The sequence below is a fragment of the Fistularia commersonii genome, chromosome 10 (genome assembly GCF_037954325.1).
Source record: "Fistularia commersonii isolate RoL2024-O1a breed Wild chromosome 10, RoL_Fcom_v1.0, whole genome shotgun sequence".
Lineage (NCBI taxonomy): Eukaryota > Metazoa > Chordata > Actinopteri > Syngnathiformes > Fistulariidae > Fistularia > Fistularia commersonii.
In genome coordinates this window covers 8,141,391-8,213,479 of record NC_141293.1, presented here as the reverse complement: position 1 = coordinate 8,213,479, position 72,089 = coordinate 8,141,391, and the positions used below count along the sequence as shown (strand labels likewise).

General features: G+C 43.2%; 1 protein-coding gene across 1 annotated transcript; it reads right to left on the bottom strand.

Annotated features, from left to right (window-relative positions):
- Nucleotides 1–33,300: 33,300 nt before the first annotated feature.
- nr2f5 (nuclear receptor subfamily 2, group F, member 5) lies at nucleotides 33,301–57,442 on the bottom strand. The gene is made up of 4 exons (XM_086153544.1): nucleotides 56,420–57,442; nucleotides 43,431–43,711; nucleotides 41,646–41,892; nucleotides 33,301–35,504 (listed from the first exon to the last, which is right to left on the bottom strand). The coding sequence occupies exons 1-4, from the start codon at nucleotides 56,784–56,786 to the stop codon at nucleotides 35,185–35,187; spliced, it is 1,215 nt and encodes a 404-aa protein (XP_086009670.1). The 5' UTR covers nucleotides 56,787–57,442; the 3' UTR covers nucleotides 33,301–35,184.
- Between the last annotated feature and the right edge of the window lie 14,647 nt (nucleotides 57,443–72,089).

Below are 72,089 nucleotides of genomic sequence, written 5' to 3'. Positions count from 1 at the left end.
ACAAAGTGTCGGGCTAGTTTGCTCATAGAATTGTTACATAACCTCCTTGAGCTCATCCTTCAGTGTCAAAGTGCGTTCCCACTCTTTGGATATCCTCCTCCCCATGGCATCCATCCATCCTATAATATCGTCCACAGCTGTTTAAACATCACAGTGTTGTCAGCGCTGCTGCAGTGACGCTCCTCTGTTTCTAATTAAAAGATTCATACAGTCACATGGTTTAACATTTTTTACAAGGAGCAGGTCATGGTCCCTTTTTGTCAGTTTTAAGCTAAATCCCTTATTTCTAGTTTAAATGTTTCCTGCCATTCTGATTTTGCCCTTTTTCCCCGATTTGTGTTCTTCCCCCTTGTGTATGACCAGTAGTTTGACAGCATGCATTCCTGTGTTTTGAGTGAAACCCTGCCGTCACGTCTTCTCGCAGTCCCGCTCCCCTTCTGTTCCAGCGGGTTTTACTTCCTGCCTGATGATTTCCTTCACCTGTGTGTTAATTAGTCCTGGAGTTCCTGCTGCGTCTCTCCGAGCAGCACTTGCCTGCCCTCTCTTGCACACGTGTCACCAGTTGTGTAAATAATTGAGTTTGCATTCTCATTCTGTCCAGAGACCTTGTCATCGTGCTGATCCCCTGGTCCCGGCGTGATCATAAAACTTCTGTTTGTTCATCTATCGATCTCGGTCCAAAGTTCTCCGAAGTTACCGTCTGTTGACTGTTTTTTAGGCACGGATTAAGACCCATTTCTTCAATTCTCCAGGGTAATATTGATATGTGGTGAAAGTGGGAATCAAACATGCACCGATACATAGATCTACGCTGAATGATGGTGAAATTCTTTGAGGAAAATGCGGTTAGTATCGTCGCACTTCTGCTAAAATGCTGCGGATGCTAATCCTGCTCAGCATAAAGCAGAGGGAGGCAAAAAAAAAAAAGGGGAAGAAAAGGTGAGCAGCCGAGTGGTTCCAAGTTGTTTACGCAACGGCTTTGAAGCAGTGAAGCTGTTTTAAAACTTGGATGTAAATGGTTGGGCTTTTCAGCGAGAACGAAACCTCGGTCCGCCTGCAAACGGCCCTTTGTTCGGTTCAATTTGCCACCCGCGGTCTGGCTACAACGGAGGTATGCCGGTGCAAGGGGTGGGTTGACTCGGCCGTGCCGAGATTCCGGGAATTGCAAGGGGGGAATTTGCGAGCAGATACTGGGAAACTTCTATGAAATGTCCGATCGGTAAACAGTGTTATTGGCGCTGCCGTCGAGAGCCACGCTGACTATCCTGCACCGATGATGAAGACGGTAAAGTCGCATTTGCAAATGCAACAAAGCGACCGATCGCGTAAATGGAAGAAAAGTCAAGGAAGGAAAATAACGCTAATGTTCTCCATTGTTGTGTTTGGGTTGAGTCATGGGTGCTGTGACTGGTGGGGATTTGAACTGTATGTGACCTGAGGGTCAGTCTCTGTGTTTGTTTGTCTTGGAATATGACTGACTTTGGTCTGATGATGCATTTGCCCTGTGGACTGCTCGCAATAAGGAAATCAAAAGTGAGAGAGCGCGAGGGAAAGAGAGGACCAGATGGGAGACTGAGATGGATTGGCCGGGCTAACAGGCAGATGTTTATGGGCCATTATTTACAAGCTCTTTAATCTGGGCTATTTCCTCGCCCTTGGCAATGGATAGGTCTATGGGTCACGCTGCCTGAACCCCTCCACCAGTGGTCATCCATCTCCCGCTCTAAAAGACAGGAAAGGCAAGAGGGTGGGAGGGATGGTGGCTGTGGAAATTAAAGGCTGCTGTTTTTTCTTGAGATATTTGGGGGCTTCGTGTTTTTCATGATCTGAGAGATGCAAACTATTAATCATGCTTTCGTTCATCACAATAAACACCGGCAAAAAAAAAAAACAAACATAAACTGAATTGAAGTTAGCAGCTCCTTGCACTACGTTACATGTTGGATTTTCAGTAAACGGCGCATTCAAGAGACTTCATTTAAGAGGCACATGAGTGGAAAGGGGAACGGAAATGCACCGGCAGAGGGATGACGGTACGATGAAATGGAGGATATCGCCAGAGAGCAAGGCCTACCAAAGTCTGATGAGATGTTTCCTCAGTGAAAAGCCTGTCACAGCAATTTCTCTGTCATCCCTGGCCACTATTTACTGTGCTTACATTCAATTTGAGGAGGCTGAGCGATGCTATGACCGTTGGACGAGCCACCCGTCTTCCCTCTATCTCCCGCAAGCAGACTTGAGCCTAATTTTCCCCATCTGCTCAATGAATATTAGCCCAATTGCTGTGTATATCGATTTGAGCCGAGGTTAAAAGCTTGCAAGACCTTGGCTTGGATGTGGGTTGCCTGGCAACTGCTCCATTCAGCTCCCCGCATCCCACCCCGATCCCAACCGCACAGACAGCTTCATATGGAATGCGGGTGAAAGGGGGTGAGGCTGTAGGTGACGGGGGGTGGCCGGGCCCCACCTCACCAGATAGCACAATCCCGCGCCTTGATTTCCAACCCCATCAGTGATTAAAAGCTCCCCCTTCTGCCTGACACTGTGACCTTAACCCCTGGACCCCAATGCTCTGGGGTCACTTAACCTTGAACCCAATTACAAGATAAGGTTACTTAAGTGTGACCCGCATTGCGCTCCTCAGTCATTTAATAGGACAGGCTCCAGGAGAAAAGGGCCAGCGCAGCTGATACGCCTCTAGGTTAATTCTCTGGGTTGAAAAAGGTCGTGGGCAGCGGCCATAAAGAACGGGGCGGCACTTCGATTTCTCATGCAAAGTGAGACTCAGCAATACGATATCTTAGCGGGAGCCAAAGAGCAGAGGCAGCAGAGCTTGATAAGATGGTTTCAATGGCATCACCAGGTGCCACTGCTGAGCTCACAGTTTGGTCGATGCAAAAATGTCCCGTGGCACTGTTTCCCACAACCACCTCCTCTGTTTTCCTAACAACACACCTGGTGATGGCATTTGTTTTTTCTTTTTTATTTTTTTCTTTAAGGAATTACTTTACAAATTATGAAATTCAGTCAATCTGAAAACATAATCAACCCATCTGCCACCCTCACCTAGAATATATATAGGAAATATATTTTGTGATATACTCACAACAATTCACAACAACTAGTATGTAATTTGTAGGGGTTTCTCATCTCCTACCGTATTTTCCGCACTATAAGGCGCACTGGATTATAAGGCACACCTTCAATGAATGGCCTATTTTAAAAAAAATCATATGTAAGGTGCACTGCATTATATGGTGCATATAATAGAAGCTACAGTAGTGGCTGGGGTTGCGTTGTGCATTCACTAAATGGAGCTGCACTATAGGGAATGTCAACAAAACAGTCAGATGCGTCATTCAGTCAAACTTCATTAATAGAATACAAACCAACGTTCTGACAACTCCATTCACTCCCAAAACAAGTAAGTGCAATACGGTACTGTACGTACCGGTAGCTCTTACCCGTATATGCGGCGCCTTTGTTGGAACAATGTATTTCTAATTCCATTTGTCACAGTTCAAAACGTTTCATTAAATGAAAGCACCAAGAAGGATCGCCTCTAAATTTGTTGATGTTTATGTCGCTAGCTAGCGCTGTTGCTTTCATTGGAAAAGTGACCGTAGAGATGCTTCCACTTGCTGCTCTCTGTTCAACAAGCTACTGTTCGAGTTTGTCCTCCAACTGTGGTCATCTCGCTTTGTTTCCCTGGAAACTTGTTTGGTCTTCTTTACTTGGCGCAGGTCATCTTTTCATTTCCTCTCACTTCTGCAACATTGATCCGTTAATGTTGAATTCTCTTGGTGCTGCTCTCTTCCCGTGTTCTACTGCGTGACCGATCGCCTTCAGTTTAAACTCTGCGTTGTTAGCGTGTCTCTTGAAAGGTGCCATTTTGGGGTCTTTATACATACACAAGTGGTTTGGGGCTGAAATCCCATTTACTGTTTTTACCGCTGCTACTTCGGCAACGCGCACACGCACACACACACACACACACAAACACACAAATGGAAGTGAAAATGCACGCTTTGTGCAGTCATATATCCCAGCATGCAGCGCGCACTACTCCTTCTACGGGAGAAAATGGAGTCGGCGGCTGCTTCCCGTAGTTGCGAGACCTCTTGTGGCTCAATATTGATCCATATATAAGGCGCACCGGATTTTAAGGCGTATTGTCGGTTTTTGAGTTGATTAAAGGCTTTTAGGTGCGCCTTATAGTGCGGAAAATACGGTATTTTGAGAAGTATTATGTAACATTCCACCGATGCAAAGTCATCAAGTTGATTTGCCGTTCTGAGATGCTTATGCTCAAGTATTTCTCTGTTATATGCTTCATCTCCTACTTTTCAAGCTAAGATTTACTCCTGAATAATATATATCCATTCCACCATTTAAAATGCTGCATCTTTAATGCAGTCAGTGATATAAGGGAACCACTTCATACAGAGACTGTTCTTGTTTGTTTTAATTTACTTCAACGCAAGCCCGACTTACTGTAAGAGAGCGAATCCTCTTCACATGGAAGTCTCAGACTGAAAACGAAACCAAACTAACATAGTTAACAAAGAGATCAAGTTTTATCAGGGGCTCTTGAAATATTGTGAAGTGGTTCTTTGCAATGAGCTTTGATTTAATTTGTTTTTTATCTTCTGGGTGATATTTGGTCTGCGGGGCCTCCTCCATTCCACTGTGATTTCCGCTTTAATATCAAATATAAATGATCTGCAAAAACAACCTGTACCCACAACCACCGCAACATATATAGAAGGGGCTTCCTGAGCCAGCAGTCTGTGATTCTGTGATTGGTTTGTTTACTTGCGTCATGTGGCCCAAACGCTTACCCTGCCGCTCACCCCTCCAATCTGGCCTTTTCCCTGTTGGATCTAAGCCAGTGGGCTGCTTTAAGACGCCGGGCAACTTCAGGAAAACAGGCAGGCAGGGGTGGTGTGTGTGTGTGTGTGTGTATGTGTGTGTGTTGGGGGGGGTGATCGGAGAGCAGCGAGAAAACATTAACTGTCAATCAGGGTGAAGTAAACTGGCTGTGAATCGGCGGAACAAGGACAACAGCCGTTCATGAACCTCCATATTGGAAAATGGATTTTAGCTGCATCTTTTTCCTCAACGGTCCTGAAAAGCTGTAGCGTTCTCAGCAACTTTGGAAGCAGTTTGTACATTATTTTGCTTTTTGAGTGATATAAGTTAGAAAGGTTGCCTTTGTTCTCTTTTTGACTTGTATCTTGTAGCGTTTTAGTTAGAGAACACCTGTTGACGGTAAAACGTCCATTTAATAAGCCCAGCCACGCAAGCCTGCAATACAACTATGTTCCCGCTTAATTCAAGGTAAAAAAAAAAAAAAGAATTCCTTGCACCCCAAACCACACCCACAAAATTCCCAGCAACCCCAAAATCACACAAATACAAGCATCAACATAAACCCCAACATTCTTGACTCGCTACAATATTGTCAATATTGGGTTAGACGTGACGAAACGGGAGCGTGTTAATATTCTGTCTGATCAAGGGTGAAATAGCTTTGATGCTAAAGGGCAAGACCGCTCCTGTTTACTGATAATGTTGGTTGAAGTCAGGCGCCAATGGGAACTTTGTTTGTGGCTAAACAAGTATTACTTTGCTCATTATATTGCCAAACAGCTTGCTGAGGGCTAAGCTAGCCATTAGCGGCGAAGGTCTTCAGGACCACTGTGTAACACAATGCAAAGTAATAGAAATATAAATACACACAAAAAAGAAGGCCTGCTTCTTAGGCGCTGTGCACGTCTCTCAAACATCTTTGGCGGCCATCCTGTGAACAAAGCAGTTCTGAGGTTTGAGCTGTGCAGGGATATGCCGTCGATATGCCGTCGATATGCCGATTTAACATTTAAAATATGCATATATATACATGGCTGCTGGACAAGACATTGTCACATTGTTCTGGTACATTTTTGGCAGAACTTGGGCAAGATTATGGTGAGAACGTGCTGAAAAAGTGATCAAAATCTTGAAGGGCAATTTTGCCCGTCGATGGGGAATTTTGCCCAGCCCCTCAACCCCCCTCTTATCTACACATAGCAGTTGCTTTTTTTTTTTTTTTGAGTAATTCCCTGTGAAACTTTCCAGTGGAGTTCAAATTGTCCGAAATGAATGAATATCGTATAAAACAGCAGGAAATTAAAAATTAATCTCCAAAAGGACTCAACATTTAAATTGAATTAGTTTCTCCATTGGAAAAAAAAAAAAAAAGGAACTCAAAACATCTGGTCAATTAAAATAATCAAGCAGAGTTTTTGATGTGAGGCCCGTTTCACCCTGTGTTTGTCTTGGGAATATTCGAATAACACAGGAAACAGTTGATAAGGAGTTGTAAAGTGGTGCGGTGGTTAATTTTGGTAGCTCGAACAGACGGATCTAAATAACTATTTCCTGAATTGGTTATATCTCAATAGTATAGCAACCCCAGAACAGCTGACTGTTTCTTTTTCATCTCGACCAAAAACATCCATATTCTGCTTGTGTTGCTGCTCTGTCTGAAATAAAAGCTTTTTTTGTGTTTGTGTTTCTGTGTGTGTTTGACACGTGCAACACGATCCTCCCCAGCATAGGAGGTTTAAACATAATCAGTCTGCTCAGGTCCTTCACTTTGTATAGCAATCAACATAAAAAGAAAAAAAAAAAGTTAAAATCTCTCAAATCGAGACCTCCTTGCACCGTTTTATTGGAGGTCAGCGGCTGAAAGAGGTCATCGTTTTCCTGTAATGAGAGACAAAAGGGTTTCTGATTAAATTTCGCAGACGCACCGGTCATCAGGCTCACGGCGCATGCTAGTCGAGCAAAAAAAGGTCTCATCAAAATTCCAATCATAAAACCAAAACAAAAGCTCTCAGGTTAATTTATACGAGGTGAATAAGTGACCTGAAAGAAAAAGGATTAACGTTTGAGTCAATTCTGAATCTTTGGCTCTTGGTGGCAAGGACACTGCCGTGGGAGCTTAAAAGGGCAAATGTGAAGGAAAATGTTGTGGAACTAACAAAACAAAAAAATTCTGCATAAACTTTGAAGGAAACTGTGTAATTAAAACCATAACACATTGGGACTTACTTGTACTTTTAACCTCTTTTTACCTCAGTTTGACTCCTAATGATCAAACTTTTTTCCTTATACACTTAAAAAACAATTATGTTTATTGTTAGATGCAAACTGACTGTACAATAAACTACATTTCTATGTTTTAAACACCACTAAATGCTGCACATAGTGATATAACAGTTACAGTCAAATAAAAATACAGTCAAGACCATTGTATAGAGTATATTCACATCACTTAGCAAGGGTTGGAAAAAAAAAAAAGGAATAACGCATTTACCGGCGGAATTGAAAAGAGAGCGGAGGATTTGGAATAACGGTTATTTTTACAAGCAGGTTAAACATAATGAGGTCTGAAATGTCAGTTAAAGGATGCGTCTATATAGAATCTGCCGGTACCACCAGTTTACCCGCCTCGGCACCTGACGGCTCCACGGCTCCAAGATCAGCTGAGTTACCAAAAGAAGCGCGGCATGTTGGCAGAGCTCTTGATGTAAAGAAAGGGAGTGTGTGTGTGTGTGTGTGTTTGTGGGGGGTGGGGTATATTGGAGGGGAGGGGATTAGAGAGAGGCAAAGGGAGGGAGGGAGCCAGAGAGAGAGAGAGAATGAGACTTCTCTAACGCTGGCCCGCTGACCGGCTGTTGAACCTATCTGTGAACTGAAGATGAACCCTAAACTTGAGGATCTTCGGTCATGGATCTCCCTGGGAGCTATGAACCGCAGTAACAAGCCCAGAGAACGATGCTCTCTTTCTCTCCCTCACACACACACACACACACTCACTAACACTCACACTCACACTACCACACACACAGACTGTCAATATCGTACGTAAATACTTTCATCCTCACCATTATTGTGAACAGCAGATCTACATGGGCAATTGTACTATTGGGAAAACTTGCCACTCCCATTCACACCTACGCACACACACACACAAGCGCGCACACACACACACACAGTGATTCTATGAGCATGCATGTTAACCTTGCCCTTAACCCAACAAGCGTTTCTAGCTGGTATAAGCTAATCCATTTAGAAGTAATACACACATGTATGCACAGAGAAAAAAAATACACCCCATTCTGTATATAACACAACATTCAACCAGACATGTCAAGAGTCACTCTATAGCCCCACCCGTACCCTAACAAACACACACACACACACACACACACACACACACACACACACAAACAACAAAGTGCATGTTGGGGTCATGGACAGGTCAGCACAAGGCATTATGGTCCTGGATCTGTCTGGTGCTCAGCTGACAGACGGAGGGAGCGAAGAGAGAGAGGCAGGGAGGGGATGTGGGGTGGCGTAGATGTGGACGGGTGGGGGTTGGATGTGAGGGGGTGGGACGGAGCAAAAATAAAACCAGTCTTTATGCTGCATAAGCATTCATTCTTGCTTATTTCATCACAAACACACACACACATACTCGACTGACACATTAAGACCTCGTCTCTTCCAGGTTACAAATGCTTATTCTAATATCTTTTGTGGTTAAATCTGGATCGCAGGTGTCAACGTGCCGCAAATAGTAGTTTCATTTGTTTCAAACTGTAAAATCATTTTACTTCAGTTTTTCTCTTCTGGCAATTCAGGCTAGACTTTATACTGACTGACACATTTTGGCAAATTTATCAGCCTTTTTTTTTCCCTTTTACATTCTTATGATCAGTGTTCGACAAATGCTAGCTGACGGCTGGCTGCTCAGTGAAATGCGGTCCAGCAAAACCATCTTGCCGCGATGGGCGGACGAGGAAACCCATGTAGGTTTGGTTCGCCGTCCAACATCGACCAATTGTTTGGTCCGGGTGATGAAGAATAATTTCTCTGTGTTTCTGTCCAGTCTGGAAGCAGCAGTGATGGGCAGCTGGTGTGCTGGGTTAGCGTTGTAATCCGAGTTTATTCGTTAGTTTTGGTTTCCAAACATTTTCTGGGAAAAGTCAAAGCACTGCAAAGCTTGAATCGACACAAAAATCATATTTCCGTTGATCTGATGTCCTGTTACTCATTTGTTTTGGCCCGATCTCGTACGTCGGGGGGCGGGGGGGATTACTGTAGACCCTCCCCATCCTGCCATCCCACCAATACTTCCACGTTTACTTTGGCTGATCTTCATCTGCATCCCGTATGAGATCTCATACAGGCAAAGAAATCCATTATTTTGATTTCTAGGGCCTGGGAATAATGGGACATTTGTAATATTAAAATTAGCATCCATAATGAATAAGGGATCCACTGGGCTGTGCCTTGATGGTACAACATAAGGTTTGAACACTGGCAATGTTGTCATACTCTTTTAGAAAGAATGATTATGTTATTGTTCACCAATACTGTACATTGACTTAATGGATCATTAACAAATACAAATACATTAGAGATTCCGAACAGTTAAAGTGAATTGGCGTAAATCAGGGAGCGACGTGTGCTCTCTTACAAATTTCTTGAGCGGAGTTCACACAAAAAGCAAAATAAGAAAAGATGGCAGTGAGACTTTCAGGGGAAAAAAAAAGGCCTGCTCCCCCTCCTTTTTGGTGGAATTCCAGTTTAACATTCAGCCTGTCGGTGAAATAAAGAATTTCCCGCAATGACTAATTCATGTCCCGCAGGTACGATGTGAGGGGGGGGAAAAGTGCCTGCCCTGGAAGTGCACATTTCTACAAATGGGCGTAAAAGGAAATTTTAAGTCACTTGTCACTGTTAAAGAATTGTTTAACCTTTTACACATGGCGGCACGCATGCTCACTCCCATACTTCCTGGTTGTACATTCTCACACACTCATCTCGGGGAGCTGCTCGCTGCAACCGGAGTCGGCAACCGGAGCCATCGTGAGGCTCCGGTGGAGCAACCGGGAGTCAAGGGCATCTTGACGGCAGTTGTTCAGGGGCATACTTGTATTTTGGTTAAACAAATGTTTCTCCGAGGCGGAGCTGCTCTGGAAGCAGAAACAATGCCCAATGAGTTTTAGCCCAAAGTAAAACTGGAGTTGTTAAGGAGCAAAAGTAAACTATGCAAAGCAGCTCTGGGCTGATAAAAATAGCTTTGCAATAACAGAGGGAATCATCTCTTGGACATTTGTAAAGATTGAGTTGAATTTTAACTGCTGCGTGGTCAAGAATGGGTTTGAAAAAAAAAAATCCAATTGCCATGATCATTACATTACTTTACATTACATTACATTACATTTGGCAGACGCTTTTATCCAAAGCGACTTACAATAGAGGACATAAGCACTGCAGATAACACTTGCAAATACAAGATGCACAGGAAATATACAGAACAGTAAGCTGGGTTTTTTTTTCTGACAAAGACGTACACAAACGTACACACACACACACTGCATAGCCTAACTTGGTGCCTAGCCTGATCTGGGGCAGCTCAAGCATCAGCGCAGTAAATAGTCCTGAAAGAGAAAATCAAACTGATCAAACAGTTAAATTGTTCTGGGAAGCAAACAAAACAGAGAAGGCTCTGCTTCAAATTTTTTTTCACTTTGTATGTCAAAAATCTTAAATGTCTTAGAAAATAGAAGATGTCGGTACAAAGTCAACCCATCCTGCTCGCGCACTGCAAAAGTTATTTTTTCCAGTAATTTTTTTTTTTTAAGGAGTGCTACTTGTCTGTCCTACCAGGGCATCTATTTGTGTTCTATTCCATTTAGGGGAAATAAATTTATCTTTATTTCTGGATTTGTGTTGGAAAAATGTTGTGGCATGTTCAGTGCTTATTGTAGATGTCAGGATTACGTTCCAGTTTAGCTAAAAAATGAAATCTCAGTACCCCGGAATGTGTGCGGCTGGTGTTTCTACAGCTCTGCAGCGAAGGATTTAGAGCAGCAATCACTCCTCAGTCTCCAGTGTCTCATTTTTAGGTACCCCATGTGCTGGTGGCAGGAAGCAGAAAAGAACACATGGTATTTTATACGTTTCAACTTAACATGTTGACCCGGACAGGCGTTTTTTTTTTATATACACAGGAGATGATGGAGAAAAAAGTTGGCGTGCTAACCAGCAGCTTGTGTAGGCTCCACCCCGACTAGGAGACACCAGGATCTTTGTCCAGCAGAAGGACCGTAGGCATAAGAAGGGGAGCTTCATTGTACATAAGAGGACTTGAGATGAGAATTAGGAGCCCAAGCATGAACGTGACGGGGCCACAGACCCGCAGCTTCTGGAAAAGAACCTTCACAATCCAGCAGAAAGTGAGCTCCAAACATGAACTTCCCATATAACTATCAATGAATATCAGTCATTTTACCTGTGCAGTCAGGTTATACTGCATTTTCTCTTTGGATGCAAAAACAAATATATGAGTTATGCAAAACCTGTCAGACCAGTCACCGGAAAAACAACCGGTTATTTTGCCAAATACAAAATGCTTTGTTGGTGAATTGTGGATTATGGCGATTTATTTTGTGTTTTTCTTCACATCATGCAAAAAGATTCCCAACATGATTGTTGTTGCTTAACAGTTCCAGCATATTCAAGATACTATTCAGCAAGAAGGTCCAACTGGGGGCTTTTCTGTGTGGAGTTTGCATGTTCTCCCATTGTCTTTTTAATTCCTCTCCCTTCAGGGAATCTCAAAATCTTAAACCTTAAAAAAAAAACAAAAAAAAAAAACTCACCCACTCGCTGTAAATTGTAATAATTTATCTGTATATATGTTCATATGTGCAATATTTCATTTCATAACAGCTTCATATACAATATTTTTTCATACTCTTGTGCACTCCTTATTTTTCACTTGTTACTGAAAGACTCTTTAAAGTTTATTTGTATTTCTTACTCTCCCCTTTTCTTTGTTTTCTGTTTATACTATTATTTATTATTGTTATGTTTTTCTTGTAACTCTGGCTCAATAATTTCCCTCGGTATAAATAAAGTTGTTCTTATTCTTATTCCACCAGTCCAAAAAGTGCAGGAGGTTCCAAAACTGCCCAGACATGTAAATGAGAGAGTGAATGGTTTTATGTCTCTACATAATGTGGGCATGAGTGTGTGAATGGTTTTATGTCCCATTATCAACTGGCTGCCGGTCTAGAATGAGCTCTGTCTCTCACCCGATGACAGCCAGGTATCTCTGCAGGATAAAACGTATAAAGAATAAATGAATGAATGATAAGACACGGTAAAGTAATGTGATATCGTATTAATCCTGGCGAGCTTATCTTACTGAGATACACTTTGGTTGATGTTGAGCATTCATTTCTTATTAACACAGATAGGAGGACATTTTTTTTCCATCCATCATTAGTTTCAGCTAAACATCAGATAAAAGACAACATGCAATTTTCAAATTACTACAATAACAATTTTTGATTTTTCTCAAATTTTCTGACCTCAATGTGCCAATCATGTTTGGCCATATCCTTTCCTCAAATGCCTCAAATGGAGTTAATGGCAGGGCCACATATATACAATATATAGACAGATAACCATTCACTCACACATTCATTCGGGGGAATTTTACGATTTTTTCCGAGGAAACCGGAGAATCAGTGCAAACCCACGCAGGAAAGATGCAAACTCCAAACGGAAAGGTGCCCTTGCCGGAAATCGAATGAGGGTTATTCACGCTGTGAGTCCGAAGCACGAACCACTGTGACACTGTACCACCCTTAGTTACTCCTAATTTATCTTATTTTCTGACATTCAGAATGAGAGAGCCAGTGCTGTTCTGGATGTTTGGACTGTCATCGCTTAAATGTGTCGAACCTCAACTGCCCCTTTTCTAAGCGACAATCTCTTGAGGACTTAAAAGAATGTTTTGGTTTTTTTTTCATTCATCATACAGCCTTTTTTTTGTCTTCCATTTTTGATAACACTGGTTGAGACACTGCCAACCCTCAGCAGCATCTCCAAATATCTAAATAAAGACTTAAGGAACTGCTTTCAGAGCCTAGAAACCCATATTAGGATTGAATATCTGATGGGCTTCCCAGTCACCGTCCACATCACATGTCTCAGCTGATCGTGAGCCGACGCGCTTTCACTTTCAGCTCTTGAGAGCTTCATATTTGGACTTGACAGCAACGGCTTTTCATAGATTTAGCTGTTAACCGCACTGTCAGCTGCACTGTCTCAACTTTTTGCAGCTCCTAGAATCTTTACAGGAATTAGCATTCAGTCAGCATAGGAACCAGATACTGGGACCTCTGTTCCAAGAACTATTTTAGCTCTTACTTCGAGGCAGGGTCTTTTTTAGGGTTTCATAGGAACTCATATGACAAAGGTGCTTGCTGATTGTAGAACTTCTCTTGGACCATGAAACGCCATTTTTAAAAAGGATTGCGGTGGTCAGCTGTTTATCTCGCGACAAAATGGATAGAACCAGTGAGAAATGGACCGATGAGGGGTTTGCAGGGCTCACAGCAGAATACGAACATTTTGGCCGACATTTTAGTTAACGGCAGGGATTTTCCCAATGCGAAGCGGTGCAGGGAGAAAATCAATCAATCTTTTTCATCCACAGTTACTATTTTCGCAATGCAAGACATAAAATGCTGCAGCAACTTCTTCCATCATGTCAACCTCCTCTTCTTCGGTGTTTGTTTTGTGTGAGGTGCATCGCATGGGTCCCCACCGTGGTCCCTCACTGGACAGTTATTAGGACTTAGTTCTTCAAACTCCGGAAAAGTTATAAACATCAGTCGTCAGAATTAAGTGAAGATACAATCAACCCAGTGGTGACGCCCTGTGGCGTACCAGTCCTGACTGGGGAGAGTTTTCAGTTCCACCTTAAAACGATCCCCGGATAGCCTGCGGGTCACGTTTCGACTCGGAGGCCGCATGTGTGAACATGCAATGAGAAAACACCCCAGCCCCCGTCTCAAAATGAATATAAATGACTTTAGAATGAAATGATCCATTTCCAAGCTTCACACAGCTGCAGCTTTTACATGTTCCAAGGTGATAATGGAGGGGATTGAGCGTAAAGATCCATGTTTTATTTGTTTCTTATCATATATTCACTTTGTTGCTTCTCCTGATGATGACATCAGTGAATCTGATGGGAACAAATATCGGGATATTTTAAGCACAAACACATGCATTCGGCTATTAGGATAACCATGGGGCGATGAAAAGAGGATTTCCCATTCATCCCTTGTTATTTCCTAATTCGGCATTAACACTGTTCTCCCCGGGGTCATACTGTGTCAGCCAGAGATCACGGGAACTTTGCTTCTGTTTGTGTGTCGCTGATGGACCACATGCTGGTGTCCAGCCTAGAGGACATCCCAGAGCCCTGCCAAAACAAGTCATGTTTTCAAACAGGCAGAAGGAATCCCTGGCAGACCTGCTTTTGTTCAATCCGAGACCGATATTTGTAAAGTTTATTGCATTTGACATGAATATATCTTAGACTTCAACTTGGTATCTTCTCATCTTGGTATCTATTCTCAATAGTTTTGTCAAGTATCAACATTTCACACATTTACAAAATACAGGCCAAGATGTGACTTTGTCCAAATCTACGACTCCGAATTAAAATAACGGTTTAATTAGAAAACATCTATAAAGATAGATGAAGTTTGCTAATCTTATTGGGATATTGACGGGTAGCCTCAGATGAACCGTTAGCCTCAGACAAGCCACGACCTACTTTAACCTTAACTTACACTAAATTTAAACCCCATCCCCTCAAAATTGTCCAGAGAATTTGCCACTTGCAGGGGCAAAATGTTTCCATGAGGTCCTTGACGGGGCTGGTGGTTACAGACAGCGGACTCTCTCTCTCTCACTCTCACACACACACAAACACACACAAAAATACCCTCATGTCGTCTGCAAATTTTTTTTTATGACTCATATTCCGCCTCTGTGATCGGCTGCAGCTTCAGACGGGTAGGATGACATCGGAAGCGGCTGGTGTTATCGCTGCTTTGAAAGCAGCTGATGGAGTTTGGTGATACCAGTGGTGCTTTTTTTGTCCTTATTGTTTTGGTTGGATGCAGATCAGCTGTAGTAAAAGTTCTCTGTGAATTTCTGAGCTTTATTTTGACTTGTGTTATAATTTCACCTGCTGGTTTACAAAGTCAATTACCTCTTCGATTTAATCTGTCATCTGATAAAAAAAAAAAAAGAGGGGAGGTTGGCATTGGGGTTAGCACTTACCCCGCTCAGCGTAAAAGTCCCCGGTCCCCAATTCCAATTGGGGGACCTTTCTGTGTGCAGTTTGTTCCGTATTTTGTGGACCATAAGGTACATTATAAGGCGCAATATCAATTAGTTGGTCTATTTTCATCCCTAAGGTGCACAACGTTATAAGGCGCATGATAAAAAATGTTACGGTTTATTAGGGGAAACGAAACAGTCCGTTAAGTCATATCTCGCTTTGTTCCCTTGGAAACTGTTTGGTCTTCTTTACTTGCGCAGTTTGTTTGCTTGCTTCCTCTGCTCCCGTACCATTGATTCATTAATGCTGAATTCTTTCTCTGTTCTTATGATAACCTTGAGTTTGAATTCCACTCTGTAAACATGTCTCTTAACAGGTGCCATTTTGGGAGCTCCTCATCCACACAAATGTACAATAATATTCTGTTGAAACATAGTACGTATTGGTATTACACAAAGCGGCGGAGGTAAGTGTACTATGTACTGTTCTCCGATTGGTTTATCGTTGCCAGCGATAGACGCCTGAAGTTGTGTGAGGTTGGAACGAAGTTGTACTTCAACACGACAAAATTATTTATCTAACCAGTATTCAACCAAGGACCGACTTTAACACAATGTCCCCGTCCCTGTGTCAGGTGGGAACGGTCCGACAATCAATCAAGCGGAGCGGCTTCGTCGCTTACCAAAGTCGCACTAAAACATTTTGACAGATGTTTCAGCGCAGTGTACCGCATAAAATTGGTTCGAGGTCAGTAAGCACTACAAGAATTCATATATAAGGCGCAGGGGCGATTTTTGAGAAAATGGAAGGCCTCCAAGTGCGCCTTATAGTGCGAAAAATACGGTAAATTCTTTGTCCAGTTTCCTCCCGCAGTCAAAAAGCTCACAGGGGGTTTATTGGAGAATCCAACATTGCCGAGATGTTTGAATGGTTGTATGTCTAAATGAAGGAGTGATTGGTTCCATGTTTTTATATTAGAGCCCGAATGGTTGTATATCTCCATATGTTGCTGACTGGCAACAGGTCCGAGGTGAACCCCGCTTTCTGCCCAGTGACAGCTGAGAAAGGCTCCAGACCCCCTGGTGACCCTGAGTGTAGGATAAGGGTTACAGATAATGAACGAATGGTTCAGCAGTCATTAACAGCAACAGTGAGGACATACGCAAGCAGATTCTATCAGCTCTTAAATGAGTCTAAAAGGTCACATGGACAGTATCTACAACTTTTTGGATGTCATAATGTTTTGTTTTTTCACTTTGGGTTTTTTAACCGATCGGACTAATCAGATTATTTGATTCCATGTAAAGCGCCTGGTAATGACCAGTCGCCCTTTTTTTCTGAAGCGGCCAACCATACATGGTCGGTTAATGTAAAGGTACTTTTTCTAGATATTGTTGGAAGCCAAAAGACGCGTTATCAAGACAGACAGTTAAGCGGTAGTAAAAGGGCTGTCTGAAAAATGATTAGGATTAGATTTTAATCCTGTGTTCAGTACGATCGCACCGTCAGGTTAATGATGAGTGACTGGAACCCGCAGACCAAACATCCAACTCTGATGAACAAATGGTGCTGGATGTTGTTCTTTGAAGTTCCATCTCCCGAAGCAGAAACCCCGCTGTTGTAACTTACCTTTGAAAGTTGAACACATGGAATGCCATAGTGATTCATTACCTGACTGATCCCTTGTTTTTACAGTACCAAAGATTCTGCCTTTTGGAGGGGAGATGCAGGTTCTACCCGCTCCACTTTTTTTAATTAAAGGATTAAAAAGTTGATACTAAATTTGTGCTTAGGGAAGCCAGCGCTCACACCAAAACTCCTATCTTGTCAGAGGTTGACCGTTGCCTGAACTTTGTTGACAGCGCAGAGTAAATTGGCCCAGCCACGGGTCAGACCCTTGTCAATACCCCCGCCCCGTTAAACCCAGGTCTCAAAATGTAAAGAGGATTAGCCTCCATCTGGGAAATCACGTCTCTATCTCACAATGAAGGATTTTGGACAGATCATGGAGAACCTCTTGAGTACAGGAGAAAAACGTTACAGGATTTAAATTCCTTAATCCAGCACCAATGCCTCACTCTTACAGGACAGGTGAATAATCCATTCGAGAAGAGAAACCCTTTTTTTTTAAGAGCTAAACTTTGTGTTCAATGAGGTCATGACAGGTGGCGGCATCCTGGGGGCACATTGACGGAGACAACTGTGGTGGAGACAAGGGCAGAGCCGTCTCAGGACAGACAGTCCCTAGACAGGTGGTCTGCTGGTGTCAGCACCACCTATCATGACCTCGGAGGTGGGTTTTTTTTTCATCTTCGGGGTCAAGTTGAGGTCACAGTTTCCAGACCTGAAGATTTGCGACCTCCTGAGCGCACATCTGTCGGGGGCCGTTCAAAAATTACGAGGGAAATCTTCATTAAATTTTGTGAAGTTGTAGAAAAGGGGGCAAAGGTGAACATAAACTATTTTAGGGAAGAGGACAAATTTTGGCCGGCTTAATTTGAATGCCTCTCTATCCATCTCAGATGGGCTTCGCTATAATTTTGTTGTCTTGTCGCTCTACAGCATTTTACACACTGACGTTATTCAATCTTATGACAACATTTTTATATCAATTTATTAACTTATTAATTTTTTATTCCTTATTCTCACCCTCCCCTTTTTTTTTACTGTTCATACAATTTCCTACTATTATTTATTATTGTTATGTTTTACTTGAAACTCTGGCACAACAATTTCCTTCGGGATAAATAAAGTTGTTCTTATTCTTATTCTTATTCTTAAATGTTTTGTGCAAACTATAGTATTTAGTTGCATTTTAACTAAATTCAAGTGTTAGGCCCGGCATATTCCATTCCGTTGGATCTAGTCTGAGAGAGTGTGTGTGTGTGTGTGTGTGTGTGTGTGTGTGCATTGTAGCATGATTGAGGCTCACCAGAAATTGCAAACGGATTTAGTATTACTGAAAGTTTCTTTGTACTCGTTTTACAGGTACTGCCGGCCAAGCAGGATTTACCTGAACGAAATAAAGAAAGGAACTTGCTCCCAAGGGGGGAAAGGGAAACTGTGGTACAAATTAGAGAGGTAAGATAAATTTCATTATTTAGAAGAAGGGTGTCTCAAAATGCTCAGAAATTAAGTAAATGACTGTTCTGTGGCAATAAAGAAACTTGCGATTGTATTTATTTGGTTTTGGTTAATTGGTTTTTCACCCTCTTTCACCTGCAAGTATTGCAGAGCGACGTGTTTGTGCCGCAGTTTAAATGTGAGTTTATAGATTCGGTCTAAGGGGCGGTATTTTGGCTGGACAGCCTAGACCTCACCTGAACGCATCAGTGCTCCTTAAATTCCTCTCAGGAATGACAAACCAGCGTGGACTTAATCCCGGAGTCAGTGAAATGCCAAGAAAAATTCAAATAGATAGAAAGAGGAACTTCTGCGAGGGAGATGAGCAATATACCTGTGTGTTGATACCCAAATTATTAATTTTCCTATTACTGTTTGTTCTGCCATTTCCAGGGACAGTAGTTTCCAAGGTTGTTTGTTAAGATGTTACTTTTAATTTTTTTTCAATGGTGTCTTAACTGGAGGTCAGTCTAACAATAGATCATATAGTTAATCTTAAATCAAACAAAGCTAATCGACCGATGTTACGTAACCTGTCCAGCGTGAAGAGAAAGAAGGAATCCCTTTCTGAACTCTTTTTGTTTTCGGCCGTTTGACTTCCTTGTTTAGAATCTGACCTTTTGAAAGAGACCACAAAATGCTAAGTCATCACAAAAGTATATAAAGATAGATTATCAGTTATTGTAGGTTTTGTTGTCAAAGATATTAATTGCGCCACAAAGGTCTTTGCAGGGCAAAAACTGAAAAATACACTGGAAACACACAGACACCTCACAGAAAAAGCATACATGCATTGCTAATGCTGTTCAACTCCAAACAATAGTTCTCAGATTGTACTGTACACACACACAAACATGCTCACGCTCACACACGGATGCACATATAGGCAGCTGCATCACCCAGCACCAATTACTGCAGCTGTGACCTCACATGTCCGGGTCAGTGATTCCCACCAAATGGACAAAAAGAAACTTGTCCTGGAATCTCTGCTCCCAATTACTCAGCACTGAGCTCCCCGCGCGAACAATGCTGCAGGTGAGAAGTTGGACCGGATGCGGTCACAGTTTGGCAGAAACACACTAGGGCCCTGTGGCCCTGCTTGGAAGGGGCAGCATGTCTGTTGACAGATGGAGGGAAAGGATTGAATGTGTTGAGAGTAGACCCCTAAGACTGGACCATCTTTTTTTTTGAATGGTGTTTGTCTAGTCATCAGAAGCAGTAAAGACGGAACTGCTCTGCCCTCCACGTTGTAGTTGAGTGAAGGGTTCAGCTGTATTTAGTGGCAAATATAAAGGTGCAGCCTCGGGGGGCACAGGTAAGGGTCGACTGCCATTGGTGCCAATAACCTACAGGGTACCGGTAGAAATAAGGCTACTGTGGGTCGAAGAAGGAGAGAAGGAAGATGTGTTTGGAAGCAGAGAGAGAAGAGGAAAGGCAAGAGTCTGGGACTGAGAGTGGGGACTTTGAATATTGGGACGGTGACAGGAAAAGGGAGAGAGTTGGTTGACACGATACAAAGAAGTAAGGTGGATATACTGTGTGTCCAGGAGACCAGGTGGAAAGGTAAGGCCAGGAGCAGGTTTTAAGTTGTACTATCATGGTACTGAAAGGAAGAGAAGTGAAGTAGGAGTTATCTTGATGGAGGAGTTTGTGAGGAATGTTTTGGAGGTGAAAGAATGTCAAATAGACTTATGAGTCGCAAACAGGAAATTGAAGGTGTGGTGCTCAATGTTGTTAGTGGCTATGCCTCGCACGTGGGATGTGAATTTGAAGAGAAGGAGAAGTTCTGGATTGAGTTATATAAAGTGATGCAGAATATTCCCCGAAATGAGAGAGTGGTAAAACAGATGCAGCATTTGCTTTAAGGATGCTAATAGAGAAGTACAGAGAAGGCCGGAGGGAGCTGCATTGTGTTTTTGTTGACCCAGAAAAAGCATACGACAGGGTGTCAAGAGAGGAATTCTGGTATTGTATGAGGAAGTCTGGAGTGACAGAGAAGTGTGTTTGACTGGTGCAGGACATGTATGCTGGCTGTGAGACAGTGCTGAGGTGTGCTGTGGGTGCAACAGAGAAGTTCAAGGTGTGAGAGGGACTCCATCAGGGATCAGCGCTTGCAGTGGTGATGGACAGGCTGACAGATGAGTTTAGACAAGAATCTCTATGGACCATGATGTTTGCAGATGACATTGTGATCTTTAGTGGAAGCAGGGAACAGATTGGGGAAAATCTTCAGAGGTGGAGGTATGCGCTGTATAGGATGGGAATGAAGTTAAGTTGCAGCAAGACAGAATATATGTGTGTGAATGAGAGGAACCAGGTGGAACGGTGAGGCTACAGGGGAGAGGAGATCGAGAAGTTGGAGGATTTCAAGTACTTAGAGTCAGCAGTCCAGAGCAACAGAAAGTCTGGAAAAGAGGCTAAGAAACAAGTCAAAGTAGCTTGGACTGGGTAGAAGAAAGTATCAGGGGTACAATGAGACTTATCAACCAGAATGACAGGAAAAGTGTACAAGACAGTGGTGAGACCAGCGATGCTGTATGGTCTAGAAACACTGACAATGATAAAAAGACAGGAGGCAGAGCTGGAGGTCGCAGAGATGAAGATGCTGAGATTCTCTTTGGGACTGACCTGGATGGATAGGATCAGGAAGGTCAGAGAAGCCAGACTGAGATGGTTGGGTCATGTACAGAGGAGGGGTAGTGAATATATTGGATAGACGGATGCTGGAATTGGAGCCGCGAGGCAGGACGTCTAGAGGAAGACCAAAGAGAGGATTTATGGATATGAAGTAAGTTGGTGTGAGAGAGAAAGATACAGAGAATAGGGTTGGATGGAGTAGGTTGATTCACTGTGGCGACCCCTGAAGGGAAAAGCCAAAAAGGAAAAGAATAAAAAGAAGAAGAGGATTTCATATTCTCTAAAAATGATCATAAGGGAAAATAATACAGTGGGCAAATATTCAGAGCCCTTTCATACAAAATTATGTTTTTAGAAATGAAGAAATTAATTTTAAAAAGCAGAGGTATGAGGCATTTGCTAAAAATGATAGTTCACACTTGACACCGATACAGGTTTTTTTTTGGAGTTATACACACAATTTAACAAAAGTTCTATATTTCTAATCGTGTCTGCTTCGATGAGAAACATTAATCATCAGACATAATATGAGAGCATCTGGTCTTCTCATAAAATTAGATATTAAAGCACAGATTCCCTATTGTTTTTTGTTTTTTTTTACATGGGATTCCCCCTTTCCTGGCTTCAAAGTGTGGATCCTTGGTTGGCCGGGATCACGACTCAGGGTTTGAGTTCATTGGAGGCAGAACGTTTCAAGTAATTCTAACCCTGTGATTAACACAATTCACTGTCAGCTTTACCTCAACCTGAGATCACATACTCGAGCAAGGTTGATTATTACGGCTGCCACAAAAAGCCGAGGAATGTCAGGGAGAGGTGAAGTGTGTGTGTGTGTGTGTGTGTGTGTGTGTATGTAGCGAACAGAAACACTGTGGGTCCGCTGTCTTCAGGGAACAGAACAGTAGTATGTGTTGCAGAGAACGGCTAAGGTCACTAACAGAGGCCTGCATTGATTCCACAGATGTGGTAAGGTCAAAAACTATCATGGGACCTTTGCCCCTGGGCGGTTTTCCAATCATTCTGTTTCTCATAATCTGTGGAAAACTTGTTTGCTTTTTACAGTCCAATGACCACTTATCTCGGCAGCGATTACAGTGCCCTCTTTGCGCCCCGACAGTTCAATCCCACGTACAAGTGATCTAATATGCCCCCCCTCCCCACAACCCACCGGAGTACATCCTGTTTGAAATGTGAAGCTGCGGTGTGGAGAAATAGAGGTTTAATTTGAGATTTGCAAATAATCTGCGTTCAATTAATGTGCAGCTCCTTGTGAGAGGTGTTTTCCGGCATGTAAATATCAGCAGATTTCTTGAAAAGAATCGACCAATAAGCGCCTGCCTTACTCTAAACCGTGGGTGGGCGAACTTTTTGGCTCAGGGGCCGCATTGACTTTTAAAATTTGACAGGCGGGCTTGGTCAGCACAAGATAAAATACATTTAAAAGAAGAAAAAAACGCATTTGTAAAAAAACAGTACATTTTGGACTCTTCTTGCATTTGCTTTGACCAGCTTGGTTTTGAAGGTTCTGATATTTGCTTGCATTTCATGCCTTGACCATTTTCTTCCCTTGTAGCTTCACGCGCAGCTCATTCATGTGTGTCAGCATGTCCACAGTAAAGGCTAAATCACAAAGTCAATCTGTGTCATTCAGCTCAGGAAAATTCTCAAGTAGCTCCAAAAATTAAATAATCTTCTGTTTGAGCTGCCACATTCATTGATCCGATCATTCAATCATACGCATCAAGTATGAATTCTGTACCAATCTTTGCGGGCCGGATTAAAAAGACCTACGGGCCGGATGTGGCCCGCGGGCCGTAGTTTGCCCACCCCTGCTCTAAACGAATAGGACATTTTGAGCATCATCTCTAAAGGCGTTCCAATGAGTCCCCTTTACGTCCAGCTTTGGGTTGATAAACACCAGAGGCCGTGTGAAGATGACTTAGTGGGTCAAACACAGCCTGCAGATATCACAGACAGTGGGCGGGATGTATTAATGTGCGCGTTGTCTCACACACAAACGTGGGGCGCGTGCACATAGTGGAAACAGACGGTACTAAAAATAAACCATCTGAAATATTTAACTTACTGACCCAGAAAACAACCTCGGCGTAATCACATGTTTGCACAAGCCCGGGACGCCGCAACGGCGGAGCCATGATATCATTTGGCCTGGTGCTCATAATGAAATCTACAGGCTGCTCTCCGCTGCCCTCCACCTCACATTAATGCATCGGCCTCGTGCACGGAACGGGCTTGTATGTCATCCGCGCTGAGCCGGTTCAATAAAGCTGAAAAGAATGTGCTGTTCAGTTTGATCGTCGGGCGCGGAGAGTTTTGAATGATCGCCCTTGGCGGGGGCGGGTTATCATTTAGAATAATTCAAAGCGATGAATAATAAGATTGTAACATTTATATCCACTTTAGCAGTATTTTTCAAATATTTCCCAAACGTGTACAGTATACCCTTGTTTTTCGCGGGGGTTACGTTCCAAAAAGAACCCGTGATAGGCAAAATCCGTGAAATAGAAACCTTTTTTTTTTTTTTACAATTTTTATACAATTAAATACTCTATTATACATTGCTGCTGTCGTCCTTATGTTTTTTTCTTCCTTCTTTATGGAACGAACGGAAGATTCATTAATTCAGTAATGCCGACCTACAGCCGCATAGCTTTTACCTTCCCTTAGCATGTCCAGAAGTTTAGCTTTATCTGCTATAGATAGCATCTTCCGCTGCCTTTTGGGCCCTGCCGCAGAGCGTTTTATCAACATTATGGGTTTTTAGAGAAACTCGAAATTGCAAGAGTTTTTGCACGTACGTCATGTAAATTTGGCCAGCTGTTTTAGGTACGTGTACATATTGAACTGCAACGTTATTGACGCACAGGTAGAGGAGAAGCGGAGTGACTTTTTAGCCAATCAGAATGCAGAACACAATGCACGATGCAAATCCGCAAAGTAGCGAAACCGTGAAAAGTAAACCGCGTTATAGCGAGGGATCACTGTATACATGACATGATAACAGTTTGTACTGAAATTCACAATATTAAGCCGAATTCCTAAAGGTTTGCACTTTGAGTGATGAGGTATCTTTTTTAAGCCCCCTAAAATGTTCCACATAATATTTGAATATAGTGTGTTTGGGATTTAATATTTCACTTCAAATTCCAGAGGTTACTCCTGAATAAGGACAATTTTGCACAGGCTCAACTTGATCTCAGCCAGTCCTATCTTTTATAAAAATTAATTCATTTATTATTCAATTCATAATGGATAGTGAAAATTATCATTGTTTCAATCCACCTTTCTTTGATATTGGTAGAATGTCATGCCACATTCTTCTTCCTCTGCTAAAAAGACATTTTCAACATTTTGTATGTCTGTAAATTTCTTACCTCCTGGTTGCAGATGTTGTTAGCACCCTTTTGAAAGTATAAAAAAAAAAAAAAAAAAAAAAAAACGTCGTTTGACGATCCATCCATCACCTACCACTTTTTCCTGCACTTGGGGTCACGGGGATGCTGGAACCTCTCCCAGCTGTCCTTGGGCAGGGGGCGATAAAACCCCCGGACCAGTTGCTAGTCGATCTCAGGGCCACATAAGGAGACGGACAACCATTCGCTCTTATTTACACATCTAATTTTTCCCAATTAGCCTGCATGTTTCTGGACTTTGAGAGGAAACAGGTGAAATCTTGAGAAAACCCACACAGATGTGGGGAGAACATGCAAACTCCAGAGAAGGAAGGCACCTCATGGGAATCAAACCTGGATGGATAGGATCATATTGTAGTATAATCGTAATAATAGTATAATCGTCTTTGGTGCTGTGAGCTTGCCGCATGTTGCTTGACCCTTCATCCTTTTAAAACCAAAATTATCTATTTGGGTTTATGAAGAATAAAGGACATAAGGAATCTCCGACACTGATAATTGTAGCATAAATTAAAACAAAGAAATCTGTGACTGTAATCAAATGTATTTTTAAGCAATCCAGGTTTTTATATAAGTCAGCAAATGAGAAAATGATTAGTTGACCTCCATAACCTTTGAGCTGGAGATTAATTAAGCAAAATTATGAAGGTAGCAACTCACTGATTAATTTCATGTTTTAAGGACTGAATAATAATATGAATACCGTTATTTCTGGACGATAAGCCGCGACTTTTTTCACTTAAACAACGATGTGGCTAATATATGGATTTTTTTGTGGGGGGGGGCTAACGAGCTTCACGCCGCTAAAACATTTATCCTCGTCACATCGGACCGATAAAATGACCACGAAATTCTGAGTCTGTTCAACTCCGACACCGAAGAAGACGACTTTGACGGTTTTAGTGCGCAGTAGGAAGACCCAAATATCGACGGGCTAGCCGGTGCGGCTTATATTGAGGTGCGCTCAATAGTCCGAAAATGACGGTAATCGCTGTCATGTGAATAAATTCAAACAATGTGGCTCTATGAGGGGAAAAAGTTTGTCAGAAAAGAAAAATCAAATGAAGTGCGAGTCAAAGTTCCTAGGTGACCCCAGACATGCCCTTCTTGGGTAGGCGAGTTTGACGAGGAGGACACGATGATTGGCATGGCCCCCTGTCCTGCTCGCAGCTAAACAGCCGTGTCCATATTCAGCAGTGATATTGGCCTCTAACCCCCAGACCAGATGCCATTACCATTTTAGAGTCACACAGAGTGTCCAGGCCGGTGCACAACACTATCAATATTAATGTTCTGTGACTGAGGCGGCTTTGGAAGAACTTTCTCCCACATCAATATTGATGGTGTTGCCATACATTGGAGTTGGGGGGCCTTCTTTAAGGATTTATAAGAGGAATGCCGGTGGGGGTGGCGTCCGTGCGCGAAGGGGGCCAGATGCCATTTTTGGTCGGCGCGTAAATGACGTACATTTTCCTGCGGAGCAATTTCCATGAGAGAGGGGCGACTCCAGCCCGTGCTTGATGAGATCTCAGTGGAAAGGGGTTGTTTGGAGGCAGATCCAATTCCCCTGCACCGGTTTTTGCCGGAGATGATAGTTATGGAAAAATGAACATTTCATTCTGGGGCATGGGGGAATACTAAATGGGGGTTTGTTGATTCTGGAAACGGAGGTATTGGTTTTGGGACATCTTTACAAACAGTCCACCGTCGGGCCACACACGAAGACACAGATCCAGTTCATTATAATATTAGCTTTGGAGATGCATTACGCTATATATCAAGTGTCAAGAGGTTGTGCTCACTAAAGAGTTCCAGGCTACTCTCTTTTGTCATGCTCTCAGACACACATCGAAGCAACACCATTGATAAAAAAGACAAAATAAACTCTGTTTTGCTCTCATAAACCACTTGCAGTGACACGTGTCCTTCAGCTTCTCACAAGAATGGATGAAAGTCATCCGCCTCCGTTTTGGTCCCAGACAATTTACTTTTTAAGGACAATCCAGCGCTTTTTATCTTCCGTGTTTACTACATCCAGTAGCTTTTCAGACGGTTTGTCTGCATGTAGAGGCGGTCGAAACAACCCGGATCCGAACGTCTGATGAAATCTCCATTTTACGCTTGTTTTATTTCGCACCCTCTTTGCAGCAGCTTCATGTCCTGGTGTTTCAGAACTGCGACCGACACACTTACTTTCCCGTACAGCTCTAATGGAGCAGCGTTTTGTGCAGTTATACTTGTCCGTAATTTGTGGCCCCTACTTTTTCCCCACTTTGATGTGATGATTTGACATGTCATTGACACATCGGATACAAACAGGTCGGCTTACCTTCTGTTTTTCTTTCTGCTTCTATTATTAACCTTCTGTTATCTAAGCTGTTACTGTGGAAGGGTTTTCAGTCTTTGTCGGTGCGGTGAGCTCGAGGTCCCAGCTCTTTTAATAAACTTTTCAAACAATTAAAGTCGTTTTTTATTTGGTTGCACCTTCAAGGGGATTTTTATTTTTGCTTGCATATCTGTCAGGTTTGGTATTAGTCGTTGTGTTTGTTTATCTTTCTAATCGGTAATTTCCCATTTAGATATAACTTGTTTTTTTCTTGGACTGATTTATGTGCCAAAGATTTAGGCCTGCTAGTACTCGAGGTGCTGGAATCCCAGTTTTGTTGCTCTTCCACGTATCACGTAGATGTGGTGACAAGTTTCTATTGTTTTATTTAAAAAAAAAAAAAAAAAGACCAGCCTCTAGGAGGTTTTGTGTCTAAATTCCTTCTCTGTTCCATCTGTAAACTGATTATGTCAAGTGCAGACCTGTGAAATATTTCAGAATGTAGAAAATGCTTGTGTTGGAATCAGTGAATGTCTTCAGCAAAGGCGACGGGGACCGACGGATCGTCTTTTGTTTTTGACTAAATCGGACTTTGGATGATTTAATTGTGAATATATTCATATCCCTCTCACTGGGAAAAAAAAAAAACACCGGCGATGAACTGTAACTATCAAAGAGAGTTATTGATCTGTGGGTGTTTCCCGATGAAAGTGTCCTGTTCAGCTCGGTAAGCGAGCAAACTGGCCCTCAAAGATTCGCACGTTTTTTTCCACATTTTTTTTAATTTCCCTCTGTTTCCAATCAGTTAAGCCAACTGTGTCCCCAATGAAACACTCAACCGTCACTGAATCTGCCAACAAGTTGGCACCGCGGCGCAAACTATCCCAACATAATTATCGTCACTATTTTATATTTCGCCACCCTGTGATTGACCTTTTTTTAATTCTTCCATCGGAACATTGAAAGGTGGAACTGGCTATTAGACTGTAATAATCAATTGGTCTGATTTTGACCCCAAATCTTTGCCATCCAATCCTGTGCGCGCATTTGCCGTCGGGGCAGAGCAAGAGAGCGCGGTCGGTTAGTTTTACATTTAGATGGAATTGAGCAACAACGGTCTCATCGCATCGCATCAATCTATTGATCTTTTAAAAGCACAAATCCAACACCTTCTCTCAAGATGACCCGCGATGAACATGTCGCGGGACAAAGCTTTGTTTTGACAAGACACGGGTTGCAGACGCGACTGACCGTCCTTCCTCCCCCCACCTCTCACACATCCTCCTTTATACTTAATGCCCTGCTATTTTGATGGAGAGCCAATAAGTGGGACCCCTTTGGGGAGACAAAGACTGACCTCAATTCAATCTGACATCCCACCTATCGATCTGGGTCCCTGTATCCCCCGGAGATGGGCGTCTGGCTTGTCCTTGCGACGTTCACATTTAGCGACAAGCGAAAACACACCTTTCTTATCAAACTAAATCCCTCCGCGTGTCTCGCCTCCTCCCCCCCCGGTCTAAATTACACAACGGGGGGGACCTTCTTCTCCGGTCCCGCACCTCCCACGTCAAGCGTGTTCATCTTTACCGGGGCCCTTTTGCTAAATTGAAAGTGTGTCATAACAAATAGAGGAGGTGTCTGGCATAAATGCATGTGACTGCTGCCTATGTCATCTCTGTCAAAGGGCCATCCCTTGTATTTTTAACAGGGGGACCGTGATATGGACCCAGGACAATTACTGTCAGAGCGCAGGGGGTGATGAATCTGCTCCTTTATTGTGTTTGTCATCTCGACCTCTAGCCGAGACCTGATTGGTATGACCGTCTAGCCTCAGACAGATCAGATGGATGTATGGTTTGTGTCCTGTATGTGTGAACGCGAGCATCAATGCGCCGCAGCGTAACCTTGGCGACTCTCGCCCCGGACGGCTGAGAAACTCCGTAGCGTCGTATAGACTCTGCTTTCTGCAAAATGTTTAATGGCCAAAACATCTGTCCATTGTCTTGGATCGGAACGTGACCTCTGAGCTCGAACGATAAAATCTAGTGCGTTTACTTTCCCTTCGAAATGTTGCGTACAAGTGGGGAATTGCACGCTTCGACTGATTTAATTGTGCTTTTTGATATATGGCGCCGCCTTACTCTTCTACTCCCTCCCCCATTATCTTGCTGCCACAGCAGGGGGAAAATATTTCACCCAATTAATACAGAGCAGAATTTACAGGAACCGCAAATTGCCTGAGTGACTCTTAAAAGCTTGATAAACAGTTAAGGGTTAAAAATCAAGGGCGGTCGATTGAAATACCGCTTATGAAATACAACCGGCTCCAATTACACACACGCTGTTCCAAAGCTATTCGAACTTTACGGTATATTCATTTCACCTTTTTACTTTAAAAGCCACATATTTATACGATTCGTACACTCGGTCATTAATATGCGAGACGTAACCTGAAATAGCAACACCTGGTTCTGTAGGTTCTGATATTTATTTCCTCTGATTTGTATCATGAAGCAGCGTATTTTGCTTTCATGGATCTTGCTGAGCCCAGTGTTTGGCATAAATGGCAGGTGTGCAAAATTGAAGTGCAGAGGTAATTCAGCTCCTGCCATTCAAAAGAGCTATGGCAGATTGATTTACCTTTACTCATAAACATGCACACACACACACACACACACATGCACATACACATGCACCTTTGGGCCACATGGGGTTTTTTATATTCATACAGTGAAGGAAAGAAAAAAAATGCACGCCTCCAAAATGGAGGTTGAGGGGTCATGGTGTTTGGCCAGGAGTGACAGCTCTGAAATGAAGGCATAAGTCAATTGGCTACTCGTCATACATACACACACACACATTTTGGACAAGAGGTGGGACACTGGTGGGCAGTCAAGACAGCGGATGGGGAATGGGGGGTTGGGGTTGGTCTGTAGAGAAGGGAGACTAGGTTGTAAAGGCTCTAGTTTTACCATCTGATGACCCTGTGTGTGTGTGTGTGAGTTGCAAAAAAAAAAAAAAAAAAAGGATTACAGAAAAAAAAAAAGGGTTAAGAAAAAACCAATTGAGACCCGAAGTGTAATAAGTTAATTTTCCTATTTTCTGTGTTTCTTTTACTCTCTCTATCTTACTCTCCATCCGACTGCTGAACACGATAAGCTACAAAAGCCGTATTTACCCAGAGCACACACATACATACACACACACCCAGTAACACACCTTGAACCTAAAGGTCAAAGACCATGTGTGTTCCTTCTCTGTCTGTCACACACACACACACACACACACACACACACATGCATGCACCTTGTTCGTTTACTCTCTGTCATGCACCAAGCAGGCCATTATCAACATTTGGGCTGAATCCCAGCATGAGCGAGGGAACCCTGCAAGGTTTATAATCATTGACTGACTGATCGCCAGTATTGATCTGTGTGATGTGACTCACTGCCAAGAAGAAGGAATGTAAGCGTTTCTCTCCTCATTTCCACAACTTTTTTTTTTCTCGAATAAAGCATTTATGACAAACTGCAGCCAATAACCGTTTACTTCACCGATGGATTTTTTTATTTTTTATGTTAAAAATAGCTGTGTGACAGTGACATCAAGTAGAAAGTAAGCTTAGTTATAATGTCTGTAGCTCAAGACCAAGAAGTAGCGGTATTGAAATTTAATTTGCTACATTCTCTCACAAGAAGTGGAAGAGTTGCAGTTGAACGCACTGCCCAGACTCCAGCTTTCTGGGTTGTACTGAAAAAGGGGAAACCTCAGGTCATGGATGTGAAAAATGAGAGAATTGTCGACTGTTAACCGATGGCTCAATGGATGACGCACACTTAGCTCACAATTAACTTCTTTTTTCCTTTCGCCTGTTTCATTCCCGGTACTCTTTTATCACACATTCTTTCTGCCTCATTTCGCCACCCATTCTAATCTAATGCACTATTAACAATAATCTCTATTATTAGATTGATTTATTTTTCTTGTATTTATATTCTCTTCTCTCTGATATTTTTATTCTTTGTGATTATATTGATTATTATGATTTATTGATTTCAAGATTTTTGTTAGTTTAGTTTCATGCATCTGTTTGTTTAAATTTAAAAGACAAACATGCTGGATTAGGATTTGAACAACATCACCGTTTATGCTAATAGTTTTGCATTGTTGTTTGACAAAGGTGAATTTGCTGCACAGGCGTCTCTTCTTATTAGCATGGTAATGAAGACACAGTATTGTTTAAAAAAGGCCTTCGCCATGCAGAGCCAGTTTGACTTGGTTTGCCATCAGCTACTGAAATTTGCATCTCTATTATACTTTGGCCGCACACAGGCTTGTCGTGTCGACGGGTTAAAACAGGACGATCCATTTCTTTGACCCATAACCACATGAGTGGCTGTTAAACGGTGAATAAACATCCCAGTCCTAATAAATCCTCCACCAAGCAGCTGAATGGGGCGAGTTGGATTTTATCTGCAGTAATATATATATGGCAAAAAGTATGGCAGAAAGTGAATGTAAAACAATGAAAAAAAAGGGTGACAAGTTCGCCTAAAACTGTTTTTTTTTTTCCCCAAAGATAAGTTAAGTCAATGAATGCAAGCTTAGCAACAGATGGGTCATCACAAGTTTCCCTATGACTCGACGCCGCTTGTTGAATTTAAAGTGGATGTTAGGAACTTTGGTGCGAGTTACTCAGCGTAGCCAAAAAGAAAAGCCTTTCTAAGTTACAATCAAGCCGTTTGTTCTAACCTTGTCAGGTTGATTCACCAAGGAGCTTTCTTGCAGGTAATGCTTTCTTGCAGTGGTGAAGGATTTATGAATGGAAATGGGATGATGTTAATGCATGAAGTAGTGCAATTAACTCATCTCTGTGGGATTTAATCTTGTTTCTTTAGTGAAGTTAGGAAGATTGCCTGGTAATCCCTGAAAGACAGTGGGTATGGATTGTTAAGAAATACTAAATCGGATCCACCGGCTTGCGCCGAGGGAATGTCGTGAACGCAATCGAAGTTGGCGTCACAACTATCCGCTCGCTCCAGGACGTGAAAAAAAGTCACCGCAGCTGAGATGCAGATTACATCAAAAACTGCAATGATGAAACAAAAAATCCTAAAAACAATGTCATAACATTGACAAACACACAATTTTTCAGGTTCTTTCTTTAATGAAACAGACCACAGTTTACACGCCTGCAAGACAAAGAGATGAAACTGACGTGATGCTTTTTTCAAGAGTCCAGTGATGTTTCTGGCATCATGGAAAGTGCAACTGGTTAAACTTAATTTGATTTATAAAGTTGTAATGCTCAAATAGCAGCAAGGTTTTGTGGCAGGTGTTGTGTGACCGCTTACTTTCTCCCCGATAAAGATAATCCTCAAAACATCCAAGGAAAAGAAACGTGCCAAGTGTGTTTTATTAATTTCTTGATGCAGAATAAGCCCCAGAAAGCGACAGATATCTTGTTCTCGAGGTGTTTTACATTCACATGATACAAGTGAAACCACAATTTTTCCTATAACTTTCCTGACTCTGTGTTTGTCGCCAATGCTGACCGTTTACATTAAACTGGGAAATAAACAGTTTGTTTTTTTATTAGCTATAAATAAGCTAATTTGAAATGAACTGTTTTTATGTTTTTATGCGTGTTCTTCTCCCTTCCTGACCGCAGCGCGTGCCGCGAGAAGACGAAAATACAATGCTGTTTTCCAGACTGTAAATTTGGTAGGTTTAATGTTAGCACGCCAGTAATCCTGTGGATGTGGCTGCTTAAGCCAGCAGGGAGGCTAATTAATTCCATTTTGTTTTTTTGTGCGATGCACTGTGCAGTGAGAACTGGCTGTGCACTGGTGAAATTGATCCGCTTTATCACCAGGCCAAAGAAATTTGCAGTGGAGCCAGTCGGTGACTCTATTTCATTATTTTTGATTTTCGATGGAAGGGTTCGATTCTCGTACAACTGGACCCCAGAGGGTTTTTTTTTTTTGTGTGTTTTCGTCGGTTGTGTTTCATGTTCACATTCACTAAATCTGTTTGGGTGTTAAAATAAGAGAAAAAAACAAATGCTGGAAGGCAACTTAAAAAAGAAATTAAAGATGTCCATTGGTGAAAGAGTTAAAGGCCCACACTGTGGCATTAGTCCCACCACAGTTTAATAATGAAACCAAATATTTTTTCATAAAAGATCTTTATCATTGGGTTTTGCGAGGTTGCCTCAGCTTAACATCTCACTCTCAGTTAGTGCAGCCCTCTCCTGCTGTGCGCACGCATGACCACACACAAACTAACGCACACACACACACACACACACACACACACAAACATAAACACACTCACACTGCAATTTGGTACATCCGAGACACCAAGGCAATTTGAGGACACATCGCTTGAGGTTTGATTCTCATAAGCAAGCTGAGATAACCCTGATAACATCATCAAACTTTAAAAAGCTCCACCAGAAAATCTCCTCCAGGCTGAGTTGTGCTCATTGTAATGAGTATTGAACTTTGAGTAAAATCCCCTTCATTTCTAATCATCTGACAGTCAAAGAACAGAAAACAATCTGTGGAACAACAGAATTTTATTTTAATAAATGGATAGTCCATATTTCCAAACAAAGGTAGAGGGGATAAAAAAAAAAAAAAAAAAAAAAAAAACAAACACTGACACTTTCTGCCAATTAATGTGTCGACAGACAGCTTTTCAAAGTCCGGGATGGCTTTTCCAATTCTAATAGTGGATTTTAACACCACAGTGCCATGTTGGAGATGTGACTGGTTGCCATATCAAACAAACTTCCACCAAAGGGAAGGAGGTGAGAAAAAAAAAAAAAAGACAACTTAAAATAGTTCTAAGCTAAGTCACAGTCATAAGTCCAAGTGGGAAAATATTGTAACATAGACTGAGGTTTCAGAGGTTAGTGATACATTTCTCTACGGTATCAGTACAATTATCCAATGACATGAGTTGAGGGGGTTTCCCTACATGACAAAATCATCAGGAAGTGGGAAAAGAACTCACATGAGGTCCAAAAAAATGACAGCTCTTGATATTGTTTATTGACGCATTAAAAATCACTCCCTTGTGTCCGTCTTTTTCCACCTCTTGATATCCACAATTAACCGTCGACACTTCATGTGAGGTCATTTCCTTTTTTTTCTAACATAATAACCTGTTATAACAGGTAAAGAGAGATTATGGCACAGTCATAAGATAAATGTTCAGTGACAAAATCTTTGTTCTAAGGCAAGTACAGCTAGTTTTTGTAAAATATTCCCGCCCCCCACCCCTCACCCCAAGTAAGTCCAAAAGGTCCATTCTTGACAATTGTTAAAAAAAAAAAACAAACCTTGCGATGAGGTGCGTCACTCCTGTTTCGTGTCTGCCTTCTGAACGACAAAGTAAACTAAAAAAGGAAATTTGCAGTAAGAACCATCAGTTTACAGGAGTGAACGAGTGTAGGTCCTGCCGACTTTACAACACAAGTGCCCAAGCTTTTATTTGTATTTCATTTTCCTCCTTCTCTTCAATGGGAGCCAAACACAGGTAAAGTCAAATTAAAGACAAATAGAACATACGATTCGAATCACAGACACTACAACAAAATATATTCCAAACAATATGCATTTTTCTAAGCTTTGGCACAGGCTGCTGACAAGTTTCAATTTAGCGGGACGTGTCTTTCCGTTGTATTGGTATTGCCATGTCTGTCCGTCAGTCTGCCAACCCACCTTTTGAACCTGAGCTTTTCCCATTGAACTCTAATATGCTATAGGTGCCTATGAATCAATGATATACTGTACATATGGACACAATCATGAGTATCTCTCCATATAAACAGTGCTAATACAAACACACACAATAAAACATGTCCTCTGCAATAGTCCAAGACATTTTGGCATTTGTCCTTTTTAATGGCTTTCGGTTTTCAAAAAATTGGAAAAAATATACATAGGGCCTCGCGCTCCGGGGACGTCGAGTCTGATTGGCAAAGCCCTTGCTCAGTGTCATCGTACTTGGACGCTCGTACGCAGCCTCTGCGGATGTAGGTGTAGCACCAACGGTAAGGATGGAAATGTTTTCGCCGCCCCTCGCTTGCGAATCGACGTCTGAAAGTGAGTCCAACAGACCTGCTGGTGAACCGTGCGGTAAACCCCCCCCCCCCCCCCCCTTCTCGCCCATAGCCGTCCGTCTCGTGCCGCGTTTGCGGGCCGAACGAGCGCGAGCCGAGGGGGACCGCGTCGGGCCGTCGGGCGTCTGAGTTGACCGCGATGAGTGTTTGGCTGGCTTGTGGGACCAGGTGATGACGAATTGCGCCGTCAGACTTGGATCATGAGTGGAATGGTGAGGGAGAGCAAAAAAAAAAGGGGAAGGAGGGATGGACAGACGGGCGTTTCGGGCGTTTAGCCTGCGCGTCTAATCCGCCGCCTCTCCTTCGAGCGTTTCGCTCAGGGCCCGTTTTCATTGTAGTGGAGGGAGATGGGTCGCTCTCGCTGCACGGCGGGCATGTAGGGCCAGTTGTAGCTGGAGCCCGACAGCAACATGTCGCGTAGAAGTGTCTCGATGGGAGTCTTGCCCACTAGGCGGACGAAAAACAGCTGCTCGATCACCGGAGAGGAGACGATGCGAAGCGAGGGCAGGCGGAGGAGGAGGCGTCCGAAGCGGTTGGGCTGGCTGGGGTACTGGTTCCTGACGTACTCCTCCAGGGCGCACTGGGATTTTTCTTGGATGCTCTCCACGTGGGCGACATCCGACAGCCCCATTGCATCTAGACCGGAGAGGTGAACAGTTTATTCACGATGGTTAGGGTGGTAGATCTGACAAAAGCGTCGATATCAAACACTCCGAGGTCTGTTATTTAATGATCCATTTTGTAACATTTACAGAGCTTTTGAAAGAACAATATTTAAAGAACCGCGTTATGTCGTTTGCTTTCATTGACAGTGACTCCGAGCAAACCGAAGACCCTGCGGGTTTTCTTTAAACTCCGTAATTGCTTCCAAACCACTTTCAGTAATAGAATACAGGGGCACGTCTTCAGTCTGTGACTGAGCGTCTGGAGACTGACCTGTCTGTCAGCTGTAAGATTGCTGGGTTCAGACTGCATTTGCCCCTTTTTTTTTTTTGGAGATCCCAGTCAGATCGGGGGATGGTGATTTGCGACAGACTGTTTAGTTGAGCCGGACGAAACACTACACCGAGAAGATATCCTCGTCTTTTGGTGCTAAATTCCAGTGGAAGATATAATGCCGCTGCTGCTGCCCGTGACTGTCTGCCGCACAAAGTGGAGCAATTTGGAAAAAACAGCCAGCAGAGCTCAGTCTAACATGACCATAAACTAGAATTCATTGGCCGTGACTATGTAGAGATTCGGCGTAGGAGCTCCATATGGAGCGGAGAATCGTTTTTTTGGCAAATTTCGATCAGTCAGAATGGGAGAGACTCCTCGGAGGAGGCACAAATAACCACTTTGCATGAGAGATGGCAATTTTATTCTGAAGTGATTAAACTTTATCTTTCTGAGGCGTCTGGAAAGAGGGGATAAAAATCGGTCATTAACTGCTCCATTAACGGTCAATAAATCATTCACGCCGAGCTTCAGCGGGGGTCCGCGAGGCGTCAGAACCAAAGCTTATCTCTACGACCGACCCGATGTATCGGAAGCAAAACACAAGCTTGTTGACGATTTAGCGTTTATGATGGATATACATTACGAAAGGAGTTTGGTTTAGACACCACGGAGTCAAAATTCACTATCAACGGAATCGGCACAAACTAAATCACCCGTAATTAGAGGGGCGGCTCGATGCCGCCGAGGTTTGCGCTCCCGCCGCTCGACAAGAAAGTTCAAGAAGAGTGACTAGTTAGATGTCTTGTTGTGTGGCCGTCTGACCGACTGGTGGCCGATCTAGATTAAACCAAGTTAAGCGATACCGACAATGAAAGAATAAATTATAATCGCGGGGGGAAGTCGGAGGAGGATTCCACACAAGTTCATCTCACTTATCTGATGGGATAAAACAGAATGTGGTTGAAAAAGTAAAGGAGTTTTACAGATTAATTAGTGAATATTTTATCATCTTTATGCGTACCAAAAACCTTCATTTACTGTTATTTTTGTTGATGAGTTTTTCCTGGGAAATGTATCAGCCTGAATAATGAATAATGAAAGACATTTAAAAATAAATATATAAAAATACATGTATAAAAAATAAATATGTATTAAAAAAAACATATATAAAAATAGATTATATTGAATTGTAGTAAATACTAATGTAGAGGATGTTTGTCAGATGTCAGATGTTTCAAATAACTTGTACTCAAAATAGTAAATAAAATGAACTTTTAGTTAATTTAATGTTATTTTGCACACGCGATCCGATCCTGTAATTTCGTATCGATGTCAAAATTGCCGAGCCCAAACAAGAAGGCCTGCTTTCCAACCTCGAAGGGGCGGTAAATCGTATCTTGTATAGTTTAAACGATAATAACGCATTCGATTTTAATACTGAACACCGAAGCTTCTCGATGACGGTTTGTGGTGACATTCAGCTCTTTGTTTGGCTGTTAAACAAAAGACGAATCCACGGCGCCTTCGCACAGGGGAGCGGTTAGTAGCAAAAAGACAGACCAAATTTAGAGTAAATATTGGGAGTGAAATTCAGCAGGTTGAGAAACATGAACAAAAATGAATGATTATATTGTGTAAATAAGCAATTATTTGCCCTCCGGCTAGGTCGCGTCAGACAAAAAGGTCATGTATTATATGTAAATACGCACGTCGGCGCGTTTCGGCGGCTCCCGAGAGGCCAAAAATATCCGTTAATGCAGGTTTAATCAGAGAAATCTGACTCAAACTTGAGGTAATGGAGGTTGTCACCCCAGATATATGTATCTACCACACCCCTGTGGTCTGTGTTCACAGCAGAGTTCAGTGTTCCCTTTCCCTCAGCTGGAGGTCATGTTCTGCCTTCCACCTCCTCACACCTCCCCTCCCTCTGGCCCCCGCCTTGGCAAGGGTCTCGCACAACCGAGTAACACTGTGCACCATACTTTTCGCACCCCCTGCGCGCACGGGGGAGGGGGGGGGGGGGGAGCACAGGGGATTTAGTGAAGGAGGTCAGAGATGTGTGAACTCTAAACAAAGAAACATTTTACTGTACTCCGCCATGTCGTGTAAGTAGTGAGCGGCTGTCCCCTGGATGAACCTTCATTTGGAAGGCTGGTTTTTGATGAGGGCAATTTCTTCTCAAGCATTCTTTTTAGTCCCGAAAGCGTCGGCCCCGTCGGTTTTAACCTGTCACCTTGCATCGCTGGCCGCCTTTGTCGTCCCACACTTTGATCTGGGCGCCCGGGCCCCCGGATGCGTGCGACAAAAAAAATTTCATTTACCGATTATTTTAATCAAGTGTGTCAACCCCCCCACCCCCCGCCCCAACACGGCCGCTATTCTCACCGCTCGAGTTCAACGACCGCTCCCGCTACAGCCGTATTCTCCGCCGTTCAGTGGGACAGCTGGACCTTTTTTTTTCTTTTCCTTCCCGTGTGCCGACGCCATTTTGGGGTCCTGCGTGACAAGGCGGTCATTCCCCGGTTGGGATTATCAAAGCTGTCTGCGCGACTGAAACTACTTCGCGTGCCGAAGCGACAGCTCTGTGGGCGCCCTTCCACGCCAAGCGCTGTGTTCTTTTGTCTGATCCTTGGGCACACACCGGGTCAGTGGGGGTGAGGGATCAGGGTGGCAGGACTGAGATGCCCGCTCCCTGATGTGGCTTGATGGGACTGGGCTTCGCAGGCGAATCGGAGGGAGGGGACTCGGAGGGAGGTGAGGGACGATTGGTGTTTGTCTGAGCTTGTTAGCTCATCTAACCAGGTCTGCGAGAGTCAGGTTTATTAATGGGTCGGTCTGGTTTCGAGCACGTCTGTCTCCGTTACAATGGAGCCTCTTTGTTGGGCAGATGTATTGTCTTTTTTTTTTTTGGGGGGGGGGGTTCGCGGTCTGTATATTTGTGATGTGTGGGTACGTCTGCCCGTGTACAGGGAAGTCACATGAGATGCTCTGGGCTACAGGGGTTATGTAGGTCACTGCCGGGGCTGTGGCCAATCCTCTGTCTCACTGAAACTCACCATACATAATTCAACTCCCGTGGTGGGGGCAGGGGTCCCGGGGCCTCGGCTGGGCTCGAGGTTGGATTTGGGGAGGAGGGGTGGATGACTGGTTTCAATAATAGATGGGATGAAGAGAGATCGTTGATGAGGGCATGGAAAAGAGGGACGTGCTGGCTCCTCGGCGGTGCGAGGTAAGACGGTGAATGTGATGCGCCGCACGAGGAAGTCTTGAAGCGATTTTTTTTTTTTTACATTTTTTTTTCTTTAAAGAAGAAACAGACATCTCAGTGTTCGTCTTCGCCCATTTCCCCCATGGGTCACAAGGCATTCTCGTTGAAGTATCCCAGATGTGACAGTATTTTGGCTGGCAATGAAGCCCAGTGACTGTTGGGATAAACCTCAACAGACTTTGTGTGTAAGCAGTATGAAAACAATGTCTGTCTCATGTTGCCTCACAGTGAAAAACCATTGTATTTTGATTCATCCTTGTCTGTAGCCCAGTGGGGAAACACAACGTGAGCCGAGAGGCTGAAAACCCTGCTTTGTTGGAAGACAAACTGTTTTTCAAATGCATTTACTTAGTAATGCACCGAGACAAATGGCAGGAAATAGTCAACTATTATTATTATTATTATTATTATTTCTGTTGTATTTCTGTTGTATAATTAGTAATACTATTGTATGTGTAATTACTATTACGCAGTACTATTATTTAAGTAGCATTGTTATAAATTGTGCTTATATTAGTGTTAATAATAATGCTTATTAATCATGCATATGATGTGCAATAATTGCAATAATTATTTTTATTATTTTGAGGCTTATACTGCCTATACTGTCGCTCTGTATTTTCTAAAATGACGTTCAAGTGCCATGTCTCGAATCTGGATATTAACTGAATATCAGAGACTTTAGTTTTTATGTTTTAACCAGGGATTTCTTTTTTTATTTTACAATCTTGTTATGAGATTTATTTTCATTGTATATGGTTTGTGGTTTTCCTGCTTGCAAAATTTGCAAAAATGATTTTGCATTCATTCATTCATTTCTGTTGCTGCCGTTTCAGTCTTTTTGTGTGAAGCACTATGGACATTATGCACGTAAAATAAAAACGTGACCGATTTGAAATCAAGCCAAAGTATTGATAATGATTTGCTAATTCAATCGGTTTTGATAATCCCATATAGATGTCGTTCGCTCAATATTGTGTCGTTAATTTATAGCCAAAGTGTCAATTTAAAGATCAGGACTACGTTTTTCTCTCTGCCCTTTCTGTCTACTGTCATAAATAAAAATGCAACAATTGCTGTAAACTGATGCAAAGGTTACGTTGCAAAACTTAACTTACGACAAGTAATTTTAACTTCTGCAATATATGGAGTATTTTTCAGTGGATTCCACATGAAAGAAAGAGTTAGTTACATTTTGAGTCCTGTGCTTATATTTAATCTTAAATGACTAAAGAGTGTACTGATACACATGGCTGCACCTTCTCATTTAAAAATATGACAATCTGCGGCGGGAATTGATCATAGCAGAGAGTCAGTTGAATGGTGACCCCCAGATAAAAACATTAAATTATAATTAGAAGGATAAAAGCAGGTGAGTTTGTTTCAGCTTGAGCAGCTCCTCAGAAAGCTGGTTACAGTTTCTGTGCAATATTTCATAACAACTACATGTACAGTATTTTTTCATTCTCTTGTGCACTTCTTATCTTTCACTCGTTACTTAAGACACTTTATAGTTTTCACTTGTTACTTAAGACACTTTAAAATTTACTTGTATTTCCTTATTCTCTCTTTTTCTCTCTTTTTTTACCGCTTATACAGTTTTCTACTATTACCTATTATTGTTATATTTTTCTTGTAACTCTGGCACAACATTTCCTTCGGGATAAATACAGATAAATGGTTAAATTTAGTTTACGTCACCTTCACATGTCTGTCAGCGTTGCTCGAGTTGAAGTAAAGGAATGTTCTTCAGAGCTAAGATCTATTTCGGACACTTATCATTCCAAGTTTTAACAATCTATTGATAGTGGAACCTTCTTCTGCCACTGGAAATATGCAATAGTCACCGGTGTGTCATTAAGTCTAAAGTCTTGTTCAAAGTTAGTTCCCTAGCTGTTTGACACTTATTAACCAACAGCCTCCGTCACCTTAAGGTGACATTTACATTTATGTAAGGCTTCCTTTGTCCCAGTTCTTAAGCAGTAGATTATTCAAAAAAGTTTTCAGTCGGTCAGTCGGAGAGCGGTGTCATGCAGAATGAGCCCTATGTGTTTTACAATGTTAACAAAGACCTAATGGGTTACTTAAATGCTACACTAATCTAGTAGTTAGCGTTGCACGGGTGCAAAATACGATGTGTTACCGGTAATATAATCAGTAGGTTAAAACCATAAACGTGAATGATGCTTTTAAACAGAAATTGCCCGTCGAGATCTTCACCTGTTGGTCTGTGAGCGCTTTTAAATAATTTACAAGCCATAAATTAATAACCGTTGTGCATATTTGTCTCTGAGAGTTGCTGGCATGTTCTGTAGACAAAGGAGGCGACTGCCTCATGTTGCAGTATTAACCATCCAGTCAACACCTGCTTCCTGACCCTATAATTTAATTAGATAAATAAGTCAAGCGCGGTTCTATTGAACATGTAAATAAGATGAAACGTCCACCTCCTCGAACCTCCTGTTAAATCTCTCCCTTAACGTTTTGGTTTTTGGAAATTTCCCAGTCACGCGTTTCCCCTTGTGACTCGACGGCTACGTCGCGCGCACACTCGCCTCATTCACACTCACCAGACGTGAAGAGCACGATGGATTTGAGGCAGGAATACTCGGCCGTGTCCACCTGCAGGGCCTTCAGCTTCTCTACCTGCTCCTGGAACACGCGGATGTGGTCCATGAAGGCCACCACGCGTTCCGCTGACATGGGTGAGGCGTGCAGGCCCGCCGCCGCCAGCAAAGGGGCCACATGAAGAGGCATGGAGCACTGGGCGGCGTTTAGGACGAAGAGCTCGCTCCAGGACATGCGCAGCAGCGCCACCTAAGGTTGCGGAAGAATTGAAAATAAGAGCGAAGCCCTCATTTATCAAGTTTGTCCAAGTTTGATACGATAAAACATCATCATAAGAATGTTTACAGAGAAACAGGAGGCTTAAAACATTGCCTGATAATGTCCGGCAGCTATTGTAAACAAAAAGGAAGTATCACTTTTTCTAATTATGGGGTCTCTTTAGGAAAAGTCATAAAATTTCAAGTTGGAAAAAAATAGGTTAAGGTGTTTTTTCTACAGTTAAACATGGTAGTGGGTCAGTTTTGACCCGCAAGACAACACAAGGGTTAAAAGAAAATACATTTTTGAAGGGTAGGAATGATTATTCTTAATATTCGGGGAGCTTTCGGCAGCGGAGTGTAAACAAGGAAATACATTTTTGAAAATTAGGAACGATTATCCTTAATATTCGGGGAGCTTTCGGCAGCGAAGTGTAAACGGCCATGAAGTGCACATATTTTCCAAATTACTTTATTTCTCATTTGCTCGCATGGTGACACGTTACTTGCAAATGGCACGATTCTTCGTTCACACACAAGTGCCGTGTTATTTCAGTGTGGGAGGAAGGAAACACATACAGACCAGAGGATTGTCCAAAATTGTTGAATGTTAAGGTATGGAGGATTACTCCATTTGAAAATACACTTAGGCATTTCCTGTAATTTAGCTCATTTTAACTGATAACTTACTGCCTTTCAGATCATTTCTATGTTGTTTACCACAGTAGTTTCTTGTGCATTTTAAGTAAACTTTTTTTTTAACTTGAAAGTCATTTCAAGTGAAATGATTCCTTGAAAACTATCAAAAAAATAACCTTTTTAATCTAAATATTTTCTTAATGAATGTCAACTTGTATCTAACCTTTATGTAAATCTAATGTATTTCTAAGAAATTTCAAACTGAGTTACAAGTTTGTTTTTATTTGAAGTTATTTTCCTAGAAAAGAGAAATAACATTTCAGTGTCTGAGTATAGACAGTAAAAGTTCTGATCATTCAAATTTTATCCTTTTAGATATTCAAAAATCCATAATACGGTTTCACATGAGCTATCTTTGAAGGGAATTTTCAATATGGTGATTTGGTGCAGCTCTAGCGAGGCTTATTTGTGACTGCCCAGGGTGCATGTAAATATTTATAGGTCTGAGCCAAGACTTTATACCTGGTGTAAATCTACATGAGTAGCACTGATGGCGCCCATCTATCAACACGCCGCTTCACGATTACCAGACATTTCTATCATCACAGGTCGGGACTAACAAATGCACATCAAGACCGAGGATAGATTGAAATTTGGAAATTGGGATTTTTTTTTTTTTTTTTTTTTTTTAATAATTTCTGATTATTTAATTTATTCTCATTGACAATCTATTCAGATTTGTTTGTCAGTGAAGTAGGTAAATATGATCAGTTTATTTGTGATGTCGCAGATACCGTTACACAACGTCTTCACAAAACTACCTTTTTGTATATTTTTTTTTTTTAGATTTTGCATTGGGCCTAGTGCTTAAGTTTGAGCTAAAAGCCTCACCTGATCCATGAGCTGCAGGTCAGGGAAGAAAGGGATGTTCTTGGCCCACTCCACGGCACTGAACAAGAGTCTGGCCGCCAGCTCGCAGATGTTCTCGATGCCCATCAAGTTATTTCCTTGCATGCACTGGGCGCCGTACCGGGATGTGGGGTAAGGTTCTGCACGCAGCAGCAGGGAGATGAAGCCAGACAGGTACGGCTGGCTGTTGTATGGGTCGGTGCCGTTGGTCAGGTACTGGCCCGGGCTGCTCTGGGAGTTTGACGTACGCCCTCTCTGAACAGCTGAAAAAGAGACGTGGAGGTTATTCAGGGACAAAAAAAAAAAAAAACACATTTTTTTTTAACTCAACAGTAAACATCGCTTTCTGTTTTGGTTGCTCGGGTTCAAGAATTAATTTCAGCCTTAGCTAGTAAAACATTCACATTATACAAAGTAAATAAGTGTGCGGGTTTTAGTCTGTGTGCACATGTGTGCAGGAAGAGGTGAATTGTCACAAGATCAAAATTAGGTGAAAGACGTACATTGCCATAAAACAATGAGGCCAACAGAATAAATCACCCAATCCATTGAGAAAGGACGCGTTTTCATTTTCTCGTTAATCACTTTTCTTTCGGTCTCTTTACCAAAGTCGGCGCGTCGGAAAGAAATGGTTTGTCGTACCGAGCACATAAATATTTCAAAGACGGCTTTGCCGTTGTTTATGAATTTACTTATGTGTTTTTTAACCACGCATGGCGCTAGTAGGAAAACGCGCACTGGCGTTGTCACATAGGCAAGGTAACGGTGATCCAATCACAGGTGCGGCTGCGGGGATTGTGGGTAATGAAGTACTTTTTTGTGTCAAACCATTTATGCATTAAAGGGGGTAGGTTTTTTTTTTTGTATGTCGAGCTTCAAAAAGGCATCGAGACTAGCATTTTCACTATTCGATGTCACAACTTTACTTGGTGGTCGAAAAACACGAGTTATTATAAAGTGAGGAAAATGGTGAACACCAAGTGAAGTTATAGATTGAAGGCAAGTTTTTAAAAAGTTTCATTACTTTTGGCTTCTGCAGGATAAGATACCATTGTCCCACAATCTGTCACCTGGTGGAAAGTCTGACTTGGGAGGGTTATGTATTAATGGTTTTATAAAGAAAATCACTATAGAGAAAATGAATAGGATTTGACGGTCACCGCTTAGCTGTATTTTATTAAGACCGGGACATTTTTATACTGTTTCTGTCTACTTTTTCTTGATGTAAAGGTCCTCCTACGAGGGAATCTGGTAACTCTCTAACAGGCCATACATGTCTGTCGTTAGGTTATTATAATCCAGATACATTTTTATCTCAAATGTCCTCGGCGCCGCGTGTCCGAAAAGCGAACGAAGGTGAGACAAAGACAGAATAGAAAGAGTCAAATTGAGCACGTCAACCACGGCGGGCACGGGGGCCCGCCGAGAATGGGGTCAAAGGTGCGAAAAGTGTAGAGACAAGAACATTTCCCCCCCGCTCCTAAATATGTCAGCGCTCGTCTTTTCATCGACGTAGTGGAAAGTTGCCAGGCCAAGGCCACTCTGCTCTGCTGTTGTGCATCAATGAGTAATGACAAGCAGCAGCTGGTAAAGATATAACACTTCTTCACACCTACATGTGTTATGCACCCACATATGCATACACATACCACACATGAATACTTATGGTAACATGTCCACCCCACACACACACACACACCTCTCTCCCCACTACTGGCAAATGGCTCAGCTGGAGGCAAAAAGGGCACATAGAGGCTAAACGCTTGTGCGCACGCGCGCACACAAACGCACGCAAACACACACACACGGTCATTAACACATGCATTCTCACATTCACGTATGTGTCTTATTTGTGTCTGCATATTTACATATGTATACATACACACACACACATATATCTATATAGTTATATAAACACGTGCTCCCAAATCACACACACGCTAATGTGCACGAGCAATGATGATGCGGCGAGTGCTTAAAGGGCCTATTTGGAAAACACCTGTTCAGTCATCCCCACTGTCTGACTAATGACTCCATCTACTGTTACAGCGAGGGGGGCCGGGGTGGAGCTGAAGGCAATGAAAATGCAAAGGGTGCCACGTGTGAGGGGGGGGAAGAATGAGGTAAAAGGGTGAAATGGCAAGATAAGGTGGAGATGGGGGGGGAGCAGGGGTGATAAATGGAGCGAGGGAGGAGAGAAAAAACTGATGGTGAGGAAGGTTTAGTGTTCAGTACGGTGGGATATAGGCTGAGCTGGAGGTTTACATAAAGAGACAGGTGGAGGGGGAGAGTGGGAAGAGAAGGGGGGAGGAAAAAAAGCGGCGAAGGAGGGGTTTGGAAAATGCTTTTCAACTCGGCATCACCTGTCACCTCAAACACAGCAGCTGTGTCAATTGAACACACACCACGGCACGTCCGAACGGCCGGGGGTCAGAGCTGTGGGAGAGCTGGAGGAGATGTATCGCGACATCCGGAGAATTGATTTTGCTTTTCAGGATATATCTGCTGTATCGCCAAAGAGGCTCGGAGTTACACAGGAGAATCTGTCTTTTATATTTTCAATAAATCATTTTATTTTATAAGCATTTAAAAAAAAATCACCGAGTCTGTTCCTGTTTGTTTTCGAAGGTTTATTTTTTTTTTTCGGAAAATTCCTCAAGAAATGTTTTGGTGATTTCCTCTTGACTTTTCCAACCAAAATTTCAGTTTACCATAATCTCTAGTTTTATAAGGTAAAGTTTTTCTAATTTTTCAGAGGTGACTAACGGCTACAGGGTGGTCTTAATCCACGATATTGCGCAAACAAATCCAACTTACCAGAGAACAAGTGACTTGCAAAGTGGCAAAAGAACAGAAACATCTAAAACAAAACCCGAAAACCCAGTGATTTAACCTGACGATGACCTGTAAACAGGCCTCAGACGGTAAATTCATGTATAACAACTTTTAGATATTGGAAAAAAAATGCACAATACCAGGTATGAAAATATCTTTTAATCCCTTTTAATCTGGGCAGAAAAAAAAACCTCATTGCACAAAAAGGTGCCGACCGCAAACACAAGCGTTCCCTGTGAACTGCGAATGTTCCCGGAAAAGAATGCGGTCTCCTTTGGCAAACAGCACCGTCTCGCCTGCCCTCGACCGGGAAGGTGTTGCTTGTCACAAAGGCAGCGTTGCACAATGGGACGTTTCTTGTAACTCTAGCCGCTCTCGTCTTAGCGAGGGGGTGTCGGATTAGCCACCGCGTGTCTTGTCCTTCGCTGGATTTCACAAACGGGGGGAAAAAATAAAACGGAGAAATCGGGGGGGGGGGGGGGCGGCGTTCCCACAAAATCTGAATATGTAATTCCAGCCGGAGCTGGGGTGAGGTTTTCCCCGGGCGCGTGGCGAGCAGAGCCCTCCGCTGTCATTCCAACGGTTAAGACCGTCCGTGACCTCAAACTGTCACTCACTCCGCCTGTTTCATTTCACCTAAAAGTCCAACAAGCCGGGCTTCCACCGCAACTCACTTATCAAACTCATCACAATTCGGCAGCATTCCGTAAATTCCGTGACCCACCGGAGCCCTCGCTGCTTGTCACGCCTCTGATTTGTGAATTTGCGGCTATTAATCTGCTCTCATATTGATTAGTGGTTAATCCTGCAGATGGTGGCAAAATCTACTTGATCCACTTGACTTTTCAAAAGCCTCATTGTGGGCTTCACCAGTGGCTGAGAGGCAGGGCACTTGAGTATGTCGGACTGAGTCACATCGCACCCCTTGTGGTCCCCGCTCCCCCTCCTCGCCTGCGGGCTTCTGACGGGCCCGGCATTTGAAAGAAAACGAGAGGGGGAAGGAGAAAGAGAGGGAGGGAGGATTGATTTAATACAGCGGGGCGAGTGTCGACTCCAAAACATGTAAACATGCAAAAATGAAAAATGGCAATCCTGCAAAAAAAATGGTCCATCGACGTCGAATCATCCAAAACGAAGATAATCTAATCGCAGCTTATTAAAGCATATTTTTAAACGACAGAGACGTACGTGGGCCGCTTTCACCAATCGGGATGGTTAATCTTGTTGCTTAACCATAAAGTTTACATGACAAAAACTAAAGGGAGAGCCTCAAAACTCGAAATCATCTCGACGAGAGATGTAGGTGAGCGGTTTTCCCCCCTGGAGATTTCCTACCCCTGTCGATCTCCTCGCGCCGAAGGAACCGGACACTTTCAGTTTTTTAAACCACTTAAATCACACCCCCACCTCCCCGAAAGAGGCTGGCGTGCCGTCAAAGAGGGAAGAACAAGAGAAATGATTTTAGATGGCGCAAGAGAGAGAGAGAGAGAGAGAGAGAGAGAGTAAACAGATGCCTGAGGATAAGAAACAAATGGCAGCTGAGGTCAAAGACAGAGAGTAAAGGTAGGGGGTGGGGAAAGTCAGATTTGGGTATGTGCCATAATCTGCTTCCTGCGTTTTAATTGGTGCACGCTGGCTTAGCTTAACGTGAGTGACCGTCCATAGCCCCGCGACGAGAGCGGAGAAACGAGCGGTTTTCTATTTCGTCGTTCGGGTGTTGGGAAAATTCTCCAAAGGAACCCTCCGGACAAAAAAAAAATTAGTGTCTCGGGGTTGCGGGAAGTATAGAATGAGGACGGGGAGAAGCGAGTGCCCCCGAAACAGAGGTACCACGAGGCCTTTCAGCTGCGACATTCAAAATGCCACTTCAGCAAATGGCAGCTGGCAGAGAGCACGGTTCGCTGCCTGGATGCCCTGGATTAGCCTCTAGGTCAGACTGTTAGTGGAATTACAGCAGCTAAATACAATTAAGGCCTATCAACATTTGGACTAAAAGGTCGCGGTGCTGGGGCACCACAGACGCATTATGGATTTGGCTCAGTCTAATAGTTGCGTTTAATAAGTAGCTTTTCCGTTTTCTAAAGCTTCAACCGGAGAGGGAGAGAGAAAGAGAGAGAGAGCAAAAAATAAACTGCGTTACCTCACATGAACCTGTGCCGCCTGATGTGATTCCACATCATATAGTGCCGCCGCCGCTCAGCCAAGCGCGCTCGCATGTGTGAGTGTGTTCAGGAGAGATTTACAAGATTTGAAAAAAAAAAAAAAAAATCTGAGGCCATAAATAGGAACTTTCAGAACGCATAGTTGTCAAAGAAGCCAGGAGTTACATCTGCTGCCAGGAGTATTTTTTATATGCTTCAGTTAGTGCAGAGCCATACTTATAAGCCCTGTACATTTTCTAATAAGAAGTCATATAAAGCACCTTAAAGGAGCAAAGTCAGAAGTGGTGTGTTCCAATAAGATTCATTTTTAGGGATATTTCTAATTTTGCCTCTATGATTTTATGTTTTCATTTTCCTGTATTTTTTTTCCATGTTTTGGGACATTTTTTATCTGATTTTCAAATAATAATCTAGTAATTTCTTCATTTTTTAAGAGTGATTCCTCTTATTGTTTTTTTTTTGTTTTTTTTTAATTTCTTCCACATCTCTGGTATTTTTTTGCAAATATTTCCTCTTTTTGATATTTCTAAGGAAATGTCTTATTAATAATTACAATAATTAAATAATTAATTGAACTAAAATCAACATGAAATCAACAAAATTTAGCAGGATATTAACCAAAAAAAAAAACAGTTGATTTTTTTTTTTTAAATCCTGTTGTAATTTTTTCATAATTTCTTGAATTATGGGGGGGCAACAGTCCTTTCTTATGATCAATGTCTTGCACAATTCTGATTTTTTTTCCCTACAAATTTTCAGGGTTCTTTTAAATTTTTTTTTTTTTTTTTTTTACTCTATTTGATTTTTCCAGAGTATTTTTAGTTGAGAAATTAGATAACTCAACTGAACTGAAATCAACAGGAAATCATGTGAAAACAGTCAGGAAATCCCCTGAAAATGAGCAAACTATTCTTTTAAAAAAAAGGAAAATTTTCTATATATTCTCCCAGAAAATTGTAAGAATATTTGTATTAATAGAAAAAAAAAAAAAAAAAACAAGTATGTGGACTTTTACAGGATCCCGACGATTCAGTGCTGACTTATGCAAGATTATGAGGAGTCAAAAGTTCAGTAGAAGAACTCTGTGGCGTCGGAACAGCTCACTGTAGGTGAATCTTGTGAAGTGGCCAGCGAGTGTGTCTGGGTCGATGACATACGCGTACGCGAGTGTGATCCAGCTCAAAGGATAGTGTGCGATGTGATACCATAATATCCCCGCGGCGCTCGTGGATTTATTTTGGCCCTGATCTTTAACCTGCAGCAGGGCGAAGCCCCAGCTAATGTGTAAACCGAGAGATAAAGACAGGCAAAAAAGGGGAGGGGAGACAAGACGCTCGCTTTGGTAAGAAAAACAACGAAAAAACTCTTGTTTTTTTGTCCAAAGATGAAGTCATAAAAAGTTTTTATAAGCTTTAATTGCACAGCTTGTTGTTCATCTTTATCTCTACAGGAATACGAGGTGCCAATACCGCCCGGTTCAGCTCACGGTCGCTCGTAAGAAATGTGTCGTGAGAACAAACCGCCTGCCTGTATTTACTCTACAGAAACATATTCTGCTTCTAGACACGACATTCCTTCTAATTTTATTTCCATTTGCGGATCAGAGTTTCGCGATGACGGCGGTAAGGGGGATCTCTCTGGGCTAGTCTGTAGCGAAAGAAATGAGGTCAAATGGAATTTCCAAAAATAAGCCCCGCAGACTTAATGTGTTCGCTGTGAGAAAGAGAGATACCGAGAAAAAACACATAAACAGAAGATGGAGTTGGATGTGATGAGAGGAGCCAGCAAGGTTAAAACACATTGATTTCCTGAAGATGTCCTAACAATACAATATAATAAAGACTGGACCCTGGTTTTTACACCAGTTATTAGCGACATTCGTGTTGCGGCGCTAAAGCACAAAGTTTAATAACCTGAGCCAGTAGCGGCTGAATTAAAGTGAGCTGCATTGCGGGCTGGAAAATTTGACTGTCAACTTGTAAATAAAGCGAACCGGAGCTCTTGGCCTTCTTTCCACCTCCTTCATCTGTTGCTGCACAGAACTCCTGCTAGCGTTTAACGCTGCTTTCAAGTGCCAGGAGCTACTGTGGGATTCTCAGTAGTGGGTGTTTATGGACAAATCGAAGAGGAGAAAAAAAGAAGGCCCTCATGGGCTGGACTGCATATAAATATAAATCTGTTATATTGTATTTTTACTGGAAAATCCTTTTGACATCCTGGTTCCTAATTTCCATCATTAAATGATAAGTTATTTATTGTACGATTTTAAATGAGCTAAATTCAATGAAAATCCACAGTGGAGAAATAATTGAAAATAATTTAGAAATTACCATTTAAAAAAATGTGATGTTTTTTTTCATTCTTCTTGCAAAATATATTTTGTAAGTCGCTTTGGATAAGAATAAGAATAAGAATAAGAACAACTTTATCTATCCTGAAGAAAATTATTGTGCCAGAGTTTCAAGTAAAACATAACAATAATACATACATGGCAGCAAGTTAGGCTATGCAGTGTGTGTGTGTGTGTGTGTGTGTATGTTTGTGTGTCTCTGTCCAAAAAAAAAAAACCCTCACTAACCCAAGCTTACTGTTCTGTATATTTCCTGTGTATCGTGTATTTGCAAGTGTATTTGCAAGTGTATTTGCAGTCCCTATGTCCTCTATTGTAAGTCGCTTTGGATAAAAGCGTCTGCCAAATGTAATGTAATGTAATACATAATAGTAGTAAGGAGGGAGAATAAGAAATACGAATACAATATGAAGTGTCAAAGTAAAGGCTATAAAGTGTTTATAAAGTGTTTTAAGGTCTTATAAAAGCATCTGCCAAATGACAGTAATGTAATGTAATGTAAAATATTACTTTTTTTTTTTAAAACGCAGTAAACTGACAAAAATGACTTCAAATTTGGCCTGGTTATAAATGACAAAATTCAACAAAAAAGAGGAAGAAAAGTGAAAAATGACCCCCTTTCACCCCCTGTCACCGCCCCCAACCACCTCTAGTGAGTCCTGAGGGGGAAGCATCTGCAGCAGTTGTGTTGAAAAACCAGAGAGAGAGAGAGAAAAAGAGAGAGAGAGCAACAACATTACGGGAAAACACAAAAACCGGAGGCAGCGTTGCAGGAGGGGAAAGCGGTGACACAGACAGAGAGAGACAGACGTGGAGGGAGGAGAAGGAGGAGGCAGCTTTGCGTGAGGAGCCGAAGATAGTTTTCTCTGTTGCCTCCGTCTTTCAGACTTTGATGAGGCAGTTCCTGAATTAATTAGAAAAGCAACTTCATCTCGAACTTGATGGTTTTCTTATTCACATCATCACCATCTGTGCACGTGACTCTTGTTTCACGTTTCTAAAACGCTGCTTTTCTCTTTCCAACTTCAGCAAATCTCATCTCCCCCTAGCAGAAGTAAACAGAATCATCACTTCAGTCAATATTCACACCGCCCACCCCACTTCCCACTGCCGTCCTACCGGCCGAGAGGCAGCTGTGTTTTTAGTTCGGGAGAACTTACCCTTCAAAGATTTGCAGTTGTGTAGTTAAGAGGTGTTTAACGTTTGTTGCCAGTCAACGTCCGAAACGAGGGGATCTGTTCGCTCGTGTTTTTCGTTTTACTTCCGGCTCAGGACCTTTACCCAGATGACCGGGATACGGAGGTCCGGGGATTCCCCCTCCCCCCCCTCAACCCCAACCGTGGAGCTGAAGGAGATGCTCGGGGTTAAACGTTCTTGTCAGCGGCTGACATATTCTGCGTCTTGGCGTCATTACAAGTGACCCCGGTGACACGCGAAAACAGGTCGAGCTACTTAAGACGCAAGCAAAACAATCCAGAGTCCAACTGGCTGACTGACTCAATGACTGACTGACTCCAAGTACTTGAAGGTCACATCGCACTCACTTTTTGTTGTGCAAAAAAAGGGAAAACAAAAAAATACCAGCAGCGGTGGATGTGACATTAAACCCACCATGATTCATCTTGTCACACACACACACACACACACACACACACACACGCCTTTCTGCGATGTTTATGTCAGACTTTGGAAAGCGAGTGGGTGTGTCAGGGGTGAGGGATGTGTCGATGGCGGTCATTTTTTCTCCAAAGCCTCTGATAAAGACTGCGCCTGACAGGGGGTTAAATATTCAAATTTGTCAATGGCTAAACGACTGGGATAAGTAGAGGATTTGAGAACCGGAGGAGGCCAGGCCGCCGTGTTTTCGGTGTTAAATTGCAGGCTGTTACAAGCCCACTGCCCAGTATGGATTTGTCAATACACACTGTCAGCGGGGTATTTACTCACTGGAGGGGCCCCGGGCCACTTCACTCACTCGGACTTTGACTGGAGTCTGTCTGTTATTAATGTTTTAGTTTTGGTTGACCTATATTCGCCGCCGCTGTTTTGTCAGAGTGCAATATGGGTCACAGGAGGCGGCGGCAACTTCCCACTGTGCGTGTTGGACTCGGGTATTACCGAGTAGTGCAACAAACAACTGCTGGATGATCCACTGCACCTCATCGGGTCTCAGCGGCGGATAAGGGATTCATGTAAAACTATAAATACGGCAAACTCTACCGAAAAGAAAACACATTCTGAAGCCGGTTGAAGTAAAGGTCATTCAAGCGGCACCACATACTTGCTGGACAATTCGGGACCTTAGACTTTGAAAGGACGGCTAAAACATGACTGCACTGTCATCAAATTCAACATCCACTTCGCCTCTGAGTGTAACATTGTGTATACACCGCAAAGCAGTGTATTACACTGTAATACATAAGACGCTTCTGGATAAGTGATGCCACACTTCGCTGCTGCTGTGGATATTAGAGCATTGAGGTCACTTCAAACTCTGTTGTGAGTTCCAGGCATCTTTTGAAAAAATCAGAAAGAAATGCTTTTCAGAAATGCACAAGAAGTCAACAGTGGCGATCAAATGTCTCAAAAATTTCAGAGAACATTGTATAAAAGCGAGCCGAACAAAGCGCCCGTAAACATCATCAGAAATAATCTGAATAATTTGCAAAAGTAAACTGGTAACTAAAATGGATGGATAGAGGTGAAGCAAAACCCCCGTGAGTGGGAGTTGAAGCAAAAATCCAGAGCAACCCCAATTTTCTATTTCAAGCCATGCAGTTGAGTATGTATGTGTGTGTGTGCACTCTACCCGTGTGTGTGTGTGTGTGTGTGCATGGTGCTCAGTGATACACAACGGTCGGGGTGACACTCTGACTTCATCTTTGCACTGATCGGCCCAGTTGACTCTCCTCTTTGCACGGACTCACCATCGTGTCCTTGTGGGGTCTTTCAAAATGAAAGCTCACCCACTTGGAGCGCTTGTCAGAACAATTCTGCGCCTTCCGACATCCCACCCGGCCCAGAAACTCCGCCGACGGAGAGGCGAGCCCGAGTTGAGGCGTGGAGCTGCGTCGTCAGACAATGATACTAATGCTGCCCGGGTTGCTTTTCTTTTCTATCTTTGTTTCTTGTAAGGTTTGATTCCCACTTAAGGCTCATGCAGGGGTGTAACTGTCATGTTGCAGAGAGTGGGAAGCCAGCCAGATACAACGGGAAATACAAAAACACGTCTCCGTCAAATATTATTTCGCACAGCTGAAGGAGGTCAAACGCTCCCCTTTGGATGAAAAAAAAAAAAAAAAAAACACCCAACCAGAAATAGCAAATCTCCTAAATATGGCACAGCTTTTAAACTTTAATCGCGTCCACTCAGGCAGTAAAATGTGAAGATAGCTGTGAGAGGAGTCACGCAGCAGTTCTAGGGATATTAATAAAAAAAAATGAAAAAAAAAAAAGGGAAAAAAAAGCCGGCTGGAGTTTTTAGACAAAATATCTGGACGGTTGAAAGGAAATATAATCACCTTTGACTTCTCGAGACAAAGGATCAGCTTTAAGCCAAGAGACGGGGCTTGAATCGGTTTGAAAAGAAAAGGTGACTAGTTGTGGAAAGCACCTGACCTTTTTGCATCTGGAATAAGCCAATGAGCAGACTGAATCATGAGCTTCACCTGCGACCAGGCTGAAAACAAACACGGAGCCCAATGTGAAACTGCTGAATTATTCAGAGGAAACATGACATGGATTTACCCAGAAACTACAACAGCTTTTTTTTTTTGGTTTCTGACAATAAAAACAGGAGGGTTCAGTGTCCAATTTACAATTTTTTTTTTTTTTTTTGGTAAACCCCAAACTTGTGTTTTTTTTTTAAGCTGAAAATAAATGTGAAAATGAATCCCATATCTTTAACCTGATTACTTTTCATATGTGTCCATTTTTTTTTTTTACATTTTTAATAATTCATCTTTTTTTTCTTTCTCTTTGCTCTTCCGTGCCGTATTTTGCACTCGTCTTTACAAAAAAAATGAAAGAAAAAAAAAAAATCAGCCCTAAGTAGACAAATGATAAACAGAAGTAAGTCGACAAAGAGGATTTGAGGACACCATTTAATCCGGCTGACCTCAAATGCACCACCAGATGAGCTCAGCCGATGTAAACCTCCAGCCAGCCAGTAGTGCAAAACATGATTTATATCAGGTAGTCAGCAGACAATGAGTCTTAAGACATTTCCTTAAATTGTTTTTTGGATCTTATGAGAGGGTTCATATTCATGAATGGAGCCACCGGGCGATGGGGAGGGGGGGTAAGAGAAATCCGAATATACAGATTTATTTTTAATAAAAAATTGAGACATCATATTGCCCCGGAGTGGAGTTTTTCCAGACGCGCAGCATCATAATTTCATCTCATCACGCCCCGAGTGATGAAACAAATTCATTTCCACGCGATAACACGAGCGCGGAGACTCTTTTGTTTGTGTGTGCGTGTATGTGTGTGTGTGTGTGTGTGCGAATAAAACAGGGGGGGGGGGGCTTTTCCTTTTCAGACAGCGGAGACCGTCATAGGAAAGGGCTCGAATATTCCCCTCCGAATCCATTAAATATTTCAAAGTTATTTATTGATTTTTTTTTTCTTTTTCTTCTATTTTGCAGCAAAATAAAGCAGCTGTGGGTCAGGCGATTTCCTCGCGTTCATCGACGCGGAGAGGAGAATGACCGCCATGGTGTGTGTATGACTCGCGGGTGTATTAAACACACACACACACACACGGGAAGAGAGAGAGATGGCGATCAGGTGCGGTAACCCTTGAGGGATCTGCGTCCCGGACTCCACAGGATGACTGTCTCTACATTTGTAGTTCAGCTCCTGATGATAATCAATCATGATAATTTCGAATTTCAAATTTTAAATTCAAAAATTAGTAAAAATATTTTTTCCCGCCCGTCTGTTGTGTGTGTGTGTGTGTGTGTGTGTGTGGAGGGAGCTTCTTCTCTCCAGGGGGGGAATGGGGGGCTCTCGATTCTCTGGATGGACCCAGTGCGGGGTGGGGGTGGAGGTGGGGATCCCCCGCACGAACCGACGCACGGCGTTCGGCTGGGTAGCGTGCACACGCATCTCCAGCTGACAATTTCTGTGCGGAGGGGGATTCTTCCTCTCTCCTCTTCCTCGCCTTCTCTTTGACACTAACTGACCCGTCGGTAATCCGACACAGTACGACAAATGTCGCGGCATACTCTTACGGCGTGATTAAATAGAAGTACAATGAAGATGTGTGTGTGTGTGTGTGTGTGTGTGTGTGTGTGTGTGTGTGTGTGTGTGTGTGTGTGTGTGTGTGTGTGTGTGTGTGTGTGTGTGTGTGTGTGTTGGGGGGGGGGAATTCAGTGAAACGTGCGTTGCCCCGCCGCAGGTGGGAACGATGCGCAGAGTGGGAGCGCATGGCTTTTACGCACGGAAACTTTCCTTAAAAATAAAAAAAAAAAAATTGGGCTTTTTTTTTTGCTTTTTTTTTTTTTACAGAATCTTTTTCACAAAGTTATGTTTTTTTTCCCAACTGCTCGATAAACCCCGTTACGTACGACTGAAAAAAAAAGCCCCAGTGGATTCCCGATCCCCCTCCGGAGCCTTACCTTCCCTCCTCATGCCGACTTTGAGGCACTTCTTCAGCCGGCAGTACTGACACTGGTTCCGGTGGTGCTGGTCGATGGGACAGTCCCGGTTGCCCCGACATGTGTAGGTGAGGTTCCGCCTCACCGAGCGCTTGAAGAAGCTCTTGCATCCCTCGCAGGTGAACTGGCCGTAGTGCTTCCCGCTCGACTTGTCCCCGCACACCATGCAGTCCACGTTGGGGATCTTGTCCCCGGAAAGTGTGTCGTTCCCCGGGGTGGAACCGTTGGGCGTCCCCGGCGCGCCTCCTGGTTCCTGGCCGCAAATCTGGAGCTGAGAGCCCGGATCTGCGGAAATGTTCTCTGGCCACTGGTTTACTACCATTGCCATGCTATCCGCCAAGACTGAGCCGCCGGAGGGGGGAGAAATCCGTCCCGAGGAGAAGGAGGAGGAAGAGGAGGAAGGCGAGAGCGATCTTCTCACTTCCTCCCGAGGTCCGATCGAGCCACGCGTGGATCTTGTCTTCAGTGGCTCAAAGTTCACGGCAGCCGCCGGGGTTCATCACGGAACCGGAGCTCGGAACGCAACTCCAGCCGCTCCGCGCCGCGCAAGGATCCATAAACACCGCCGCTCTGCGGAGGAGGAGTGGGAGGAGGAGGAGGAGGAGGAGGAGGAGGAGGAGGGGGCAGACCTCTCGGGGAAAAGTCAGTCCACGGCGCGTGTTGGAGGGGTGGGTGGGTAGGGGGGGGGGGCGACCTCCGGTAGAAGCCAGGCGAGGAGAAGAAGAAAATAAAAAGCCCACTCGGTCAAAAATCGGCTCGACCTCCGGGATGAAGAGCTCGGCTGGAGACGGACCGCATTTCAGAGATGAAGATCCGTCGGACGATCCTCCGTAGGAAAAAGGCTTTTTGTTTTCGGCGCGGTACTCGGAACTTGGGTACTACTATTTTTCTTGTCTTTTTTTTTTTTTTTTGTAAACCGTGCTGAACCCTCGCTGTCTTTCCGTGCCGCAGCGCCGCTTCGACGGTCTGTCCGGGACTCCCGAAGCCGAAGCTTCAGCTCGGGGGGGAAAGTGTGACAGGCAGGCAGAGCCGCCGCCACCTTCCCCCTCCCTCCTCCCCCGGCGGCCGCGCCATATTAGGGCATGACTGCCAAATAAGGACATAACCCCGCCCCCTGCTATGGATGAAAGCCCCACCGCGATTGGTGTAGGCGGTCCGGGGGAAAAAAAATATGTAAGGAGCATCCTGATTGGAATGTGGTCGATTTGGGACGAATTTGACTGACGGGTGCCGTCGCTGTGAAAGTTGGAAATGGGGATATGCTGAATTTCATGTTTTTTGTGCTTAAAGAAGGTGAAATAAACAAACAAAAAACTTAAATCAACATCTCGAACATAAAAAACGTATTTTTCATTTATCAAATATGTATTGTAAAGGAAACAAAACTAAAATGACTGAAATATATGTTTGTGGTTAAAGACGGTAAAACAAACAAACCAAAAAAAATCAACATCTTAAACATAAAACCATATCTATATCTATATAACATATATATATATACATATTTCAAATCTATAATAAAATTACATTTAGATTGGTACTGGAATTTTGCTATTTGTCTCTTATGAGGAACCCTTGCTCCAACATGCGTAAAAACACATTCCTTTTCAGGAAATGTTGCTCTTAGGGTTCCTTTTGCCGAGTGATATCTTTAATATAAGTGATATCTTAAATCGACCGACACAACAACACGCATGACCCGCACGTCACGCGTCACATTGTCAGCCATAAGAGAAAACAAATGGTAAAACTCCTCACCGGGACTGCAAGATCTCCCCGCACGTCGAGCAGGTGAGAGAGGGTTGATGCGGTGTGTGTGTGTGTGTGTGTGTGTGTGTGCGGGGCGCCTTGTACTCCCGCCGGAGCCCTAAAAAGGCGCCCCCGCGGTAATTGACAGTGACAGTGTTTTTCTCTCGTGGGTTTTTTCACGCCGAGACCAGCGGGGACCTGATTATTTTCACAAATAGACTCTTGATTTGTAATGTGAAGGTAATTTCGCAAACCTTGCGGTGGTGGAGGAGGAGGAGGAGGAGGAGGATGGAGGAGCTGGGATGTCCCGCAACCCACCGTTCTGCCCAAGCCGGGTTGCGGGATAAAGTTTGGAGCCACTGTCGTCGTCCGATGCATGTTTTTTTTTTTTTTTTTGGGGGGGAAATTATCAACATCTGAAACTCGGAGGTGCATCTGGACTACCACTACATCTCTACCTCAGTCATTCACGCCTCTTGTCCTAATTCCGTTATCTACTTTTTTTTTAAAATCCTTGTTATTGTTGTTGTTGTCACTCCATTCTCACTATACTTATCCATTTTTTCCCCTTTATTTCTCACAGTCTGTAATCAATTTTTTATTCTTGCTGTTGTTGCTGTCAATTATTTCTTCTATCTAAATATGTCTCGACTCTTTTATATTTATATTCATATTTATTGATTATTATATTGTGCTGCGGTGACAACGAATACCCCCTATGAGGATCAATAAAGTACTTACTTATCTTATCTTGATGCTGTTTAATAACGCATCGATTAACTATTACAATAGTTTTTGCGAATTGGACAAGGGGATTGCCGGCTCTTGTCGTAATCTTATCTCTAAGGCTGTACTCTCACAAGGTTTTCCACCTTAAGGAGGGGATGCTGTGAGGTACCGAGACCTCACCCAGGGGCCCCCAAGGAGCAGCTCTGGCCAGAGGCGGTAAAGTTGGCCCCTCGGCGGCTTAATTGCTGTCACATGTAACCTTACCTGTCTTCCAATTAGCCGCGTTACTCGCTATTAGAGGATTCCACGAGTCACCGAGTCCACCCGGGCTCCGAGGCCGAATAATTAAAGTGAAATTCAATACGGAGGAGGCTTATGATGCCAGAGGTTCACCGGGCGAGGAGCTTAAATTAAAAAATGTCAGTGTTTTTTTGGTGCTCAACCATCAGGCCCAACCATGAGCCCGAGCCACTCATCTTTGCATGGAAGTGATTGGGGAAAGAAATCTCCTACACCCCGCGTAAACTGAAAGATAGTAATAGATATAGTAGCACAGAGATGAAATATAATTCGACAGAATTAATTATCGAGAGAATCGATATTTCATAATTCACTGTGAGAAAATATTTAGCTTTCAATTAGAGATGTGTGCACATTTTGCACATGAGGAAATTAAAGATGAGAAAATTGTCAGGGCAAATAAATTTGATTTAGGATGAGAGGAAGGATCAGAGGTCAGCAGCTGTGTTGTGGGTCAGTCACGGGCGACGGCAATGCAATCGCAAACTAAACTTTTTACGTCGATGCCAGGCGTTCGTAGTATTTATAGATTCAACGGGTATTTTGTTTAAGAAATGTTTAAAATCCGGTTGGAAAATGAAAATGGGAGATACCGTCGAGATTTTGTATTATTTCACAAGGCGAAGCAGTAAACTGGAGACAGAAATGCTGTTTCAATCTATAATATGTCGCTAACCATTAAATGCAAAAATGCATTTTTCCTTACAAATTACTTCCAGAAATCTTAACAGCTTAACCTCTGGCCAATGAGCCGCTCATTTCCAAGTCATTTCAAAGTCATTTCCTGTTTTGTTTCCTTTTTAAACCTAAAGTCCAACCAATCAAAAAAAGAGCAAAAAGGATGAAGAAGCATCACTCAGGTCTCGGCGGTCGATAAATTGTTCACCAGATTAAGATAAAGCTAAAAAGGTATGAAAATTTGTGGATAAAAATCGAGTTTAATCCCGGGTTTCTGGGCTTAATCTGGGCCTGCATCACTTCCTTCAACTTAGTTTAAAATATGTTAGATTTTGGGATGTAAATCCCCTTGTCCCAATGTAGGGAACATGCGCAGAGCGAGCCGCTCCCGCCACACTCGTCATATTGCACCTCCAAATGTCACTGGTGTCAAAGGCCACATAAAGTCTCAGGAACATTAAACTGTAAGAATATTTTTTTTTTTTTTATGTTTATCAGGCTTTTCCGAACTCCTCAGGATTTATGACAGAGATATGCAGATTTATTTGCTGCTCCTGTCTGATGGTCGCTGATGGTTGACCGGACCAACTGGTTCGGGGGGGATGGATGGCTTTGACAGGTAAGGATGTCAGAGTCGGGGCAAAGGGTGGTAAACATGGCCGCACCGTATGGCCTTGGAAATGCAGAGGCCGCTGGTTTACTCGCTAATTTATGGAGCACCTGACATCACCGGCACCCACAATGCAACATTCCGGTTCACGGGACGCTATATATGATCCCGTTGAGGAGGGGAGCCGCCGGGTGACCAGGTAGGTAACCCTACCAGCTCGGGCCCGAAATAGAAACTCAAAGCGGGGCCTGGGATGTTTGCGGGCAGGCCTGCGTTCTGGACGAGCTGTGAATAGATGCTATCCGGATCGTCCTCCGCTCGCAGGAGATCGATAGCAGGTGATCCGATGTAGTAACTGATGGATAGCCTAGAGAGGATGTTGCCGTCTAGCAGATTATACTGTAGATTAAAAAAAAAAACACGAAACTAGCGGTTCAAAGGAACTGCCGTCTCTCAGAAGCTTCCCGGTAAATCTTGATTGGATCTTTCAGGAAATAAACAAATGCACTTTGGGTTGCGATCCAGAAGTGGGTTCAATGGTATAAGCAGCAGGAGGTGCCAATTCTGGATGTGTGATGGAAGTGGACACAATTTAAAGGTCATTCATTTGATAAGCCGCTCAGTGTCAGCGTCTTTTAGACTTTTTATGTGTGATATAAGTTGGTTAAATAGTCATTTGCATGAGTTGTGATTTGAAAAAAAAGTCCATCTGGTTGAACTGACCTTTTGTTAAGTGGGGTAAAAGAAGGTGACCTTGTGTTTGATCCAGGTCTGCCATTTCCTCAGGTCATGGCTCGCCGCCGCCCCCCCCCCCTTGTTTTGCTCCGACCTCATTTTTTGGTGGATTTCGCCCGAGATGGCGTGGAGTCGGTGTGTCACACTCGCAGTTCCGCAAATCCTCCTCCGGGGGTACGGTTTCTTATTAAACAACTCATGTGCCTCCGTCCAAATCCAGCGGAACTGTTTTTTTCGGACTCGCCGGACGTACCAGTGTCTCAGCGTCCGTCTGATTCGGATGATCACTTTTAGCGTCAGTTAATTGCTCAGCTTTTCCAGCTCCTGCAAGCTTCATAGAAGATATTTTTGCTTATGTCCAAAGCACAAATATGCTTAAAACCCTGGTGACCGTAAGCCCGAAGACGGAAGAAGAATTGTAGGATTTTTCTAAATCTTAAAGTCACAATGTAAGTGGCAACATATTTGTTAATCACACACTGTTTTTAAGCCGTGCGATTGTGTAAGTTTACTTACTGCAGAGATGCAGGGCTGATCATTTTGAGAGCCGGCGCTGTTTCCTTTAGACGATTGGGGTTGATTAAGAGGTTAACTGTGGAAAGGCATGGCGTCTTTAAGGGAGATTTATCTGTTCCTGCTCTGACCCCTCGGGGGTAGCTTCCCTCACCCCCAGTGTCCCCAGGATTTATTTAGTTATTTGTTTATCTGCTGGAAGGGGGTTGGGGGGGGGGGGGGGGGGGTCACCCTTTTTTTTTCTGTGTAACATCTCAGCCTGGTTTGTGCGCCCCATGCTCATTTTTCATCTTGCTTCTTGTGGGATCAGGCTGCCAGTTCCTTGTGCTGACTAAGCGAGGAGGACACGAGTGGAGGCCCCGTCGAGTCTCGTGACCTTTAACATTTGGCAGCGATATACTTCTAAAATTGGTTGTTTTCATTTAACACGTATTTTGCTATCTGTTCAACTTTGCCCCCCATTTGGAGGAATTATGGTGTTTTCCTAATTGCTTCCTGACAGCTTAAATTCAGCTCCACTCTAATTTATTGGTGTTTATTTCCTACTTTTGCATTATTTCATTAAAGCGTCAGTCTCACAAAGGCAGCAGACAACAGTGAATCATTTCACAAAGGAAGATTTATAATCATTTTAAACATCATCGACGCAGCACCTTGTGTTTGGCTTCCTTTTTCCCTGCAGATTTATCGAGGTCAGAATATTAATTTCATATTATCGCGTCTATACAACCCTGTCTGTATCAATCTTGGCGGCCACTGTTTAGAGAACAAGAATCGCCAGTAAGTGGACTTTCTGAACTTCCGGGGCGTGTCATTTTACCGAAAACTCAACTTAAAAAAAAGGCAAGCCTTCGAAGACATAAAATCGTCAAGTGATTGTTACAACTCACGATCTCTCAAAATGCCACATACATGCTTGCTCAGCCGTACGCACTCTCACACCTCTTGTGTAAGGGTTTTGTCGCAGTTAAGAGGCGGTGGACCTTTTTTTTTTTGCGAGGGGGGGTTGAAAGGGGGTGGTGGTGATGGGGTCTATACAGGGAATGCTATGTGGCTTGCATGACCTGACATGTCTCTGAAGCTGGAGGGGGTCTTGACCTTTGACCCCAGGGCTCCAAAACTAGGAAGATGAAAAAAGGGGATGGGGTGGGAGGGTTTCACCTCTAAACAAGGGCTTCTGTTTCGACAACTCCAGGAATGTTAGCTCCATAAAAAGATGCCTACAGAGAGGGGGAAAAAAGAGGAGAGAAAGAAAGAAGTACAGAGGGAGTCTTTCTATCTATCTATCTATCTATCTATCTATCTATCTATCTATCTATCTATCTATCTATCTATCTATCTATCTATCTATCTATCTATCTATCTATCTATCTATCTATCTATCCATCCATTTGGATTAAATCAGACTTATTTCGGCTCTAGACTGGGAAAACCTAGTGTTACTAATGAGACTCTATCATTAAAAATGACAACTGAAAATGTTAATCCATCATTTCATGAAAAGACAAATTACCCCGTCGTGGTTGGGCAGCCCTGATTATAAATGATCAGATATTCGGGCTGTGACCAAAGCATAATTCTCCTGGAATATCCACCGTTCCTCCACCCACTCCTCCTCCCCCTCCACCTTCATAATGCAACATTTACTGACATTTTTACTCCAAACTGTGGTCATGCGATCAGGCAATAAATTAACCTCCGGACCCCGGCTGAAGGCTAAGCCCTTGTGACTGGCCCGGCTGCAGCAGAACAGTGTTGACACTGCACTGCAGGGGTTGAGTCAGGAGATAACCTTGTTTTTCACAGTGTGTTCCTGGTTGTGGACCAGAGTCTGGACAGATGCCCGGCATCCGGACCCAGCAAGGGCCTGTAATCTGTTCCCCCTGTAGAGAGAGAGCCTCGGACACGAGCGCCGCCGTGTATCTCATGGAGGACTTGTGTCCTGACAGATGTCATCTTTGTTTGAGCTTGCGTTACGATAAGAAGACCAGACTAAATTAGGCGGCAGGAGAGCTCGGCTAGGGGAGGCTGTGCGGATTCATCTCCAAGTGTCTCTCTCCCGAGTGGACTCAACCATCAGGGGTTGGCGACATCGAACAGGAATTGGAAAAAAACCCATATCTCGCACTCTCTTCTGGTTTATGTCAACAGCTTTAATAAGCTGTTGCCGCTCCAGGGGCGTCTCAGAAACCAACTATACAAATAAAATGTTATGTTATTTTCGCCCTGCGGCTTCATCAAAATAACGCTCGGTCGTGCTCACATGCGTAAAGGGCCCCGTCAACCATCGACGTGCCCCCTGGCGTTAACGGAGCGCCGGTTTTTATCCGACCTGGGCTGATCGACTTATGTCTGTTTGTCACTAGAGAGAGTTCCCCTTCCACCCCAGGAAAGATTGTATCTTTTTAACCTATTACTGCAAACTAAATTTGGTCGGTCACTAATGCCAAAAGCCAATAATGACTGTCTACCCTCATTGCTGACTGGGTTAGCATCATTAGCATCGCTCTCGGCTTAGTCCAGGAGAAGGAGCTTTAAGGAGAGGAACTTCTTACTGTATGTCTATGTCACAATAAGTCTGACTGGACGTTAAACAGTTGTTAACTACCCATCCGGCCTGCGTACGGCAGTGACGTGCAGTCAGTAGAGGCAGGGGAGGCCGGGCCTCACTTGTCATCATGGAAAGAAAAAAATGCAAAATGAAAAAAATAAATTAAATGGTTATATTTATTCAGTGATTTTTACTATAAAGTTATTTTCCAGGTAGCTTCACCATTTTTAATTTTTTTTTTTTTAATTTTTCTACCGTTTGAATACGAAGAAGAGATGAGCCTACTATGGATTGAGCAATGATTCTGCTAACTGTGCTGGCATGCTATGCACTGAGACCATAGTGATGTCTCTGTGGATGTCCCTATTGAATAAACAGTTTTTAATATATGAACTAAATTTCCATAGTTTAGCTGATGTGTCTAATGTTTTTTGTCAACAACTGTAACGTGTTTCTCGTGTTTCTCGTGTTTCTCGTAATCATAAAAGAGACATTAAGTGAGGCACGCAGTGACGGTGCCTCACGGTAGGGGGCACCGCTGATCCCAGGGATCCTTCTTACTACTCTGCCACAGAATAATAGAATTAGCAATAGCAAGCTACAGTAAACAGTTAGCAAGTCGAGTGCAACCATCCAACTATTTTTACGCCGATCTCATCGGGCTGTATGCTCACAAAAATTGAGGGATGAATGTAAATCTCCAGGACAGCTTCTCAACTTTTTGGCCCAGAAGGATCTCATTCAAACTTTCCTGAGGCGACAAAGTTGCTCCGGCCGTTGGTCAACGTTCCGGCTACGACAGCATTCTCGGCACCGAAAAGACTCAAAACATACAGTCGGATCAAGGACGACTGTCTTCACCGGCAGAGATTTCCATTGAGACAGAGACTTTTAAAACTGAAGAAAGAAACTGAAGACTTCCACAAGCAAGTTATCGATGCTTCAGAAGGAGCAGCGCATGGACTTAATTTATAAGTGAAGGTAAGAGCTAATAACGTTTTTTTTGCATGTGTTTTTTTCCTATGCTACAGTTTGCATATGTAAAGAATGCTGATATGATATTTTAAACAAAACACATCAACTGCTACCAATAAAATGGTGAATAAGCTACTCTGTAGGGTTCATATGTTTGTAAATCTGACTGTGGTGACATCAATGCCTCACCAGCCATAAACCTCACCTACAGGAGACGCTCCGTGTGCGTGATGGTGTTCGTCCTGCAACCAGAGCAAGATACGAACGTACAATTTATACAATTTGTACAATTTATACAAGACACGCCTTTAGGTTCAGCGGCTTAATGGAACATCATCTGGGCTAATAAAGTCAGCAGCTAATAGTGCAATCCCAACAGAAGGGATGTGATGCAAGACATTTTTGTTTTCTTTTTTGTGTGTTTGTGCTTTATGTGGGAAAATCCTGTGAAATCATAAAGTAAACCTATTCTTCCCCTGGGAGCCTTAAAGATGTTTACTGAAGGTACGCTGCAGCTGTGGTTGAATCTTTGACTGTAAGAATATATCGCGGCTGTTTTTCTGAAGCCATAACTTCTTGGGAAATTTAAAATAAATAATAATATTTTGCTTCTCATCGGTGTGGTGGAGAAATAGGTCGGGGCTCACACATAATTCATTTAAAATATCACATCTAGCAGAGAATGAACTTCTTGTTTTATAGATTGTGACTTGCGTGACATTATTCATGCTGATTTATTCCACCCAAAATCAGCCGGTGTTTAGTCACACAGTATTAACCAAGTCCTTGACATAAAGAAGTCATGATCATTTCAAAGTTAAAATATAAGGTACGGCCTCAGGTTAGAATGTGAAGTTGTAGTGGGTGTGTTGTTTCACACACACCCTGCTAATGATAGATCATGCTCTGAAATCATTGATCGATGGATCAATACACACACGTGTATTGTCAAGAGGCTCTTTTTTTTTTAAAAAAAAGGAATGCTTCATTTTCGTTATGTGGTGGAGTGGCAGTAGTTTGTTTTCGATGGAGTGACATTTTCTGCTCTACCTCTATAATTTTCTTCCACTGGTGACTCCAAAGTTTCTCCTTTTCACCAAACCACTCAGAGCTGGCCAAATTACACTGACCGAAACTCAGAAATTTCCGTGTATCTCTGCATTTTGTTGGATAATGTCACCGCAAACTGTACGGACGCTGAAAAGAGGAAAAAAAAGAACACAGAATTACAAAAAAAAGTGTAATAAAACAGTCACTACAGTCAAAAACCCTATCGTGAGTCATCAACTCCTCTTTGCTGATAAAAAAAATCATCTGGCATGAAACCATTACAGCAACACATGGTGTGACTAATGCATTTCCATTGTTTTAAAATAAACTGGAAATTCGTGACTTTAAACCTGAAAAGACCTGATAAAAATATTAAAACAATTTTCCCTGAAATTGTCTAGAAAAGTTATTTCCCAGAAATTGAGTGGAATTAATATGAAAAAAAAAAATGTAATTTTTTTTTTAGTCATTGAATTAATGTTTAAGTAACTTGAAAATAAGACACAATCTAAATATATAAATACAAGACACAAAGGGCGATCAGTAGCATTAAAAACGAAAAATGAAAGCAAAGCAAAGCCTCTTGCGATGAGGCGGAGGTGACATTGACCTGGTCAAGCAGTGTCTAATTTGGTCGTTTTGATGAAAGGTCGGAGGGGCTAACTTGTTTTTACAGCATCTATTTGTGGATCATGAATCCCTATTGACTGTGCCAGCAGCTAATCAGAGGCTCATACAGGGTTTTCCAAGTTGCTTGAGACCATTTGCAACATCTGATTGGATCAGCCTTAATCCCCCTCTATGACGTCTTCCTAATGGTATTTCCACAAGCTGACCGTCAGTCGGTAATTACACGGCCGGAGATCTTCATACCCCGAATAAGCGGACGTCGGTACGTTCTCCAACTTGGCAGTCTGGACGCTGAAACGTAGCGGCGGACGCGCGGTGGAACGTCAACCGAGGGGCGGGTGGGGGGGGGGGAGGTCGCTTCACTTAATTTCCCTGCAATTAAACATTCGGGCCGCGGGTCTTCTCAGACTCCGTCCGCTCGCTAAATGTGTGTCGGAGTGGAAAAAAGGCCAAATTCCCCTCCCTGCAGTTAAAATCTCAGACGGTGGTCTTTAACGCATTCTCCCACTCCTGCCCCCCCCCCCCCACCTCTCACCGGCCTCCTTCCCTCCCGCACTCCCAATAAAAACCTCTGACCAACAGTTGACCTTCTGCAGGCCCCCCCCCCCCCCCCCCCCCAGTCTCCTCTCCACACTCCTTCTTCCCCTCTGCTGCAGCGGCCCGGGGTGGGCCAATGGGAGCTTGCAACTGCAGGGAAAAGCAGGGTGGGGTTTGAGGTTGGGCTGAGGAAGTGGGGGGGCGTGCGGGTCGAGGGGGGGGGGGGGGTCACAGCACTGGTAAAGTCATCGCGGGGGCTCTGACGCGGGGGCATTGCTTCCCCCCCTTTCAAAGGCGGAGCGGTGACGTCCGTACACCCTTACGCTCTGATTTTACCCCCCCTCCGCTCCCTCGCGGCCCCCTTTGGCCCCGCTGTTCCTCGCCTGTCAAGGGTCAACTCTGCCGAGGGTCAATAAAGTGATACCAGGTGTCGGCCGAAGCGAAGCCCCCTTAACCTCGGTCCCCGCCCCCCTCCCACTTCTCTTTACACTCCCACCGGCAGCAAAACGTGGGCCCCCCATTTCACACCGCTGAATCCTGCAAGGACGCAGAGCCTGAGAGCAGACCCGCTAGAAGGGGTGGCCATGCATGTCAAAGTATAAACAAGCCTCAGGTAGCGTGCCGTCTGTGTATGTGAGAGTGTCGGCCATTTCCTGAATGTGTGTGTGTGTTTGCGCGCGTGGAAAGCCGCCACCAGAAGCTTAGATACCACCGGGATGAATGGCAGCGCGACTCTTAGGGGCCTCTGGGACAATGTCGGGCTAACCGTCCTGACAAAGTGGCCGATTATGAGAAAAGATCTCAAATTCTACCGCCGGATCAGTGAATGGCGCAAATATGGGAGGGTTTCGTTTCGACCTTAAGTTGGGCGCGCGGAGCCGAGGCGCGGCGACGAGAAAAGAGGCGGTTCGCGTTTGAATCCCCCACGAAAGGGAGTCATGTAGCCGAGAGCGAACCGAAGGAAGCCGTCGGATATGGCTGAAAAATTCCGGCAAGAAGGCGTAATTTACGTGCGCAAATATGGAAAAAGCATGTAAAAGCATGAGAATCGGACCGTGCGCGCGCAAAAAACACAAGCAGGAGGGTGCGGTAGCAAGAGGCGGGCCTATCGGAGGACGGCGGTGAATCACGGCCGGCCTCCCGAGCCAACCCATGAAATGAAGGGGGTCCTAATTAACGCTAATTAACATCAATGACAAGTTGAGGCCATTAGTCCGGCTAATCCCCCGTTTACATTTTCTCCCTCGCTGGAACCCTGCTGGCCAATTCTTAGCCAGTCACAGAAAGGACGCATTGTTAGCGTTCTTGGCATCAAAGATAGGAGCCCCCTCGAAATGATTTGCCTCCATTAGGCCCTGGATTCGAACACAATGCTCAAACAACCCATGGAGTGAAAAAAAATGCAGGGAGGTGGTTAAGCCCTGGGTTTAGACTGATCCATCAGAACTATCGCTGACCCGCCTGCGATTTCTCCCGATCCTAAGACTACGTCGTTCAACACCAGAAAAGTCCAGAGGGCGCAGTCCTCCGGAGCCCGGTTTGAGGTTTGCTTCTTTCAGCCGGGACAGGGAACTGAAAGTTTGGGCTTCAAGAGTCCGGTACGTGTTCGATTCCAACGAGCGTGTCACGTTTTCCTGGCCCTGAGCACAGGTGCTGATTGCACGTGTGTGTGTGTGTCTATCGCGTGTGTGTCGCGGTGCTTTTTGTTCTCAAGATCAACCAGAAAGTTAAATTGCGCCAAGTCAAAATTCATGATAACGCACAAGACAACTCACACATATCATTACACGCAAATGACATGACATTGTCAATGCTAGCTTTTATTTTGGGGGCTTGTATCTTATATCTAGATTACTAAACTATACTGGACTTATACGTTTGTCATTCCCACTTGGAGTTCCATTCCAAATGTGTTAACTAATAAAGATTTATTTTTGTCCCTTTTACTTTGGTTCCGCGAGTCGACTGGAAACTTGACATCGATTCGCTCATCACTGATCGTTCTTATCAGACTCACGAGTCGATGAATCCCGAGCGAAAGTATAATCCACATAGAGAATGATGAAATGTCATAAGAAAAACAAAAGAAACAAGAAATAAATACTCCGCAATTTAAAGTTTATAATAAGAGATGAATATAAAGGATGCGAGGACAACAGGGAACTATTTTCCAAATGTCATCATACGCCAAAGTGGCCAAATATGCATTTTTTTTTTTAAATTCCTTTTCCGAGCACAACGTCGCAATTTCCCTTCTAATGGATCCAACCGAAGAAAACAAGTTCTGCATCTACCTGATTTATATTGGCGTCTGTCATGGGTGTTGTGTACGTGCAGTGAAATATTCACAAAAGAGTGGATAGAGAGAGATATTTTGTAGGCAGAAATATTTAACATTTTGTTCAGATGTTTCAAAAATTTGAAATGTGAAAAGCAGCAACTGCTGGCGGCGTTCCAGAGCATTTCAGTCAATCTGCAAACCGGCTCGCTTACAATATGTTCTGTGTCGTTGCCGTGATTCTTCGACCCCGGCTTCGGTTTTCCCTGGAAACAGTGAGAGAGAGAGAGAGAGAGCGCCACTTTGTTTCCTGACGCCCGCCGTAGATGAAAAGTGACTAAGCCTTTCACTTCCTCCGTCCACCATAAAAACCGCAAGAACCGCAGCCCGGTGAGGGATTAATCTTGTGATTCATGCGTCGAAATGCGGCGCGGGATTCAACCGGCGGTTCCTCGTCTTAACGACGGGCGCTTATTATCGCCGCTATAAAGTATTTACGACTCTTCGGACGAGACGATCGGGAAATTTATCACTCTGTGTTTGTTTTCTGACATCCGGAAGACAACTGACCCATGAGGGACGGCGTCATCGATTATCTGTCTTTTTGTGTCAGGGGATGAAACGCTTAACAAAAGATTAAAAAGGTTCAAATGGCTAGTTTTACATGTATCTTCCCTAGAGAGACTTATTTCACACAAGAATAAATCACTCCTTACAGTTTCCTAATAACAGGCTCGTTACACCTCCTACCTGCTGCTCTGCCCCGCTTCTTTTCCCTCACCTTTGCTGTTTTTTTACACCTCAGCAAGTAAATACAATAAATTCCAGCGCATTGCCAAAGCCGGGGTGTTGTGTTATGTTTCGGCACCGCGGGTAAGCACAATAGAAACACAGCTGTGGTAATCATCCCCGGCTCCCCAGGAGCCACCGGAGGCCCCGGAGCACATGTTCGTTAATGATCGCTCACAAAGGCCTGAATGGGAGCCGCTTTTCTGTATTCCTTCGCATCGCCGGGGTTTTTGAATGACCGCGCCTTCTGCTGAACGTTTAAACCCGGGATCCGTCGCAGATGATATTTTAAACTCCTCTCCGACTGAGGTGTTGAAGGCCCCGCCGGTTAGCCGGGGGAGACGTGAGATTTCTTCAGTCACTCTTGTTTTTATTCCTTTCTTTTTCTTTTATTTTTCTGTGAAACTCTGTCACAAAAAAAAAAAAAAAAAAACACTCCCAAAAAAATGAAAATGGCGGATCAAAACCGCAAAACCGTTTTCACATTATGCTGCATTGTTTGGATTCCTGCATTATTGGTTAGAGCGATGAATAAGAGGGTTTTCTTTGGAATAAATCAGACAAGATTCATAAACGCTGAACTTCTGCTGCTGTTGTGAAAAGCGGGTTAAAATTCATCGAGAAAGATGCAGCTACATCAACATTAATAGACGGCAACATCAAAAACCTGTTCAATTATTCGCATAATCAAAGCGAGCAGAGTTCAAGCGCTGAACCTCGTGTTTCTGCAAACTGATCAAGAGGTCAAAGGTCATGGAGAGTCGGAATCCTTCCGCCGGCCCTGGAGATTTAAAGCCATCCAGGAGGATGACAGTCTGCGTGAATTATGGAATTTGCAAGCAGGCGACTATAATTCAACATTTCTGCTGTTCGGTTCCTTACTGTGGCCGGTTAGACGTATGTCAGAGCACTGAAACGAGCTGAATAAAAGTCGCTGTTTTTTTTTTTGAATACAATTTTATAATGGTTTTCTTTAGCTCTTGTTTACTCAGTTGAATTTAATTGAGTATCTGTGAAGCAGTTTTGCAAGTGTTCCAAAGTTTAACCTGCTCACACATTGGCTGCTATCTTATTTGTATTTATTATTATATATTGTTTATCTGACATCTTTTGAAAGCTGAAGCGTGATAGACCTCAACTTGAGAAATTGAAAAACTAAGCAAAGTAAAACGCTTTGTACTTTACTTGACTATTTTCTGTTCCTCTATGTTTCCACCATGTCGCTCAAACAGCTCCAGTCACTAGTTAATCTACTGGGACGCTAGTAACCGTCTAGTTAAACCGTGTTCCTTCAAAAAATGGATTTTAAACAATAGAGTATTTAAAGTGATCTCAGTTTTTAACATCTAGTGGAGTAAAATGCATATACGTACATACATTATTACAACAGAACTGAACTCAAATGCATCAAATAAAATGTTCAAACACAAACTGTTTCCCTGCACGGTGACACTCCTGGTATTTATAGTTTTTGATAATAGCTACTTTCATAAATGTAATATTTTTC

What these genes read in the sequence shown, in the direction of transcription:
- nr2f5 (XM_086153544.1), bottom strand. Translation starts at nt 56,786, where the DNA reads ATGGCAATGGTAGTAAACCAGTGGCCAGAGAACATTTCCGCAGATCCG. An exon ending in ACCTGCAGCTCATGGATCAG is followed by an intron (nt 41,893 to 43,430) that starts GTGAGGCTTTTA and finishes CCGCAACCTTAG; the next exon opens with GTGGCGCTGCTGCGCATGTC. An exon ending in CATCGTGCTCTTCACGTCTG is followed by an intron (nt 35,505 to 41,645) that starts GTGAGTGTGAAT and finishes TCTCCGGTCTAG; the next exon opens with ATGCAATGGGGCTGTCGGAT.